The sequence below is a fragment of the Carlito syrichta genome, unplaced genomic scaffold, assembly GCF_000164805.1.
Source record: "Carlito syrichta isolate Samal-C Ts95f unplaced genomic scaffold, Tarsius_syrichta-2.0.1 Scaffold303987, whole genome shotgun sequence".
NCBI classification, from domain to species: Eukaryota; Metazoa; Chordata; class Mammalia; order Primates; family Tarsiidae; genus Carlito; species Carlito syrichta.
In genome coordinates this window covers 680,029-752,117 of record NW_007248083.1, presented here as the reverse complement: position 1 = coordinate 752,117, position 72,089 = coordinate 680,029, and the positions used below count along the sequence as shown (strand labels likewise).

General features: G+C 37.7%; 1 protein-coding gene and 1 pseudogene across 2 annotated transcripts in view; one reads left to right on the top strand and one right to left on the bottom strand.

The window, feature by feature from the left end:
- Nucleotides 1–9,858, top strand: part of RBMS3 (RNA binding motif single stranded interacting protein 3) — a 454,630-nt gene extending 444,772 nt beyond the window's left edge. Inside the window, exon 12 of the mRNA XM_021713015.1 lies at nucleotides 9,693–9,858. Within this exon, the coding sequence (XP_021568690.1) occupies nucleotides 9,693–9,699 (7 nt within the window). The 3' untranslated portion in view covers nucleotides 9,700–9,858. The remainder of the gene's footprint in view (nucleotides 1–9,692) is intronic.
- A 20,530-nt stretch (nucleotides 9,859–30,388) lies between these two features.
- LOC110595747 lies at nucleotides 30,389–70,120 on the bottom strand (annotated as a pseudogene). The gene is made up of 2 exons (XR_002482043.1): nucleotides 69,977–70,120; nucleotides 30,389–30,848 (listed from the first exon to the last, which is right to left on the bottom strand). The product of XR_002482043.1 is annotated as an NADH dehydrogenase [ubiquinone] 1 beta subcomplex subunit 3 pseudogene (transcript).
- Nucleotides 70,121–72,089: the final 1,969 nt, after the last annotated feature.

Sequence of the window (72,089 nt, the reverse complement as noted above, 5' to 3'; positions counted from 1 at the left end):
TGGAGGTAAGGATGATAATGTATGAGATTATACAGAATATGAGGGTCCCTTAGGGAGTCTCTTAGTATTACCATTCCCTGTGATTAAGGTCAGTGAAAACGACAACAGCCCAATTTAAGCAAGACTACCCAATGGTCCAGATCCTTCAGGAATAAAGGTTTGGATCACCCCATCAGTAAAGAGTCATGACTGGATGAGGAACTTGCTGCAGGCAAAGGGAACATAGACTAGGCGGTAAAAGAACATATGAATACCAACTATGACCACATGGCCAGTTATAGAAATGAAGACTGTAATTGTCATTAGCACTTCCTCTCTTTTTTATTAATACTGTTGTACGTGCCTATGTTTATATGTTAATATTGCATATAGATAGAGCTAATATCTTTATTTTCTTTCTTCCCTCATTCATTGATCATATAACATAAGATGTATTTATATCATAGTATTTAAATATTTTAATTTGATATCATAGTATTTAAGTTATAAAATATCAAAAAGAAAAATAAACATTACTCAAAGACTTGACCTCCTCTTCTGGGGAAGAAGTTAATACATTTTCAATTATATATAGGATAGTTGTGCCAAGTTGTGAGGAATTTTGTCCCTGTTATTGTCTTAACATTGAGATGAAGTATGGTTTATGAAGATGCATATGGATGTCAAGTTGACAAGAGATGGACTTGTGATGGGAAATTTTATATATAAATTGGACTGGGCCATGGGCTATCCACATATTAGGTCAGACGTTATTTCTGGGTGTGTCTCTGAGGGTATTTTGGGATGAGATTAACATTTGAATCAGTAGACTGAGTAAAGCAGATTACCCTTTCCCATGTGGATGGCCCCAGCCAATCACTTGAAAGTCTGAAAAGAACAAAAAGATTAAAAATCATGTGAGCATGAGAGAACTCCTGCCTGAATGCTTAAACTGGAACATGGGTCTTTTATTGCCTTTGGACTTGAACTGAAACATCAGCTCTTCTTGGATCTTGAGCCTGCCAGCTCTGGGACTGAAATTTATACCATCAGCTCTCCTGGTTCTCAGGATTTCAGACTCAAACTCAAACTACACTATCAGCTCTCTTGGTCTCCCATTTGCCAACTGAAGATCTTAGGAGACAATTTCTTATAATAAATAACTCCTATTTTTTTCCAGAAAATCCTGATATATTGTTTGCCAGGAACACATTTTAAGGCTTCGTGAGTAGGTGAAACTGACTTTGGATGTGCCAAAATGTAAGGAAATGAGTGATCCCTATAGTCTTCCTGCTAATAGTTTAATGATATCTGGATAAATGGAAAGATTGCTTTTATTCATCCAGTCAATATTTATTAAGCACCTACTATATGACAGGCAATATAAGTATTTTAGGTGCTAGGAAAAGGCCAATGAAAGAGGCAGATGTTTCTTCTACTCTCTCATAGTTTACTTTCTACTTGTAGACATGAAATCAGTGGATCAATCAGAAAACAATAAAAAAAGAAGCAAAATTGCAAAGCAGATTACTCAAAAAGCTTGCCTTGATAGATAATGACTGAGTACCTAAACCTTGGTATCAGAGAAAGCCTCTTATTCGGACCCGGAGGACCTGGAAGACAATTAGAAGCTAATCTTGGAGAGATTTGGAGAAAAGGTATTTTAAGCAGAGGAAACAAGAAGTTCAGAGTTCTTGAGGAGGTCCTGAGGTAGGAGGAAGAGTTGAAGAAGATGAAATCAAACAATCTAGCTCTTATAGAGCCTTTGGCTCTTAAACACTTGGCTTTGAGTAATTATACTTCGTTTTATTCTAATTGATTTAGGGCATGTTAGGAGAACTTTTAAAAAAGAAATGACATGATTTGGTTTACACATCAATGACTCAATTACCAATGGAGGCTGGGTATAAAGGAACACATTTCAAGGATGGCTTTCAGGATGCAAATGTCCTCCTTTCTTACGACCATCCAGAACTCCCTTCTCTCCCTGCCTAATTAAATAGGCTTTAGTTGTCCCCACTGGTCAGCCCACAGTGAAGTGGTCTCTTCTTTCTCAGGGTTGTTCCTCCCCAGAGTTGAGGCACTTTCTCTGGTCATTATGCTACTTGGTAGAGAAGGGGATGCTCTATCTGATCCAAAGAGATCATCTCTGCCTCTCATGGATACTGGCAATAGTCTCCCCATCCACCTCTACACCCAAGACTAGCTTCACCTGTGGTACTAGCATCAGGCCAGACACTGTACTAGGCTAGAGGATCCCTGCCCTCTCGGGCTTACAATCTAGAATAAAATTTAGATCTACACATAAACAGTATATATGCATCTAGGCATGGTAGCTCATGCCTGTAATCCCAGCACTCTGGGAGGCCGAGGCAGAAGGATCACTTGAGCCCAGCTGGGCAACATAACGAGATCTCATCTCTACAAAAAATCAAAAAGTTAGCCAGGCATGGTGGTGGGCACCTGTAGTCCCTGCTACTTGGGAGGCTGAGGTGAAAGGATTACCTGAGCCTAGAGGTCAAGAGGTAGAGTCTGTGATAAACTGTGATTGTGCCACTGCACTCCAGCCTGGTTGACAAAGTGAGACTCCAACTCAATTTATATTGAAGATTATATATTTATATATATCTTCCTCTGGGTGTGTGTGTGTGTGTGTGTATGTGTGTGTGTGTGTGTGTGTGTGTGTGTGTGTGTGAAGAAAATGAAAAGGACTCTTTCAAGGTGTATCATTTTAACAGGAGAAGACAATATAATTCTTCCTAGCTGGGTAAGCGTTGGTGGAGTTTATGGTAACTTAAGCTGAATCTTAAGGCCAAAAGCAGTGTTCCAGGTGATGTGACAGCTAGACCAAAGTCCGGGAGTGGGCAAGCTCAGAGCATTTCACTGAAAAGTGGAGCGAAGTAGTAGAATAGTGTGAAAAAGCAATTTGACTCAGATTCTAATATCATGTGCCACACTGAGGTGCTGGGACAGCATTTTGTGTGTTCTACCACGGCCTTTCCCCAGAAGTAGACAATGAATTTGGAAGCAATGGAAACCAACAGTCCTATTCTTCCCTATTCAGGCAGAAGGGGCAAAGGCCTGAAGTATGGTGTAAGCAGGTATAATTATGGGGTAGGGAGGTAAGGTAGATCAAAGAAAGAGAAAAAACAGACAAGATGGTAACATTCCAGGCAAAGCAATGGAGTTATTAATACCATTAACAGAAGCTAGTGAGCTCACAGCCCAGAAGGGCCAGATGTGTGGAGAAAAGTTTGAATTTCATTATCCTTATGATGAGTCAATTCAAAGAAGCTTCATTCTCTGAAATATACAAGAAAGTCTAAGTCTGACCACATATAACTTTAGGTGTTAAAATATGGTTACACTATGGTCATATGCCAGGGATTCTTATAGTTGATAATCCTAAGTGTTCCAACAATAATGAATACCAAGGAATGAAATCGCCTTTCCCATGTTCTCACCTTGAGTGGTTAAATAATGATGAGAGTTTCCTTGTTTGGAGGAATTTGCTTTTGCACTCATGCAGAAACTTATGTTCTAGAACGTTCCACAGAGCATGCAGCTTGCTGCAACATGCCATAGAAGAAAGCACCCTGGAACATGGAACATTTCAAAAAGTGTCACACATGAAAACTACTTACATTGCCTTGTGGACATTTCTTTAAAACAAAGGGAAATTTTAATAGATCCTGCTTATATTCTCCTCCTTGATATGAGACAAAGTGCCAGAAGCTTTTGACTTGAAATAACAACAACAACAGCAACACAACAGTGAATGAAACAAAAACAATATCCTAAGTCAAATTTGTGGATGGCAATCACTTGAAAATTTGTGAAAGGAAGTAATTAATGTGACCGACCCTAAATTTTCATCAGTTTTAGCCAAGGGAAGCTGACCTGTATCATGGTGAGATATGAGATTCTCCAAAAATCATTCAAGGAAGACACTGGGAATTCAGCTGAGCATTTGGGTCATGCAAACTGGGCTCTTTTTCATAAGTCACCATCACTGGGAAAAGTTTGAGGGATACAAGAGCCCCCACAGAGGCATTTATTAAACAAAGAAAACAGGCACAAAACAATTTATACAGTTTGCTTTGTAAGCTTAATAAAGTCCCAGCTCGATTTTAAAAAGTAATCTGACCATAGGTTGGATTGACCACCTTCTAGAGATAAAGCAATGTTATCCATACAGAGGCCACCAGAAATCTATTCCATGAGAGTCCAATTTGAGATCAAGCTAAGCAATATCCTAAATTTAGTTACAGGCTACAAATTTCACCACACTGTTCTTATTTTTTAAAGCCTTTATTTCTTTCTTTATTTTTAAAAAATTGGGGGGGGGCGTGGTGGCTCACGCCTATAATCCCAGCACTTTGGGAGGCTGAGGTGAGAGGATTGCTCGAGTTCAAGACCAGCCTGGGCAACGTGGCGAGACCTCATCTCTACAATAAATCTAAAAATTAGCCAGTCGTGGTGGCATGTGCCTGTAGTTCTGCTACTCGGAAGGCTGAGGTGGAAGGATCTCCTAAATCCAGCAGGTCGAGGCTGTGGTGGCCATGAGCGAGCCACTGCCCTTCACCCCAGGTGACAGAGTGAGATTCTGACTCAAAAAAAAAATTTTTAAAGATGGAATCTCACGTCACCTGGGCTGGAGGGCAGTGGCATGATCAAAGCTCACCACAACCTCAAACTGGGCTCAAGCAATCCTCTCACCTCAGCCTCCCTCGGGGCTGGAACTACAGGCATGCACATCACCATATTCTCTTTTCTTTTCTTTTTTTTTTTTTTTGAGTTGGAGTCTCACTCTGTCGCCCAGACTGAAGTGCAGTGGCCTCTCCCGGCCTCCGCAGCCTCTACCTGCTGGGCTCTGGCGATCCTACCACCTCAGCCTTCCAAGTAGGCGGAATTACAGGCACGCTATACCACGCCCGGCTGATTTTTTAATTTATTGTAGAGATGAGGTCTCGCCAAGTTGCCCAGGCGGGTCTCGAACCTGCGGGTTCAGGCAATCCACTCACCTCAGCCACCCAAAGTGTGGGATTACAGGCTGAGCCACCGAGCCCAGCTATCATATTTTCACTGTATAATTCCTGTTCTTGTATAGTGGAGAACGTGTCTAAAATAATTTAGCCAATCCACACTGTCTTAAGTTCACCAAATTTCACAAATGGCAGCTCATTTCCAGCATCATTATGCTAATTAACATGCCACTACCTTCATCAGGCAGTTCATTTCTAACAATCATTATGTTAATTGAGATAGGATAGCTTTAAGTACTTATACAAACCTCTGGCCTTTCTCTCATTAACTGCTAGCTGACCTCCCATGGGGTGCGAAATTCTGATTACGGCAACTGAATGCCCCCTGAAAAGTAGCTTAACCCTCCTACATACATTTAACACCACGATGTTTATACTAAAGACATTGTAAATTACAGACATCACAACAGAAAGTTTGCAGGAGAAAAGTTTAACAAAGATCAACGATGGATGTGCCTATGAATTAAGGGACTATATTTGGGATATATGTCAGCGAATATTTACTATTCCAAATTCTACATCCCAAGCTAAATCAAAAAACTTCACATCTTATATATATATGCTTTTCTCCTCATTGCTGAAAGAAGCCACTCATACAAAAGAATTCTGGGCTCTTGCCACAGGAGGAAATAACTGTGGTCTATTTTGGAAACTCAATGGAAATTCCAATTTTCACCCAAGTTATCTCTTTTTCTTTGTGCTATGCGGAAAACCCTAAACATAACTAGAATCTGCAGCGTATATGTCTTTAAACAAAGTTAAGTCCTCATATGCAGTATCAGAAGTCCTTGGTTCGAATTCGACCTTTGCCACCTATCAGTTAATCACTCAACTCTTTGGAGTTTCATTTTCCAGAAGAGAGATCATTCCTTCAGTATTCTCCAAAGAGTATAAATTAGGTCTCTAGTGCCCTGAAGTTGGGGTAGGGTGGGAGGGAAGGACTTCCTCGTCAAATTATGTTGGGATACACTGTTTTAAACTCGGTGAAACGCTTTTCTTAATTGCAGTTTCTCCAAAGCATTAAAATACTAATGAGCATGACCTCCTAAAGAACCAGATAAATACTTCAAATATTTCATTTCCTGAAAGATTGGAGTGTGTGTTGTCTTTCTCCTATGGAATTCCAAGAGATTTTTTTTTTTTTTTTTTTTTTTTTTTTTGAGTCTGTATCTCACTCTGTCACCCAGTGAAATGCAGTGGCATGATCATGGCTCACCACAGCCTCTGACTCCTGGGCATAAAGCAATCCTCTGGCATCAGGCATTAGTCTACCAAGTAGCTGAGACTACAAGAGCATGCCACTATGCCCAGCTAACTTTTTTATTTGATTTTCTTCTTCTTCTTCTTCTTCTTCTTTTTTTTTTTTTTTTTGTAGAGACAAGGTCTTACTACATTGCCAGGCTGGTCTCAAACTCCTGTGCTCAAGCAGTCTTCCCAATTCAGCCTCTCAAAGTGCTAGGATTACAGGCATGATCACCTGTGCCCAACCCTAAGAGATTTTTTTTTAAGTTAAATTATTAAAGAAGTCTAACAAAATGTTGATTGTCTACATGTTGACTATTTTGATACTAATGTAAAAGATTACATTTTTTTTTTTTTTTTTGAGTTGGAATCTAACCCCCAGGCTGGAGTACAGTGGCACACTCATGGCCACCCCAGTGTCAACCTGCTGGGCTCCCTCTGCCTCAGCCTTCCAAGTAACCAGAACTACAGACATGTACTACCACGCCCGGCTAATTTTTTTTATTTGTTGTAGAGATGAGGTCTCACCAAATTTCCCGGGCTGGTCTCGAACCTGTGGGTCCAGGCAATCCATTCGCCTCGACCTCCCAAAGTGCTGGGATGACAGGCTGAGCCAGCGAGCCTGGTCAAGATTACATTTTTCTAAATATTCAGACCCTTCTTTGTTGGTACTCTGACCACCTATTGAGTTTACCTGTGGATAATCCAGTAGTGAGAATCTAGCGTGCAGTGCTCCCCACACTATGGACCACAGAATCCTTCTTTTTGCATGGCATCACGTGAAGCTAGTCTGTCAGGAATTACTCTGGGAAATATTGCATCATTCGGCAGTCTCTGAGACTTCTTCCAGCTCTTAAAAATTAGATTTCTAAGATTATAGTTTGCTACTTTCCAATCTATCCATTCTGCTTTTTTTTTTTTCTTCTTTTTTTCGGGGAGAAGGAGTGATGAGAGGACTTAAAATGACTTTATGTTCTTAAATTCAATAAATCTCCTAGTCTACCAACGGTTACTCTGATCTTAGAAGGCCCTTATCTCAACCTCAGTATTGCAAGTTTTTATTCTTCAAATATTCTCTGGCTAAATTAACTGCTATGAACACCAAGTTTCTATACATTGTTACTATATTAGTGATCTGCAAATTATGTCCTTAATGTCCTTCAAGCTTGTGAGTAATATAGCATTCTATGTATCATAATATATTCTACATATGGTGAGTAATAATACATTCTCTGTGACTGTGCTTTACAGTTTGCAAATGGTTTACATGCTTATTCATAATCTCACATAAATTTCTCTTTTTAAGTAGCAACCAATTTTATTTCTAAAGCAGTCTCACTGTCCAACTTAAAATGTTCTTTTTGTTAATGATCCCAGCCTCAAAAATTTGGAACCTTTCTATTTTGTGATTTTTTTTTGAAGGTCACTGTAATCCACAGCACTGTATAAATGTGCACACTCACTCTTCTAGAACAGAGAAGTTGGGCAGGAGTGAATCCAGTTCTATTAAGTAGCAGCATCTTTTTTCTTCAAACTTCAGCTAGCAACCACGAACATGTAAAGTACAGCCATTTATATTTCTCATTGTTTGTTTTAATGTAGCAATTGAGGCCACTTTAAGGACCATATGATGAGACAGCTATTGCAAACATTTGTGTAAGGTTATAAAACCTAAAGAAGTTCCAGCCTCACTCATAAATACTGATGCTCTGAGACCAGTGAATGCCAAGTACCTGAGCAGTGAAGGTCTTCTATGCACAGTTGTCCACTGAGTAAAACAGCATGCACTGAGCAACTGTAAAAATGATTCGTATTTTAGACATTTTCTGCCCAATAATACCAGAGCGGAAGATGGGAGTAGCAACAAAGAACAGGCTCCCACCCTTCCAAACAAAAACCACAAAACCAAGGAAAAAAGTTTCGTTCCCATGACAATATAGATTTTTAGAAATAGATGGGAGTAAGTCTATAGTTTGCAAAGGTAGAGTTAAACTATAAACCATGGTTCCCATGACTACTACTAATAAATTTTTTCGTATTGTTGCCGCTCTATGAAAATTGTAATTGCATTCTTTTTTTGAAGAAATCTCAGTTTCTCATATGACACAAAAGAAAAGATGTATTTCTACAGATTTAAGCTCTTGTTAAAAATTTGAATATTCAATCTGTCACCCAGTTGCTTTCCTCACATGATCTTAGGAAGAAGTTAATCAGGTTCCTAATAACCACAGCTGTCTCATATGATGGCTTTTTGCAAATTAGGAAAAGGAGAAATTTCTTGGCCACCTCAGGCTAAATATCACACAGTTGAGGGTTTTTTGTACATTAAGGATTCAGCTCTGCTCCAGGGTACATAGCCTGGGAAGCAGACAGTGGGGCTGGAACCCAGCTCTCACTCTTCCAGCCATGCGTCTCATACAGTGAATGGCCTGTAAAACTATACCTGGCACGCCGGAGCCTTATTTGCTAAATTAAGCAATTGTGTATCAGAACAACCTGCATACCTTTTGGCTGTCATCCTATGCCCTGAGTGAAAAGCCCTTGATCTAAATGTGACTTATAAAGGTCTTTCTTTCTACAGCACAACTCTGCAGTTATTTAACAAAATTCTAATTTGTGAGCAGAAGAGCTAAGAGCGAATGTCAATCCACTAGAAGCTGAACCTTGCAATGGAAGTGGGGCAGTGACAGAAGTCATTATTTGAACTGGGCTAAGCAAAGAGGCATGTAACGAAATGACATTTGTCGAGTTAAACACTTGTTTATATGTACATACCACTCTGCTGGACACCTGGAGAGTAGAACATAGAAGGAAAATATGGTCCCTACTCTTACAGATTTATAATCTTAATGGGGGGAGGGGTTTGGTAAGGAATGAACAAGAAAGAAGGGGAAGAGGAAAAGAGAAAAAAAACCTTAAAACTAGTAAGTCTTAGGTGAATGTACTTGGTGAATATCTCAAGCTAACATACAGCCCAGTTATTGGAGGTACATAGCAGAGAATCACGAATTTGTTGACTAAGTTAGTGATGAATCTAGGAATAATTACTCACAGGAACTGTGGGGGAGCTACAGCATAAGCCAGGCATGAAAAACGAGGTTTTATGCTCATTAGGGGTATTGTGTCTCTGGGTATGTTTTTGGGTAAAAAAAAAATTAAGGTTCATTGTTTTAGAATCAAAAGATATTCTTGATCTGTTAACCTTGATTTTTAATGTATACAAACTCTCTGGCCCAAATATATATTTCTGTGAAAGTGACAGAATTTGTCAATCTCATAGGTTCAATATGATTTTATAATTTATTTTGTGACTGTGTTTTGTTGAAACTTAGTATCCTTTAAAAAGACCACACTGGAAAAGAGCACATAAGGCGATTTCAAAGTGACTTTGATATAATGACCACTTTTATTCAATTGTTTTCACAGACCATAAACAGGACTGAAGACTGTCCGTCTGAAATTTTGCCTTGAATGAAGAAACTTCATTGAACAAGAAGTTGGCTTCCAGTTTGCACAGGCGTCAATGGAATGCTTTTTTTTTTTAATTTTATACTTTACCCAATGAAAACAAAGTTTTTATGTGCTGTGCAAATGGCTCCTTCATGTGGTTTGACAATTTATTTGTGCCATCTTTTTTTTTTAATTAAAGGAAAAAAATCCCAGAAGAGGGAAAAAAAAAAAAAAAAAAAAACCACCCTACAAAGCAAAACATTGAAGGTTGACATTTCATCGGAAGAACATTTGAATTAGGAATTTTTGTGAATGTGTAGATAGTTCTTTTTTTTTTTTTTAACAGAAACCTGATGTCAAGAGGTGGACAAACAGAAGTGGAAACAAATTGTCTTCCTCATTAATTAAGCTACTTTCTCTCTCTTTTTCCTTTCTTGTTTAAATCTAGTGGGTTGGTTTTTTATTTTATTTTTTCTTAGAAATATTTAGGTAAGGTTTATCTTGAATCTTAATTGCCTTAATTTTAAGGACGTCAAAGGCTCTCGAGGCAAGCTGTCAACGTCTTGTTAAAAACAAAAATCAAGAAGGAATTGAAATATTGTGCCGGCTTTAACTGGTACAGAAGTTTAAGACTGAGTTTTTAGGGTGAAAAAAAACTGTACAGTTTAAATGAAAATGTTTTTCTTCATTTGAAGAAAATTTGTTGATAAAAGAAACCATGGCAACTGCAAGAATTGGGAAAATGCTGGGACTTTTCATGAACTTTGTCTTAAGTGTTGACACAAATCATTCTAGAAGGCTAAAACATTTTACAGTAAAGTTATTAATGTTGGTTTAAAAACAACTGCATTAGAAATAATGCGTGTTTGGGGGCAGAATGCAGATTTTTTTTATTTACAAAGCGTGATCGCTAGCAAAAGCATTAGTGCTTTTTATCTGCAGTCTTTTTTATGAGCTTTACAAAGTTTTTAGTCAGCTTTGCTTGTCACATTGCAAAACCTAGCTTAAGAGCATTAAAAAAAAAACTTAAGTAGATAGGAGCTTATGGTCAAAAAGTGCAAAAAAACAAAAAAAGCAATAGATAGAGAAATTGTTGACAATTTCTGTAGTCTTTCCTAGTTGTGATCAAATTCAGCCTATGGATGGCCTATTTTATACCAAAGATGAAGTGACACCCTATTACAGTCCAGAAGATAGAGGTTGTTTTTCTTTTCTTTTTTAAAAAATTTTTATTTGACCTACATGGCCGGACCAGTTCTTAAGTTGTTGTTTGTTTAAACTATCTTCCACTGGTGTTTCACATACTGCAAAAAAGGGGGGTTTGTTTTTCTTTAAATGTATATTCATTGATAGTGGAAATTTGCACCTGCTGAGTTCAGCAGTTTCAGCATGAAGAGTTCTGGATATCAACTGATGGAGCCAAATGGTGTTAAATTCTGTGAGCTTTTCTGGTTCCTCACTAGCTCTCTTGAATAGTGAAACCTGTATTGGTAGCCATCAGTAAGCCAAGACACTTGTTTAACAGGTTGAAATTTCTTTATATGAATTGAACTAAAGACGCTTTCCGAATTTGGTCTGAAAAGTCATTTGTCAAAAAAAAAAAAAACCTTAGTGATATTCTGTGAAATGATGAGTGGTCTCCTGAAAAGGTCTCATTGTATTTGTAACAATAGTCTTCCTTCGAAATACAACACCTCTTAGTTTTGTCCTCTCACCTCAGTCTGTGTCATAATCTTCCATGAACAGCCATCTTGATTCTGCAAATTGGGGAGGAGCTATCTTCTCTTTGCTTCTTTTCCTTGTATTTTCATATCTTGGTGTTGCCAAAAGAAAGACAAAATGAACATTTTTATTTCAGTTTAATTCTCTGAGGCAAATAGGACCAATAAGATTGAGGATTCTATTAGTGGAAGTTAGGGAAACTCTTAAATGCTACTTGACAATCAAGAAACTGTGTTATTTATATCAATAAGAACCAAAAGAACTAGGTTTGTTCAATCATTAATGCCAAAGGAGGTGTATTTGCATTTCGAATGATGCAAAGCTTTGTCGAAAATGAATTAAATTGACTTACCTACAAAACATCTCTACATTTTTGAGTCATGAAATGTGTGTTCAACTTGTACAGCTTTACCTGAAATTAAAAACAATAGAATGGAATTTTGTTGATTGACCCATTCACTAGATTGCTTTCTGAATGAATCATTTGAACAAATAGGTAAAACTCTTCCCACAGTAAATAAGTCACAGGAACCTTAGTCCAGAAGAAAGAGGGAAATATATTAAGTGTATTATAAAAGAAAACAGGGTAGGTGTTTTAAAACTAAAAAAATTTAAAGACAAATTATATTCTTATTAGGTCAACATGAGTAGTAAGGTGGGCTCATGTGAAATTGTCAATATTCCACTATTTATATAGGCCTTGGTTCTCTTATTTGCAACCCCATGAACTGGAAATTCAAAATATGGAGTGACTCCCTATCTTTGTGGTCACATGAGAGACAAGAGTATATCCAAGAAAAGGTAGCATGTGTTACAGAGAAATTCCAGCTGGTCACTTCCATTGTTATGGTTTTTCACGCTTTAGAGAAAAGACAGATTTATACTTTCTTCTGTTCCATCCTTCGGCTTTCCTTGCATTCTAAGGTTGGCACTTAAGTTTTATTTTTAAAAAGTGGGCCCCCAAGCTTCTGGGGGTATACTCCAAAGCGAGGATGGGAACCATATTTTCTGTTTCTCTTTTCCACTCTCTGAAGTCTTTGTATAAATAAGGATTATCCTGGGCATAATTCATTTGAATATGAAACCAACATGCTTTCTTTTGTTTCTGTAAAAAAAAAGAAAAAAAAGAAAAAAGAAAAAAGTCGAAAACATGTATTAATGTGATACAAAGAAAGTCTCATTTACACAATCAACAATGAGGCTAAGTGGTAGCTACCATGTGGCTGATGACTGTGCCTAGGTAACTTCCTGTTTCTATTCAAAACTGCTGCTTTATTTATACATTCAGAAACATTTTTTTCAACTATGAAATTTCAATAATCTCAATTTTTTTAAGCCACTTCCTGCGAAAGGAAATGATCTGTCATTTTATGTGTCCATGTGTGTTTTGTGTTTGGAGAGCTTATATCATGCTGTTCTAAAAAATATATTTTTTCAAACCAAAAAGAAAGAAAAAAATGGCACGTATTCAAATTTGCCCCTTTATCTGTCATTTTACCTAAGAATTGTTTTGAAGAGCCAAGTCTGGGGGAGAAAAAAAGCATCAACAGGTAAGCAGCATTATGTTGTACAAAAATAAACCCAAATATGTGTTCAATATGCACAGACACCGGGATGTGAATTTAATCAACAACATATATTACAGTGACTTTAATCCTGTTTAGGACTATGATCTTTTTTAAGTTAAAGTTAATTTTAAATGTATTCTGGTTCACCAGATTGTCAAGCATCTAATCAGATGTTTCCATTTTTTCTTTGGACTTTAATTAGCCTAAACAACAGGAAACAAACCAAAGCCACAATCCAAAGGAGATACACACTATATCATTCAAACTGTAGTTACACGGTCAGTGCAAGAAGTTTTTTTCTTTTAATAAAGATAAGGTGTTGTCGGGGGAGGCAAAATGTGTGTGGTAACTGGGAGCACCCCAATGCATGGCCGTGTCTTCTAAAGACAAAATAATGGACCCTCGTGAACTAAGGTAATACTAGCAGGAACTGATGACAGTTTGTCCTTGAATGCTGACGCGTCTTGAATATTGCAAATTACATACTATTCTAAAAAAGAAAAAGAAAAAAGAAATTATCTCCCTGACTTCGGTTTTGCCAGGATTAGTTTGTTTCCTTGGTAGACTTCAACAGTTTAGAATGTTGCCACCATATTTCACTTGAATTAATTCCTCCTGGGACCTTAGCAGATCTGCCACATTTGAAAGCATGTGACTCACTTCCACCTGCTTCTAATGAAAAACTGCATGGTGTTAAAAGCACTCCCATTAGAATTAGGAGGCCTAGAACTGAAGAAGGCTGGATGGAACAGAAAGTTCACATTATTTCACTATGCCTAAAAAGTGTATCGTTTACCCCCTCGCAAAAGCGCTTTAAAACCACTTTCAATTCCTGTATGACCAAAAAAGTACTTAGGTTGTTTTCCACCCCCCTAAAAAAATTTTATTTGAACAATTGGGATGTTTATTATACACCTATGTATTTTTACAGTGGCCTAAAATCCTCATTAATGAAAAGTGAAATTTGACTTAAATAAGATTCTTGCAATCTTCTTCGTGATTGAGGAAAAGTTTCAATAGGCTGTCTAGACAGATTATGATTTTAATAGGAAACTATAAATACATTTGACAATTCAGTCTCATTCTTAATTTGAGTCCATGAGCCACTGCGGATGAGCTGAGAAGCAGAGAGAAATGTTTAAGTGGGTTTCAGTGATAAATGCTTTTGTTATTATTTCAAATAAAGTGTAGGGACAATATTTGAGGAATCACACATCATAATGAAGTTTAAGCACGTCATAGAACCTTGATCTATATTCTTTTGTCTCCAGTAGGGAGCGAAGGAAGAGATTTTGTTTTTCGTATTATTGTAGCTGGCATGCTTCAAAATTTGAACTCACTGGGACTGACAGCCTCTGACTTCAATCTGAGGGATTGACAGAATTTAAACAGGCTCATTGATTCTGTACACTATACCCTTCCTGTGGCAAAGTGATAATGGGATTTCATTAATGAATCAATCTGTTTTACAAATGACATCCACTGTGGCATTGGAAGACAGTTGGGTCTGACTCAAGTTTAAGATTTCCTACCAAACACTCTTAAATGTGAAATTGGTCCCTTAAACCAAATGCTCTTGGTCATGGCTGCCCTTTGTGGATTACACAGAGTTCAGGAAAGCACTAAATATTAAATCCCCCAGGTGGCCTCAAAGACCTTTTATGATGTGGGGGGATGGGATTTATGATTTCTTTTATCTTTGAATTTTTTATCTCAACATATGGGGTGAATGGCTTTCAGTATTCATTTCTGTTTATTTTGGGGAAGGAAAATGATGTAGCAAGAAAAATTTCTTCCACTCACAAAGCTTTCAAGGTGAAGCCGAGGTACAATCAAGCTTGGAGTCTGCAGGAAGAACCATGAGCCACCAAGGCACACTTGAGCTTGACTTCCTACTGCCCTGGTTTCTGAGTTGTGGTTAAATACAAACACTTTCAATTTTTGAAGGATTAACTATCTGCTCTGTGAGTGTGGTATGTCTTTTCTTTTCTACTCATAGACCTTGGGCTCTTTTTCCTTTTTATTAGCATTTTCCCTGGAGGATGGAAAAAGAAATAATTGGGAATAAAATTTGAATCAGATTATTTTGTTTCTTGTGAAGTATGGATTTATTAAGGGAGTTTGAAATCATTGATTAAATTAATAGTGCATTATATGCCATGAATTTTGATTCTCCATGTTTTTTTAAAATCATCTACCAAAAGTAATTGAGAGTTGCCTATATGGTTGCAGAATATAAAGAAAAAAACTATAGCAAGGTCTTTGGTTTCCCTCAAAAGAAAGCTGTTTTGGTTTCATTCACAACACTAAATTTAAGTGAGTAGGGCAGGTCAACACAATTTTTGTCATGATAATATAACAGTAGCTTTTGGTGAGTTGTGTATTCTTGTCCCTTTCTTAAATCTTTGACCCAAAAGCATGATTTTTTGTTATTTTTTGACTTGGCATTACTGTATTAAGACTGAATGACTTTGACACTCCAGTGGATATTTTCATGATCAAATCAGATTTAAAGACTGTCCAAAGTGTAACTTTAGTGTTATACTTTGTATTTTAAACCTTCTCATCTTAAATTATTAAGAAAGATGCTCTGTCCTCCTCCCCAAATTATGTTATTTTCTCATACATAAAAAAGGAGTTATTCCATACTTTTTAGGAACTATAAAATTTATTTCAAAGAGACATTTGAAAAAAGTTATCTCCATTCTGGAAATAAATGCTTCCATTAAATTGAAGAAGAAGAAGAAGAAAATAATTGGAATCTTAATTTTTAAAAATATACGTAAAAATGCTTGCTATGAAATTTTCAGTTTCTAAAAAATAATGGAACATAGCTTCTTTTAAAACCTGTTTCAGGCCATATTCAACTTCTGAAACATTCAAATTTAAACTTTTAAGAGCATTTTGGTACTGCTGTCTCTGACTGTCATGGAAAGTTCTGTAATTCTAAGGTGTTTCTGGTTTTATTTTTAACTGTTTTCATCTGTACCACAGTCAAATTAGATACCATTTTTCCCATTCCTTGGGCTTTCTGTAGATCAGTGGATGTTAGGTTTAAACTTCTGTTTTCTTTGAGGAAGCTTTCAATAAAAAATGAAAATAAAATCAACCAACTAGGTTTGTCGTGTTTTTCTGCACTCTTCTGGAGACTGGTTGGGGGAGGAGAGCTGATCAGAGGGAGCAGTATCCATATTTAATCTGAGACAATGCTGGAATTTTTCAAAGAAAGGATAATCCCTAATAACAAAAAGTGAGGGAGAAGGGAGCGTTCTATTCCCTGCAATGGACCTGAGAAAGTCACTGGGTGCTTTAGAGAGAGAAATTCACTTAGAAGACCTAAGGCCTCCCACATTCATCCTAGTTCAGAATTCCTAACTCCCAACTCCTATCTCCAAACATTCCTTTTGTGTGTGTGTGTGTGTGTGTGTGTGTGTGTGTGTGTGTGTGTGTGTTCAGAATCTTTTTATATTCCTGTTCTGAAATTTATATACTTAAAAAGCTCAACCTTTATCATCTCATATCCAGGATAGTAATAACATCAAGCACTGAGGGTTTCAATTTGTGAAAAGGCATATTAGTTTTGTCCTTTGAACTCCTTTCAACTTTTGAATATTGTGGCTAGTATTGTCTCTGCCTGACATATATTTCCCTTATCTTTCTTGTAACACAATATTCCTCCTTAAACAAGACCCGTGAAGGACCAAAGTAACACCATAAGAAAATGACTGACAATGGTGGGAAACTATGGGGGGAGGGGAGAAGGGAGATGGAATTAATGGTAGTAAACATCTGTTGGGGAACGGGGAGACACATCTTATCAACAAGGGTGCCTGAACAAAGCATATTTGTATGCCTAACTCTTAACTGTACCCCACAATATCATCATAAAAATATTGATTATAAAAAAAAGACATGTTAGCAGGTACCATGTACTAATATTTCTTTCTTGTAGATGTCCAGATAGTACGATAATTGTTCAGATAATGTTCCAAACATTCATAGCACCCATCAACTACTTAGTGCATCTTGTGTGAAAGCCAGAAGGTACACAGTTACAGATAACAATAAAGAAATTTATTTTGATGCCTGTGGTTTGTATCCCAGCAAGGATTAAACTCCAGGTCAACCAAACTCAGAAGTGTTCATCCCTCAAGCAATGGATGCCTGTGGTAAGCTAGTAAGCAGAAACTGTCTTTCTCTGGTCCAGATCATCCAAGCTAGCCTGGAATACCTCGTTCCGTGATATCCATTTGCTGTATTGTTTAGAAATATTCGATGCTACTAGAGAAGACAGGAAAACAAATGGTATGGATGAAATGCATACCATTTGTTAAACAGCAAAGTGAATAACCTATAAGACAGATAATCTAAGTAGAGTATCTGAGTGTGAACAAAAACAGAAAAGGATAGAAAGACCCAGAAAACACTCTACATTTCTGATGCACTAAATGTACATAAGAAATATGAAGCTGTCAGTATTCATCATGTCTTAATTAGCTTACTCTTTGTTGACATGCATTTTGGCACCCACATCAGCTCATCCGGCTAATCAGTGAGTTTCAACTAGTTGCCCCTGCCTGTTTTGTGGGGAGTCAGCATGTTTCATCGGCTCCCTCCTTCTGTTGCCTGCCTTGCTCAAACATCAACTCTGGTGCTTGTAACACGTGATCAGTGGAGAAGGATGATGTGGTAGAGGGAACAAGAAGATGTATGAGCATTGCAAGGCTGGGCTTGGTGGCTCAGCCTGTAATCCCAGCACTTTGGAAGGCCGAGGCGAATGGATTGCCTGAGCCTGAGGGTTCGAGACCCGCCTGGGCAACTTGGCGAGACCTCATCTCTACAACAAATCAAAAACCAGCCGGGCGTGGTAGCGCGTGCCTGTAGTTCCGGCTTCTTGGAAGGCTGAGGCGGAAGGATCACTGGAGCCCAGCAGGTGGAGGCTGCGGTGGCTGGGAGCATGTCACTGCACTCCAGTCTAGGTGACAAAGTGAGACTCCAACTCAAAAAAAAAAAAAAGGACATTGCAGAACATTCAACTAGTGGTGCTTCCACCCTTCTTGCATTGTATTCTCAATGAGTCAACCTATCTCTTGCTTTTTGCTGTGGGTTTTAAATTGATTTATCGAGCTCTGTGCTTTGAGCATCTTTACTGGCCTGTGAGCCTTTCTGTTCCATGACTTCTAGTATAACTCGCACAGTAGTGTATTTGGAGACTACGACGATATCAAGGTAATTTCCCACATGGCATCTTCATGCTTTAGAATGCATGAACCCAAAAGAGGGTGTGGAGAAAGCTAACCAACCAGCCTGGGCTCTAAGAATATGTTGTATATTTCTTTTCTTCTACATAAACAGCAATTCACATTGTACTGGCAGAAGAGAAAAATTGAAGAATGGATTTATTGGAGAGTATAAGAAAATAAGGCTAAACCAGGTGCAGTGGCTTACGCCTGTAATCCCAGCATTTTGGAAAGTGGAAGCAAGAGGATTGCCTGAGTTCAAGGGTTTGAGACTAGCCTGGGCAACTTGGCGAGACTTCGTCTCTACAATAAATAAAAAAATTAGCCAGGCATGGTGGTATGCCTGTGTTCCAGCTTCTTGGAAGGCTGAGGTGGAAGGATAGCCTGAGCCCAGCAGGTCAAGACTGCAATGCCTGTGAGCGCGTGCCACTGAACTCCAGCCTGAGCGACAGAGTGAGACTCCTACTCCAAAAAAAAAAAAAAAGAGAGAGAGAGAGAAAGAAAAGAAGACTAGAACAAATTTCTTGAACTTAATTTTCTCCTCCATTTTAGTCCATTTGGGTTATATAACAAAATTCTTTGAATTGGGTAACTTATAAGCAACAAAAATGTATCGCTCACAATTCTGGTGGTCAAAAAGTCCATGATCAAGGCACCACCAGATTTAGCGTCTAGTGAGAAACTTTTTATATGTGGTCTCTGCACATGGTGGAAGGGACAAACAAGCTCCCTCAGACTCTTTTATATGGGCACTAAGCTTATATTTAAGAGGGTGAAGCCCTCATAACTTATTCACACCCCAAAAGCCCCACCTCTTAATTCCATCACCTTAGGGGTAAGAATTTTCACATGTGGATTTTGAAAAGGCATAAACATTCAGAACATTACACTCATGTTCCATCACAATTTGTTGAACACAGAAGTTCTTTGTTTGTTTAGAATAATACCATCACCTCCACTGCCTCTACCACTCAATACACACACAAATTTTGTTTCAGATTGCAAAGCATTTGGGAATTAAAAAAAAAACAAAAACGTATCCATAGGCTTCTGGTAAGGAAGTCTTGCTTTCAAGATATAAAGATAAGAGAAAGAAGACCAAGGAATGAAGAAACAAGCGTGTATTGTGGTGTCCCTCATGCATAAAATAATGATTCTCTGACCACACGTTTGTTTTTTAAAACTGTTTTATAATTTATTTTCTCCAAGGAGAACTGAGTGCTTTGTCAATTTTTAATAGATCTTGCAAATTTCACGTGCCATTGTGCCTTTTTTTTTTAAGGGATACTGATGAGGATAACACTTCGCAGCTTTCTTTCCAAAGGTAGTAAAGTGAAAAATAAGATGGCTCAAACTTAACATCTGAAGATGTGACAATTTCTGGATTTTCCTGAAAGAAGTGCCTTTTTCAATAACGATGAAAAATTATCTCTATAACAAAAGACTATATTTGTATTTAAATCCTCAGAAAGGGAGGGAACAGCCTTCTCGACTACGACCTTTCTTCTGCCCTTAAGAAATTGTTACTATTGTAGTAAAGTGGTCACCAGGTGGCGCTCCTGTATTAGTCGCCAGTGGACTCCACACCCAAACCCCAGATCATGTATCCCTAAGCGGCACCAGTGATGTCAGATAAGGCCGGAAGAAAAATCCCTATTAACGGAGCCCTCACTCTGTGCCAGGAACTGCACCAATTACCCTCATACTTGAGTTTACCCAGTCTCAGTGCTCTGAGGTAGGTACTATCATTGTCCCCATTTCCCAGATGAGGCTTGGAGAGTTGGGTAACCTACCCAGGAACCTATACTTGGAAAAGTGTGTTCTTAAAAACAGATTCAAGGCCATTGCCTTGCTAGACTCTGGTGTGGCCTTGTGTTCTTTGAGCTATGGTTGTCGCCATGCTTACTGGCTTTGGCCCCTTCCCTCACCTTGGGGAGGTGAATCTTTTCTCTCTTTCTCTCTCTCCCCCTCTCCCTCTCTAATTTACTTTGAAATAAACTATATTTTCTAATTTCAAATAAATTAAAAAATGAAAACAGATTCAAATTCTCCATGCGTGGCTTCAAAGCTTTCTTCTTCTGAAATGACTTTGGAAAATGCTAATATAGAAGGCAATTTTACTTTAATCATCAGTTATTTTTTTTTTTTTAACATTTTTCTTCACTTGGCCTGCAATTTGTGATTTCTATAGAAGAGGGGCATTGGACATTCATTCTAATCACCTTGGTGACAAAAACAACACAATTCATATTTTCCGTCCTGGAAAAAAACTTGTTTCAGTCTTCTCTTTATTTGAGCCTGTCTTTGATTTGTTCTGAAAGGAAAAAACCTGCTTACCAAATAGATAGGCTTAACTTTTCATTGACTCATTCATTTAACAGTTCTTAGTATGTATATGGACCATCCATGAATTTTTTTTTTTTTTTTTTTCCAGCTGGAGTCTCACCCTGTCACCCAGACTGGAGTGCAGTGGCCACTCCCGGCCACCACAGCTTCGACCTGCTGGGCTCCGGCAATCCTTCCGCCTCAGCCTTCCAAGTAGCTGAAACTACAGGCGTGCGCTACCATGCCCGGCTGATTTTTTATTTTTATTGTAGAGATGAGGTCTCGCCAAGTTGCCCAGGCGGGTCTCGAACCCGTGGACTCCGGCAATCCACTCACCTCAGCCTTCCAAAGGCGCGGGATTACAGGCTGAGCCACCGAGCCCATCTCTCCATAAATATTTTAATGATACAAAACCAGAGTAGACATGGTTCTTATTTGTAAGGCACCATATGCTAGTAAGTACTGGTTTATGACAACATTTAACATCAAAATAAGATGAAAGGATTTTGTGGGCAAAATGTTTAAACTTTCCAAAGTTTGATGCAAAGTAGATGGAAAATTGCGTGGTCTGAACGCAGTCACCTCCTCTCCTCAGTACATAGAGAGGTCTTCTAGTCCCCTCTTTGCTGTCTCTCCCCGTAGTTCAGCCCCCTAGCAGAATGGCTTTTACCCTTTTCCAAATGATCTGGGGCGTCTAACTCCTTTGACAGCAAGGAGAGTGGAATATGCCATTCTCGGTCAGTTATATCTTTAGTAGCAACTATTATTTATTGCCATTATTCTTTTCACAATCACACAAGGCAAAGTGCTGACTGCACTTTAAACATGAGGGAACAGAGCTTTGAAAAGTTACATGACTTGGCCATGTTCTCATGGTGCATTCAGGGATCCAAGATTAGGATTATCCAGGTACAAAAGCCAAAGATTTTCCTCCTATATGTGCTGGATCCGCTGATATGATTTGAATTGATGTACTGTTTGCCCAGAATAACTTTTCTATTACCTGATATTTCACCATTATAATTGTATTCTTAGAGGTGGATCACAAAATATTGGAAAAAGTACTGGGCAAGACATGAAAGATCTTGGATTCTGACTTTAGGTATACTGTCTGCAAAACATTTTTTTTCTTTCTCTCTGAACGTCAGCTTCTTTATCTGTCAAAATGCATAACTTTTATTTCTAAGAAAGTTTGTAAGGATAAAATAGGTAATGCTTATATTATGTGTAAATACTATAAAAATTGTAAAGACAATCAAAGGCTATGCATAACTTTAACCTTTTAGTTCTGAAGTTTTCCTTTAAAGCACAAGATAGTCTTGAGAGGATAACTCCAGAAATTTAAAGACAAAGTGAATACCTTAAGAAGACAAAAGGAGGCAAGAAAACAATGGTAGAACCAAGGCATCACTTAGCCACTTTGCAATGCCCCCTAAATTCTGGAAGATACAAACACTGAGCTTGAAACTACCAGTTCCCAGGCCAAAAGAACAGAAAAATACAGAGACTTAGCTGCTAGGTGAGCTAAATTTACCACAATTTTGAATAATAGACATGTATTTTCATCCAATCACCAAACACTGTCTTCTTGGGACCGCCAACATAGTGGCATATAATCTAAAGATAGCTACTGTTGAAAGGAGACAAATGTTAACAAATTTAAGACTATTGTACATTGTGAACTGCAAATAGGATTGAGGAACTGGAGACAGCCAGCCTAGGCAACATAGCAAGACCCTCATCTCTACAAAAGATCTGAAAATTAGCTGAGTGAAGTGGCACCTGCCTATAGTCCCAGCTACTCAGGAGGCTGATGCGGAAGGATCACCTGAACCCAGAAGGACAGAGCTGTGGTAAGCCATGATTGTGCCACTGCACTTCAACCTGGGACAGCGTGAGACCTTGAGTCAAAACAAAACAAAACAAAACAAAAAACTAGGACCAGAGTCTTCTGCAGACCTCACATTCATGAGGAATATTTATCCCAAGAAGTCGACAGGATCAAAATAGTCATGCCAATAAAAAGATTGCATCAAACAAATATTTCTTTTCTTTCTTTCTTTTTTTTTTTTTTTTTAGAAAACAGGATTTATTGAAAGGACAGAAAAGCTCCCACAATGGGAGGGGACCCGAGGGGGCTGCCCTCACACAAATATTTCTAAGGCAAACAATAGCTACCAGAAAAGCATAAATGAGGTCTGGTCCCTAACGCATGTGAAACAAGTCTAACATGCATGATAGTGAATGTAAAATATAGATCTAGCTTCGCCTGCTGCTATGGCTCTCTTTCCCCTCTCGTCTCATGGTTGACTAGTTTTCTGCTTAGTTTTGATCTTTGCTTTTTACTGATATGTAGGAATATCTTCAGGAAACATCACTGTGTCATACACGATCAACACAATGATGTTTACAAGTTGAATACACAAGTTTAACCAAGAAACAGAACATTATCAGCACCCCAAATCACCACTCTCTTATGCTCTCCTAGTCATTCTGCAAACCTTCTCACCCAGGGGTAACTCTGTCTTGAACTCTAAAAACCTAGAATGATTTTGTTTGAATTTTCCTTTACATAAAGGCAAGTCGGCTTGACTTTTATGAGACTATATAGGTGTTGTACACAAGAGAACTAACCATTTTGCTTGTGTGTGGAACTCTAAGATATCTAATATTCTTTTGAAAACTACACATATGGCTCTATTACTCAAATTTTAAAGATCATCAGTCTCAGAGATCACACAAACTCTTTTTACACCTCCTTTCAATGTTGCACATTCTTTACAGTTAAGAAACATGGCAAAAGTCCTAAACTAAATGTCCTTAATAGAGTGATAGCCATACTCTTAAAGCAATAGCTGTCCCAAGGAAAGGCTGTCATACTTTCTTTTAGGTTTGGCAGCATGCCACTCATTATCTACTTATTCAGACAATGATTGACACGGGGCAGCTGATGTCAAACTTCATCGGGAGGCCATCCAGAGCCAGAACCAGAGTCAGAGCCAGAAACCAATAAATTATTGTTTACATGAAAGCATAGTATATGAAATATATTAAACTCGTGCCGCCAACTGAAATAGCAACTTCTTTGGCTTCTGATTATAGTTTTAAATTGCTTGGGGCTTTCTTACTTAGAGATCTTACTCTTGCCTTCTTTTCTCCTTCTAGACACAGAATCTTTCAGGCCAGTGAAGATCAACCAGGTCTCTTTATGATACTTCCCAGATGTGTGTTTGGGGGTTTATATATCATTTTAGGAGGAGAAATTTCCACACATAGCTTTCTTCTACCATTGTGGTCTTAGAAGCAGGAATCAGAGTCTTTGGAAAATGAACATAAAACCTTGGTGAACCCTCTGCAGAGTTTTTATTAAAATATGCATTGTGCCTTGACAATTTTGTAAGGGAGTTCTTTGAGTTTCTGATTGAGCCTGGGACTGGGTCTCAGGGACATGGCTTTTGCAAGGTTTCTGCTCCTTCTTCCTCTGGCTGTAAAGGGATTCCAACAATGACCAAAGGCAATGGCTTTTGTTTCACTCTTCCTTACTACAGATAAAAAGCATGTTTTTCATTGTTGTTTTTGTTCTTTGGGTTGTTTACCCCCCACAGGGGAGATGAGTCTGGGTGGCATTTTGGACAGAGGCTTTTGTTTCTCTTCTCCAGTCAACACCACAATTTCTCTTTCTCATTTTCTCGAGATTGTCAAGATTCTTTCCAGTTCCCCTTGGTTAGGCTCCTAGAGGAAAAGCCTACAAGAGGGAGCAAATTCCACTACTTCTGCAGATCACCTGTGGGTCTACACTCTCACACTAACCCACATGTGACCTGTAGCAACTCATTAAGAATGCTTAGTTGAGGTGGTGCAGTCTATGATCCCAGCACTTTGGGAAGTTGAGGCAAGAGGATTGCTTGAGCTCAGGAGTTCAAGACCAGCTTAGGCAATATAGCAAGACTTCATCTCTACAAAAAATAAAAAAATTGGCCAGGCGCGGTGGCTCACACCTGTAGTCCCAGCACTTTGGGAGGACAAGGTGAGAGGGTTGTCTGAACCCACGGGTTCAAGACCAGCCTGGGCAACTTGGTGAGACCTCATCTCTACAATAAATCAAAAGTTAGCCAGACATGGTGGTGTGCGTCTATGGTTCCAGCTACTTGGAAGGCTGAGGCTGAAGGATCGCCTGAGCCCCACAGGTCAAGGCTCTGGTGGCCGTGAGTGTGCCACTGCACTCCAGCCTGGGAGACAGAGTGAGACTTCAACTCAAAAAAAAAAAAAGACTTAGTTGAGTCCCAGTACCAGGCTTATATAGTAAACTGGATTGAATTGTGTCCCTCTTCACACCTCCTCAAAAAAGAAATATTTGAGCTCTAACCCCTAGAATTTGTGAATCTGACCTTTTTTGTAAATAATGTCTTTGGAGATATAATCAAGTTAAGAGGCAGTCATACTGGATTAGAGTGGACCCTAAATCCATTATGATTGGTATCATTATAAGAGAATTTGGGGACAGACATGTGCATGTGTATACACACACAGAGAGAGAGAGAGAGAGAGAGAGAGAGAGAGAGAGATGTGAAGACCAGAGCAGCAACTGAAGAGATGATCTACAAATCAAGGACCGAGAATTTCTCAAATTTTACTTTAGTGGGCTGCCCTGGGACCTCAGTTTTCTGATGAATCCAAGAAAATTCATTAATTTGCAGCCTAACATTCTCAAAGTTGCAAGTGTGAAAATTGCTAGCTTACTACATAACTGAGTTGAAACTAGAATCCTTGATTATGTTAGCTTTTCTTTTCAAAACTCTAAGCAAAATTCCTTAAAAATGAGATTTTACTCTAAGGATAATTAGGAACAAACAAAAAGGGAAGACTTTATAGTCTTCTCTAAGAGCTGTTTCTCTGTTTCCCCACTGCCCTCTCTCTGATTTTTCTTGATTCCCAAAACAAAAGGAATGATGGGACAGAGAGAAGCAAAGAGCACCAAGAGGTCCTGCTCTCCACTAATATAGTCAGGGTGTCCTGAGAGTGGGATGTGTCTGAGAAGATAGATGCCAACAATTCTGATGAAATGGTCACCTAGAGTGGTTTTTTTGTTTGCTACTTTTAGCTGCATTGGAAGTCATAATGACAGGAAAAGAAAAGTGAAGAACAGAAGTCTATTGACTAACTGGGATTCTTCGAACTGCAATTGGGGCACACTCTCTCCACCTCTCTGTTTTTACCCTGCTATAACTAGTGACTTGAACCTACTACTACTGAGATTTTTTTTCCCCAAGACTTTTGATATTTTTAGTAGACTCCTTTTTCTGATATTCGATTAGGTTATTTACAAAGGTAAATTTATCTTACATAGTCCAACAAATTAAAATAAACTTGAATAATCTTTACACATAGGCATCCATACTCATGAACAATATGTCGACTTCACTTCTAGTCAGGAAAAGCACCTAAAAATATTAAGAGTAACAAACATGGGCATCTAGTGGGTAAAAATTCCCCCCAAGTCCCTCTCTATGACAGAAGCAGAGGTGGAGCTCAGCAGTAAAACACAGGCTTTTTTTTTTTTTTTTGAGTTGGAGTCTCATTCTGTTTCCAAGGCTGGCGTGCAGTGGCACACTCACAGTCACCCCAGCGTCGACCGGCTGGGCTCTGGCGATCCTTCCGCCTCAGCCTTCCAAACAGCTGGAACTACAGGTGTGCACTACCACACCTGGCTATTTTTTAAATTTATTGTAGAAATGAGGTCTTATCAAGTTGCCCAGGCTGGTCTCGAACCCATGGACTCAGGCAATCCACTCACCTTGGCCTCCCAATGTGCTGAGCCACCGAGCCCAGCCAACACAGGCCTTCAAATCAGGCACTTTGTTTAATTTTCAACCTTCCGTGATTAAGTTTATACATTTTATTTTTCTCATCTGTAAAGCGAGTAAAATAATAGCATCTGTCCCATATGAGCGCTGTGAAGATTAAATAAATTAATACACGTAAAACATTTAAAAGAGTAACCGGCACATAGTTAGTGCTCAGAAGTATTGGATGCTGTTATTTTATTAAGAAGTTTAGCCGAAGTCAAAGAATATAAGGAAATTACACCAATATGCAGGGCTTTAGGTTAGAAACCATTTTAAGGGGCAAGAGGGGTGTGATCCTTCTGAGATGCCAGATAGACCCAGGTTGAAAAGTGAGCAGGGAGTCGAGTTCGTAGATCTTATTGCCTGGCCACAGCAAGCAGGATTTTCCAAGATACTAACTCTTCTCTAAATCTTTTCATTCTTTAGGAGTTTGGTTAGACTAAGCCTTAGTTTTCTCATTCCAGTTAATTGTGGAGGAAGAGAACCAGAAGAAAGAGAATTGTTTCAGTACTTGGCAAAGAAGTGAAAGTCCACCTATGAAGAAACCTTGTTCTGATCTGAAATATCAGCAAGAGTATGGGAGGTGGCTAGGTGGTTAGGAATAAGGCCAGCTTTGAATCCTCTGGAACCAGTGTACCAAGCAACCAAGAAAAGAGGAACCTATGTTCCTTTGTTACTTACTGATCTATAAGGATAATAGCAAATAACAATCCTATTTTATAGCACTAAACAGTTCCCAGAATCGTGATAGATGCTATAACTTTCATGTTCTTTAGTATATACAGTTGGTAGGGCAGGATTTTGTTTCCCCCATATACAGAGGAGAACATTGAGGTTCTGAGAGGTTAAATGACTTGCCCAGGGGCTGATATTATTGTTATATCCTTTCAGGAATTAACCCATAGTGAAGAATGGAAAATAAGTCCCTACTTGTATTAAAAACCAATGAGTTAGAATGTCATTCTATGCATTACTTCTGCAGGAGTTTTATTTTATCTTGCAAATGTTTCCAATTTTATAGGGTGTCTGAAACATATCTTATATATTGGGCTATTACTACTTGTTTATTGTTTATTTTAAGCAAAATGTGATATTTTTAGTACACCTTGATGTTTTTGCCCTTCCATTCTTTTGTTTGCAAACTCTGGCCTCCAACTATCCTCCTTCAACTTGCTTCTTCCCTACTCCACCCGGTGGATACCCAGGACATAAGTGCTGAGGCTAGTGATGTGAGCTTGCTCCCCCAGACTCCACATTCTCCCTCTCGGGTTGCATGTGGATATTCTGCTCATGAAAATCCACGTGCAGTTATTATAAACCCTGGTCCCTGCGCACCTCAGACCCGGGCTTTTGCATCTGTCTGTGTTGGACGTACATTGCCCAAGTGATGCCTGATCACTGCTGTGCTGAGCTGAAGCAAGATGTCTTTTCTTTTGATACTTCTCAAGCTCTTATTCAGGAGTTGAATTTAGTCTCAGTTGCTAGAGGAGTCTGCTTTTTGAATGAGTTTCCTGTGAATTTTCTCTGTTTTCTGTCTGTATTTAGTTATTTCATACAGCCCTAATTTATCTTTTCTCTGCTTCATTGCCTTTTTCTCTGTCTTTGACACCCTCAGTTTAGATTTTTGGTGATTTACTTCTTTTTTTTCTAATAATTATGATTATTCAGAATTACTATAACTTGGAAAAATGCAAACTGACTTATAGAAGAAAATAAATATCGACCATAATTTTACAACAGAGACATTTATTTCTTTCACTCTTTTGTTTTCTATATTAAGTTTTAAAATACAAATTTAGAATTAAATTATGAAACTCTGTGTCGTTCTCACTGACATTGTGAGCATTCTTACTGTATTGTTTTCAATGGCACTATTTTAAACATTGAATTAAATTCCCTTGAATAGACATACTGTAATCCAACTCTGGAATTAATTAGTTAAAAAAAAAACAATTAACAATTAATTTAAAAAGAATAAACAGTATTATTGAGCAATTTACTTTTTAGAAGCTGAACTTTAAACTACCTAAGTTAAAAATCAGCTTCCATTAGCAATGCCCAGAGGAGCACCTCGTGTTATTTACTATAAGCTACTTACAACGATTGGCCAGTGCGCTCAGATTCATGTTGAAGATTTAAAGTTCAAAATAAAATAAAACTGTTCTTGAGACAGTGTATGGTGAGCTATGCTTAGTTTTTTGGGTTTTTTTTTAAATTTTGTTTTGTTTACAATCTTCTTTTTTTTTTAATATGGAATAAAAAAGTGAAGTGGAGCCGGGCTTGGTGGCTCAGCCTGTAATCCCGCGCCTTTGGGAGGCTGAGGTGAGTGGATTGCCTGAGCCCGCGGGTTCGAGACCCGCCTGGGCAGCGAGACCTCATCTCTACAATAAATCCAAAAATCAGCCGGGCGTGGTAGTGCATGCCTGTAATTCCGGCTACTCAGAAGGCTGAGGCGGAAGGATCGCCGGAGCCCAGCAGGTCGAGGCTGCGGTGGCCAGGAGCAGCCACTGCACTCCAGTCTGGGCGACAGAGTGAGACTCCAACTCAAAAAAAAAAAAAAATGAAGTGGAATGTCAAGGAGTTCTTATTTTAATCTCCAACAATAATTTTGAATTAATAAGAGATGTTTATTATTTAGTAAAAGAAAGTGAAGAACAATGTGAGGTATACCACCAACTGAGATGACAAAAGGAAAATGTATATGCCTCTCTGTGTGTGTGTGTGTGTGTGTGTGTGTGTGTGTGTGTGTGTGTGTGTTTTGATATATTTTACAATTTTCCTTTTGTGTTTACACACACCCATCTCCCCACAAACCATCTGCTTGCACAGGGATAGAATGTCCCTGTAAATAGAAACAAAAAGTCATCACACTGGTTTATTCTATAGGGGGAATAAGTTAGTTTTCCAAGGAGACTTTTAACTATATAATTTTTATATCTTCCGCATTTTTATTTTGCAAATGTGTTGCCTCTTCCAAACAAAGAAACAAAAACCATAATAAAAAACGAATTAAAAATTTTAAAAAGAAAGAGATGAATATTTTTGACTCAGATATTCATCTAGGTTTTGAACTCTCCAGTTCTTGCAATGAAATTGTCAAACTGCCAAGAGAGAAGCATCATTCAGGGTTCTTAATTTTCTGAGTGATAGTGATCTCTTTAGCATTTGTTAATGCCTTAAAAAATGTTTTCAGAGACAAAGTATATGGGAAGGAAATAAAGCAGTTATATTGAAAACAAGTATCAAAACATTTTTAATTTTTTGATACAGTAATGAATAAGCTTCTTTATTAGTGCCATCAGTAAGAGTTAATGGCTTTTGGAATGTTGAATTATCTACAAAAATTGTACTATGATATGAAATTATTTGCAATTTCTATTTGTGACAAAGCACTCCAAATAGTACTGTGATTTGTTTCTTATAATCATAATAAAAGAAATGCTTCATTTCTGTTGGGTGTTAGAAAAATAAAGAAAAATATATTTTTTCTATTCAAGTTCAGAGACTCCTGAAAGAGTTTTCTCAGATAATATATTGGCAAAGAAATAGCTTTGGGTAAGTCCAAATAAAATAAATAAAAATTAAGTGAATAAAATATAGTAAGAGCTGATCTGAGGGCATCCAAAGACATCATCCAAAGAGATGACGTCTGTGCTTGGTCTCACAGGACAAGAATTTGTGAGATAAGTAAGGAGAGAAAAGAATGCTTCCAGAAAAGTGATGTGAACTATAGCAGAAGAACGTAGAAACTTGTGGAACTACAGCACAAGGAGAGCTGTGTGTATTTTCATCATTTGTTCCTGAAGCACAAAGTCAAGAGAAAAGTTGGAGAAGATGGATATAGGGTGTGTGTTGGAGAACCCTGTATGCATTGCTAAGGAGCTTGGATTTTATTCAGTAAGCAACGGGGAACTCCTGAGGAACTGTAATGAAAGGAGTTACATGGTCCAAATTGTGTTTTCTTTCTTTCCTTTTTTTTTTTTTTTGGTGTATGTTTTTCTTTATTAACTCTTACTAATATTCTTGAAGGATCAAACACACAGACAAGTAGGTTACAGTGAAGAAATATTATTTTGGAGAGTTAAGAAGCCACTAAGATCTTTGCAGGTAATATCTTCAGTGATGCTTCTCATCTTTATTCTGGGACATCAGGTAATATTCAGCCCCTACAGCTACCACACATGCAGCAAATCCCCAATTGAATCCTTTTAATAATGCACCAACAAAGGAAACATTGTTCGCAAAGCCACCCATGTATCTCCAAGCTTCATTGCATCCCCATGGGTCCCTCAGTCCCTGTGCAGTCAGTTTTTTCTGGACAGTTTCTAATGGTATCCCTTCTATCTTCCATTGTTTATAGTCTGGAAGTTCCATTTTACTATGACCATGTTCATGTCCATGCCCATGGGCTATGTCTGACAGCAATCTGACCTCTCAGGACATTCAACTCTCCTGTTTTCTATTGAGTACTCTGGTTGCATTGTCAAGGGTGGGCTTGAGTGGGTGTGAGACCAGAGAGGAGGCCACTTCAGTGTTTGAGCAGAGCTGATTAGTCATACAACAGGGACATTCATTTTAGAGTGGGGGAAAAAGGATAAAGACATATTTAAGCTATTATGGTAGATTAGCTCATCAGTCTCTAATTTAATTTCTGCTCTCCCTGCTTTGGAGTCACACACCCTCAACATTTGCCAGGTGACGTTGTACCCTGATGCTACACTAGAGGCAGAGGACATTTTTCATGGACCTGGCTGTGTAATTTTCTTTGTTAAACACGGAGTTTGAAATGTGGTTGTGCAGGTCACCTTCTTAAGCTCCTCTCATCGCCATAAAACATATTCTAGGTAGCCTCGAGTTTCAGAAGGCTGGGAGCACACCTGCATCTAGCCCTCTGTTGAAGCCAAGCCCAGCTGCCTTGCAGCCTGAAGTAGAGGATCCCTGCTAAATCCAGCCTAGGTCAGCTGAGCACAGTTACTCTCTAGATGCATAAAAATCGTTGGAGGCCACTGAGATGTTTGGGTTGTTTGTTATGCAATTCAAAGTGATAAATAGAGACATGAAGTTAGAAGGATTCTATGGTTGATGGCTATAGTTTAGAAAATGGGGTTCGTGACCCACCTGGGCAGCAAGACCTCATCTCTACAATAAATCAGAAAATCAGCCAGGTATGGTAGCGCATGCCTGTAATTCCGGCTACTTGGAAGGCTGAGGTGGAAGGATCGCCGGAGCCCAGCACGTCGAGGCTGCAGTGGCCGGTAGCGGTCACTGCACTCCAGTCTGGGTGACAGAGTGAGACTCCAACTCAAAAAAAAAAAAAAAGAAAATGGGAACATACTGGAAAAGGTTATCTAGGTTTTGATTAGAATAACTGAGGGTATAATGATTACAAACCTAAGACTAAGGTCAATGGAAAAGAAACAGCATTTGTGGCAAAAGTTACTGAGTTCAGTATAAGACATTTCGAGTTGGTACTCTTGGTAAGATACCTAGATGGGACAATCTAGCCTTCAGTTGTATACATAGCTAAAGGTTTGAAAAGATATTAGGATTGAAGATGAAAAAGAATAAGTCATTAAGTTATAGTTGGTAGCTAATATCATGAGAGTTAGTAAGATGGCTCAGGGAGAAAGTGAGAAATAAACATAAAATCGGGCCAAAGAAAGAACCCACCCAAAGGCTAAATAGAGCAGAAGGAACCACTAAAAGATACTGAGAGAAAATTGTAGCTAGATGGAGAAACACAGTAATACAAAATAAGAGACAAGTGAGTTTCAAGAGACAGAATGATGTTATTGAATGTGACTGTGGTGGGTTGGTGTGGAAGTCAGATTACAAGTGAGGTGAGTAGTGACGCTGAGAGGAAAAATCTTACTTTCGTCAGAAACGTATCCCTGAAACCATCTGTGACATCCGTATATCTCAACCACAAGTGGGCCTTTATGCAATGGAATAGCAGATTCCAGAGTTCAGCTTCCTCTATTTAAGTCCATTTATAACTTTTGAAACAAAATCTTATGGATTACTTTAAAATCCTATATATGAAATCAATTCTTTCTTCAGACTCTAACATACTCAATATCTGATTCTTAAAGCAACCATGAAGGTAGAAGCAACCGAAACACTGGCATTCACACTCAAACTTGAAATTTGGCTTCAAATCCTATTATTCCTTTAGCTACACTACATCATATAGATAATGGCCACGAAGTAAAATACCAATTACGTGTGAGTGTGTTTCTATGTCTCAGTGTCTAATGAGCCCATTTGATCTCTGAGAATCACTTTGGTTATTACTGGAGGCAGACAAGAGCATCTTGGCAGTAACTATGTCTTATTGCATCTGTTAAGCAGAAATTTAGGTAATCTAGGATCAAGGCATGACAGAACATGTTTCTAGCTTGGTTTTAAAGCCTTATCATTCTTTACCTAAATGTTTAAAAACATTATGTTCCAGCAATGTTGGATTTAATTGAAAGCTGTCTTATAAAATGAATTCAGTCAGAAGCAATTTGTAAAAGTTGTTGAGAGACTGTGTGTCCCTATTTACAAGTGCTGAAATTCTGATAGAGTTTGGGTTAGAGGGCAAAGAGTAAGGTAGTCAATAGTAGGACAGCAAATATTTCCACTTTATTTTCTAATAACTTTCCAGATATGATATGCATTTTTTTGTCATGTCCCATCACTTAGTGTCAATTACTGCTAGAAGTTGGTACATGTTAGCATATGTTTCTATATTTTTTCTAAAATATCCATAAATTATATCATTTAAAAAATGAGATGATACTCTTAAAATTTTCTGAGTCCTTTTTAAAAGAACATCTTATATTCTATTTAGTTTTCTTATACAAGCACTTCTGATACTATCTGTGGTAAATAATATTTTTTAAAAATTTCTAGTCTGTTATAAACTAATACTTATGTAAAACACATAACAAAACAAAAACTTATTACTAAAAAAATTAAATATAAAAGACATGCGAAATTTAAGTTTCTAATTTTTAATTATTATTAGATTCAACTGACATTAAATTATTCTGTCAAACTGGTATAAAATTTTTAAAATGATGATTCTCAATGTGTGTACTTATCTTACCATAGATAAGTAATAAACAGCCACCACGCCACACTTTGAGTAGTCCAGGGCTACTTTTTTACCCGATCTGCCCTATCACATTGTCTATATACACAGAAAAGAGTTCCAACCATCCTTTCTGGCTTATTTCCATTTTATTGGGAGTAGACAGGAACAAGTTTGTAAAGACTAGTGTCAGCAGTTGAAGGAAGAGTTATCATCACAGGTGGACTCTTATATGTGAGAAGGGCAAGGTATAAAATTTAGTTAGTAGAAACAAAATAAGTAAAATGCATAGCTTTAGACAAAGTGTAAATGACAACAGATGCTTATGGAGAAACAGTCAAAACAAGAAGTTGGCAGAATAATAGAATGTTTTTCATTCTTCAATCTTAGACATGAAAAGAGCCAAGAACACAATTAGTCTATAACTAGAGGGAGTTCTCTGTCCTATAGAAGGTTTATATCAAATTATTATTTTCAAAATTGGGTACGTATAATACTAGTAATATGTGATACATTATTTGGTGATACATGGGTATGATCTTTATGTTTATACTTATGAGTATTTATCATGTTAGAAAAATAGAACTTAATATCACAATTCTGAAATCATGACTAGTATCCCTTAAAATAAGGCTAAATAGTAAAATGAGTCATGATAATCGGAATAGCATTATTGATTAATAATAGTATAGATTGTATGCAAATATGACTGTGGAAATTACTCGATTTAGGAGAAATCTCGATTAGATACAATTTAAGGTCTTATTCGTAGCCAAAATTCTATATATTTTCAGTTATTATTTTGAAACAATACATATTGTTGAACTTTGGGCCCTGGGCAAATGAGTGGAAGCACAGGAGAGGAAGGCTGTTTTGGTTAATATTGCAATGATACAGACCACCTTAAAATTAGTGGCCCCCAAACAGCCATTTTATTATGTTCACTGGTCATGTGGATCAGGAATACAGAGAGGTCAGTGCAAAAACAACTTTTCTCTGCTTTATGTTGGCTGGAGCCTCAGCTAGGAAGACAGGAAGGACTTGGGCTGAAAGGATTTGAAGACAGGCTGATGGCTACACCACCTACATGTTGGTTTCACTTTATGATGTAGATTTCTCATAGTGTGGCATAGTGTAGCAGTATCAAGGTAGCTGGACTTCTTACAAAGCTGCTCAGTGCTCTAAGAACAAGGTGGAAGGAGAATCACTTTTTCAGACCAAGTTCAAAACTCATGTAGCATCACTTCTAAAGTATTCTATTGGTCACAAGAGTCTCAAATCCTCCCAGATGCAAGGGAAAAGAACACAGACCTTATCATCAGATAAGAGGAGCATCAAAGAATTTGCAGCTGCCGGGGCTCAGAAAATGTTACCCCTAAGTTCTTTGAACCAAAGGAAGTCTAAGAGGGCTTCATAAGTAAGAAGGTGACTCTGACTTTCCTGCCTTTCTGTGTGAAGCATGGTAGTAAAGGAATGTTCTAACCAACTTTACCTGAAGGTAAGTCATAAGACACTCATTCCAGAGGAGTTCGGCCACATACCTGGAATAGTGGGGGAAGGAATGCCACACCAAGAAGTCAGGAAGAATCGGAACAATCAGGCCTAGCTGAGTCCTCCCCCACTCAATCAAATACCATTAGATCATACCCTTTTTGATCAATCATTCTTCTTTCTACACAACTGTCCATTCTTTATCCAACCTATTCAAGCTTTCCATTACTTCTGAAAGCTCTCATTTCTCATAAAACTGTTAAATAGATGTGTTTTGTATTTCTCTTACTGTCTTCTGTTATAGGAATATCTGCCATAACCCTCGTGATAGGCAATGAAAAGGTATTACTTTTTTACCCCTACACAGTCACTTACTTTCAACAGCCTTAAAGAATAATAGTATTGATTAAATGCTTCAACCATATTTACTGGGTTGTTTAATCCAGCTCCCCACCCTTGGCTTCCCTTGACCAGAAATAAATACCTGCAAATGGAAAGGGAAAAAAAAGATGATTAAGAGGTTTCTAATGGCAAATGCCTTCTATCTATTACATTCTAGCCAATCACTTGGTAAATGTTAATGCCTATACTCTTGGTATATTTCACTTTTGTGCTATTATTACTCAGGGTACTATGCAGAGAACGAGATTTTTTTGATTGTGCTGATAAATATTTGCAGAACTGCTAATTTTGTGTATGTGTGTTGGGGGGGAGTTGTTTAAATCTATTTCAAAGATCAGAGAAATAAATAGGAAGACCTGGCAAGATACATTGTTATTCACAAGCAAGCTATTTGCCATTTTAGCCAGTCTTGAGTCATGACCAAATCAGTTCACATGCTCAAAACACCAAAATTCAAAATAGACAAAATTAAAGTGGTGTACTGGCTACTTAGAGCAGCTCTTAAAGGAGAATGAATGATCACAGCTGATGTTTTCTTTAAAAAGAGAAAGAAATCATTACCAATCTAGTAAACACACAGAAACACCTAAGCTGGAAATCTAAATGTTTGGTAGTAAAAGTTCCTCTCTCTACATGACTTCTTCCTCATTCCTTGAGAAACTGAGATCGGTTCTAATAAGTACATCCATGAGTGGTAGTGTTCTCTTCCTCAACCCTGTAATTCTCCTTGAAATAATTTCCCGCCAGCAGAAATGTTATGCAACAGAAACAAAACCGAATGTTATGATATGGCCAATGTCCTTAAGCAGTGCTTCTTATGGGAACATAGCAAATCTGCTGGGAAACTTTATTCACTACTTTAATTCTTTCTGTGGTTGTGTTTATACACTTACTATCTAGCTACCTTTTTTAAAAAATAGCAAATTTGTTGAATTACCAATATATTTCCCACCAAAGTATTTGGGAGTGATCTATAATAATGAACGTGCTTCTTATGCTTTAATGTGCCCAGGATCACCAGGAGATCTTGTTAAAATGCAGATTATGAAAATTATGATTCTGTAGGTCTCAAGAATGGCAGGAGGGAGTGGCCTAGGATTTTGATGCCAACATTGCTGGACCTAATTCTATACTTTGAGTTGCAAGAATAGAAGAACACAGCACAGTTTGAGTTTACATTCATCAGAAAAATTTCAAAAATAACTCTAATTATAATCAGCTTTATGGTTCTCCATACAAAAACTGATTCAAATAATCACTATAGTTGTTTCAAATAAATTAAGTTTGTGATTAAGGACAAAACATTTTCAACTTTTTACCAGAAGCACAAAGATTGGCAATTTCAGAGTGAGATCATTAGGAGACATGAGATAAGTGAAATTAATGAGAAATGGCAAAATCACTATCGTGTTTACTGAACATTTGATTAGTTCATTTGAATGCATAAATTTGAGTTCTCAAGGCTAAGGTTCTTGAGACGTGTGTTTTCCTTACACACTGGTTGTTGTGTTCTCAATCTCCCAGTCAAAGACAAACTGAACATTCAGAGCAGCCAAACACACACACACACACACACACACACACACACAACATACAGGAGCTAAATTTACTCCATTCCAGTAGCATCCCCAAATGTGTGAGAAGAAACCATTTTAGACATTTCTATCAGGGTCCCAGCCCTTTACTAATTTTCAAGCTCTGAGCCAAAAAGAAAAGGCAACAGTATGTAATTAGAAAAATCTATGATTTACACATTAACAAGCAATGAAATGCAACCCACAGAGGGGAGAATGGAATTGTGGCCAGCTAATAAGTGTCTGTACTTATTAAGGCTAAAGAAACAACCTATGAGACAAATCTAAGCCTTTCCCAAACAGTGCAGTGTAATTATATTTGGCATGAGTTCCACAGGGGGACATGCAGCTTTAGAAGCCTAAAGAACTGAGAAATGGGAAGAAGAGAGCCAGCTGAAGATATGAGTAAAATATTTTTCAGATATATCACAGATGAGGGAAAGGATAATGGTAAGAAAAAAGAGACACTGAAGGCCATGGGGAAAAGGAGAAAAATGAAATATGCCTTTTTAACCTCAGCCTTCATTCTGGAAGATGATGGGAAAATTTAAATTTCAAAGTCATCCACAAGAACTTAGAGAATAACCTTGATGGAAAATTTCTAGCAGGAATACAGAGATCTTTAATGCCAAAAATCAAAAGGAACAGACAAACAGTCCCTTGAAGAATTTATTCCTCTCCTGATGATAACTTTGTTAAACACTGACTCTTATACTAGAAATGATGAAACAAGTGTTATTTCTGCTTTTGAGAAGTTTCAGTAGAGGGAAAAGTCTACAAACACACATACTGAAACTCACCAGAAGTCTACATACACAAGTTCAGTAAAAACTCTGCACCTTTTTCTCAATAGGAGCCTTGGGCTCAAAACCCAGAAACTCCAGTTACTAAGAAGTCAGTGTGACCTTGGGCAAAACACTTTACCACTTTGGATCTCTGGTTACCTGTCTATAAGGTGGAAATGATATCTATGTGACAAGTCCATTGGGAGAATTAAACATAAGAGGGTACAACTTGTAAATGCGTAATACTTTTTTTTTTCTGTCTTTTCTATCTGAATTAAAATTTGCTGCAACGGGCCAAGTTGAAGGATGATGTCTGGGACATTTACAATGGTCTATCAGCTTTCCCCACTAGCTCTGTTCTTCCCTCTTTTTCTTCCTCTCTTCCTTTTAATGTTATTGAGGAAATCACAATAATGAATACAATTCCCGTACTTGGTGAGCTCATAGTGGAGTAGAAGAAACAGCACTATAAATCATTTCAGTGCAATGCAATACGTTCTGTAGCAAGGTGAGTTCACTTCAATGGGGGAAAATAAGGAATGGCTCTCCTAATTATAAGCAGAAGGAATGCAAAGTCAAAGCCAATGGTATTAGAAGTGGTCAGGAGCTGGGCTCGGTGGCTCAGCCTGTAATCCCGCACCTTTGGGAGGCTGAGGTGAGTGGATTGCCTGAGCCCGTGGGTTCGAGACCCGCCTGGGCAGCGAGACCTCACCTCTACAATAAATAAATAAAAAAAATCAGCCGGGCGTGGTAGCTCATGCCTGTAATTCCGGCTACTTGAAAGGCTGAGGCGGAAGGATAGCCGGAGCCCAGCAGGTCGAGGCTGCAGTGGCCGGGAGCGACCACTGCACTCCAGTCTGGGCGACAGAGTGAGACTCCAACTCAATTAAAAAAAAAAGAAGTGGTCAGGAAGGGTTTACTAGAGGCAATCACATGCAAGATAAGTTAGGACTCCCAAATAGACCCAGTTCTAGACATCATCTTATCCCTAGTTTCTACTACAGTGTCTGATATATAGTTGGAGGTTAAAAAATTGTAAATTAATAGATAAGTGACAGTGGTGGGCTAACACTAGGGAGTAGATTGGGCTCTCTAGACCAGCGGTCCCCAGTCTTTTTGGCATCAAGGACTGATTTCACGGAAGACAATTTTTCCACGAATTAGGGTGAGGATGGGTTGGAGGGTGGATGATCAGGCATTAGATCTCACAAGGAGAACATAGCCTAGATCCTTTGCATGCACAGTTCAAAATAGGGTTCACGCTCTTATGAGAATCTAATGCCGCTGCTGATCTGACAGGAGACAGAGCTCCACTTGCCCACTGCTCACCCCCAGCCTTGCGGCCTGGTTTCTAACAGGCCACAGTCTGGTCCCCATCTGCATCCTGGGGTCTGGGGACCCCTGCTCTAGACTAATGGTTATCAATTGTGGCTGAACATCAGAACACTCTTAGGAGATTCTAAGACTATACTTTTAGGATGGAATCCAGGATGATAAATTTTTAGATAAAGCTCCACAAAAAATTTTGTTGTACATGCCAGTGTAAGGATCACTACACTACACTACACTACTCAAGAATTGCATGTGTCAAGGTTCAGAGATGCCAGGACACTTGCCACAGGCAGATAATTAAGAATACAGGTCAGACACAGTGGCTTCACACTTGAAATCCCAGCATTTTGGGAGGCTGAGGTGAAAGGATTGCTTGAGCTCAGGAATTCAAGACCAAGCGGAGCAACATACAAGTCCCCACTTCCACAAAACATTTAAAAAAAAAAAAAGAATACAGCAAAAAGAAGTAGCCTGAGGGTTTTGTGATAGAGCTACCACCAAAGCAAATCAAAGCAAAGAAATTTCTTCTTTCCCGCTTATGAGGAGGTTTGGAATTTAAATTTAAAAATTGACATATAATTGATGTGCATATTTTGAGGGTATATGTGATATGTTAATACATGTATACAATGTTTAATGATGTTATCAGGGTAATTGAGATATTCTTTACCTCAAACATTTATCTTTTCTTTGTGTTGGGCACATTACAATTCTCCTAGTTATGTTGCGCTTCACAACAAATTGTTAACTGTAATTTTCCGACTGTTCTATCAAATACTAGAAATTATTCCTTTGATCTAGATGTATTTTTTTGTCCATTGAACAATTTCTCTTTATCATCCCTCCTTCTCTCCCTTCCCAGTCTCTAGTAACCACTATTCTGCTACCTACCATCACAAGTTCTACTTTTTTAGCTTTCACATATTAGTGAGAACATATGACATCTGTCTTTCTGTGTCTGGCTTATTTTATTTAACATGATGACATCCAGTTCTATTCATGTTGCTGCAAATGATAGGATTTCATTCATTTTTATGGCTGATTAATATTCCATTGTATATATCTGATGCATTTTCTTTATATATTCATCTATTGATGGACATTTAGATTGATTATATACCTTGGCTATTGTGAGTATGGGAATTCAGATATATCTTTGATTTACTAATTTCCTTTCTTTTAGATATATACCCAGCAGTGAGATTGCTGGATCATATGGTAGTTCTATTTTTAGTTTTGTGAGGCGCATTCATACCATTCTCTATAATGGCTGTACTACTTCACATTTGGGGTAGGACTTTTGGTTAGATGACTGGCCTAGTCTGGGTCCCCTAAAACTCAATAACAAAGTCTTGTGTGTAGGTAGTTTATTTAGAGTTGATTTCTAGAAACAGAAGCTAGGGACCAGAGTATGTGTAAAAGGAAGGGGATAAAAGAGCATGCTATTGAGTTGGTAACCACTGTGGGCAACTCCATCCAACCAGATCATCTGAGAAACATCTGTGACAAATTAGAATTTTCCTTCGGAGGATCTCCAGGAAGAAACATTCATCAACTCCAGTATCCACTGAAGGTTGTCTAGGGTATGCTAACTCCTGTGCACTTGCAGGCATGCCAGGCAGAGAAACCCTAGGGCGGAAAGCAAAAGATGTGCTCTACACAATTGCAGTGAGATGCTAGCGAAACAAGATGAGTTCAATTTCATATGGAACTATCCTAAAGCTCCAACGGGAATCAGAGATGAAACTGAGAGGGGGAAGGTAAGAATGATATATGGGGATTCTAATATATTGATTTTCAAGCTTTCTTTTAATAAACAATTTAAACTTAGTTTACTTATTTGAAGCATGCATTAAGAGTTATCACACCCTGATCAGAGCACATCAACTTATTCTTCTCATTGGCATATGCTCCATTTAACCTATTATTTTAGAGTCTGCTGCAATCAGTAGCCGTGGCTTCTTCTGAGTATATAGAATTTAGCACAATTTATTATATTATGTAATAAGTAGCCCTCTATAATTATTTGTTTTTTAAAAATGAAAATTTTGTTACTCTCTTTTGGCTTCACATTACAAAGTTATTTCTTGTTCCTAGCCCTCTTGACAAACGATATAGTAAACTCTTTTTATAAATGAAGATGACATCATATCTTCAATCTACCATGATCAAAGAAGTTTAGAAATACTAATAGAAATATAGATGTCTACATGATAATTTATAGTATTGCCAAGGAAGGCTGACTGAGTGAAATAGTATTCACCTTAGTAAATTCTTCAATTTCAGCTGCGGAAACTCCCTTTTTTAGTGCCTCAAGTTAATGCTAATCAGATATAGATAAATGTGTGAGCTTCTCTCTTGAGAGCAGAATCTATATGTGTTTTGTTCTCTATAATACAGAGTATCCCCAGGGTCTCAACTAACATGCCTTCAGGGACCAGACAAGGAATGTAAATGAATGAGATCATAGGAGTGCAGAGCCAGTGGGAATCAGACAACATATACCCTATTTTAAGGCATTTAATTTTTACTATTTCAAAATACTATCTAGCCAAATAATGTAAGAATAACAATAATAAAAATTATTTATTGATGACATCTATGAGTAGGTTGAGATAAACACTTTATTATTATAATTATCATCACCATCATTACTGTATTTTCATTTTATGGGCTTTACTATGTGGTTTATAACATTTAAATAATATCCTTTGACGATCACATGTTAACCATTCAACAATCAATACATTTGTGTGTGTGTGTGTGTGTGTGTGTGTGTGTGTGTGTAAGTGTTTAAATTTTTATGTCAAAGATGTAGGTTAGTTATACAAATTGTCATTGTGCAGGTAAAGTCTGGGCCTCATTTTGGTCCCCACTTCACCTGGTTTGAGATCAGGTACCCTATTGGTGAAGAATACCCTCCATCCCTCCCCTCATGGTTTCCCTCTACTGCCAATCCCTTTCTTATAGTATTATGGTAATTGTTCAGGGTCTGCTTATGAGTGAGAAAAAGCGGAACTCAATTCTTTGTTTCTGTGATAGATCACTGAGTATTACAGACACTAAATCCATCCAAGTTGCTGCGAAGTTCAAAATTTTGTCCTTCTTTATGGTTGCATAATATTCCATAGTGTATATGTATTACATTTTTTCCTCCAGTCTACTTTCAATGGGCGGCATGATTGGTTCCATGTTTTTGCTATTGTAAACAGTGCTGCAATAAACATGCGTGCACAGATATCCTTTTCATAGAGTTATTTGAGTTCCTCCAGGTATATTCCCAGAAGGGGGATTGCTGGGTCATATGGGAGGTTAATTTTTAGATCTTTCAGGAATCGTCACACTGTTTTCCACAGAGGTTTTACTAGTTTACTCTCCCACCAACAGTATAGAAGTGTTCCCTTTTCCCTGCATCCTCTCCAGCATCTGTTGTTTTTTGAGTTATTGATGATGGTTAACCTGACTGGAGTTAGATGGTATCTCAGTATAGTTTTAATTTGCATTTCTTTCATGATCAGTGAGGCAGAGCATTTTTTCATGTATCTGTTGGCTGTTCATATGTCTTCTTTTGAGAAGTGTCTACTCAGATCTTTTGTCCACTTTTTTAAAAAAAATTATTTATTTATTTTTTATTATGAAGTTGTGGGATACAGTTAAGGGTTAGGTATACAATTGAGTTTCATTCAGGCACCCTGTTGATATGGGGTGTTTCCCCGTTCCCAGACAGATATTTGCTACTGTTAATCCCATCTCCCTCCCCCCACCATAGTTTCCCAGTACTGTCAGTCATTTTCGTATAGTATTGCATTGGATGTTTAAGGTCCATTATATGAGAGAGAACATGTGATACTCAGATCTTTGTTTCTGTGAGAGGTCACTCAGTATTATAGACTCTAGTTCCATCCAGGCTGCTGCGAAATTCATGATTTTGTTCTTTTTTATGGCTGCGTAGTATTCCATCGTGTATATGTACCACATTTTTAAAATCCAGTCCTCTTTTGATGGGCAGCATGGCTGTTTCCAAGTTCTTGCTATTGTGAATAACACTGCGATAAACATGCGTGTGCAGGTATCTTTTTTATAGAGTTATTTGTGTTCTTCAGGATATATTCCCAGTAGGGGGATTGCGGGGTCATATGGGAGGTTGGTATTTAGAGTTTTTAGGAATCGCCACACTACTTTCCACAGAGGTTGCAAACCTCCTTACATTGTCCACTTTTTAATAGGGCTTTTTTTCTTTTCTTTTCTTTTTGGCATGTTTGAGTTCTTTGTAGAACCTGGATGTTAGGCCTTTATCAAAGAAACAGTTGGTAAACGTTTTTTTCCTAATCTGTGGACTGTCTCCCTGCTCTCTTCATGGTTCCTTTGACTTTGCAGAAGCTTTTCAGTTTGATGAGGTCCCACTTGTCTATCTTATCTCTTATGGCATGGGCACTTGGGGTTTTGATCAGGAATTGGTTGCCAGTTCCAATTTCCATAAGTGTGTCTCCTGCATTTCCTAAGGTTCTTATAGTTTGAGGTTCTATGTATAGGTCTTTGATCCATTTAGAGTTGATTTTTATGTATGGTGTTAGGAAGGGGTCTTGTTTTAATCTTCTGTATGTGGTCAGCCAGTTTTCCCAGCATCATTTACTGAATAAGTTTTCCTCTCCCCAGTGGTTGTTAGTGGAAGCTTTGTCAAAGATGAGTTGGTTGAGAAATTGAGGTTTTGTTTCCAGAATCTCTATCCTGTTCCATTGGTCTATATGCCTGTTCTTGTACCAATACCAGGCTGTTTTGATTACTGTAGCCTTATAATAAAGTTTAAAGTCTGGGAGTGTGATATCTCCTGCTTTGTTTCTTTTGCTAAGGATTGTTAGGTTATTCATGGTCATTTATGATTCCATATGAATTTCAGTCTGGAAGACTGATGCTGGTAATTTAATGGGTATTTCATTAAATCTGCATATTGCCTTGTGTATGGTGGACATTTTAACAATGTTGATTCTTCCAATCCAGGATCATGGAATATTTTTCCATTTGTTTGTCTTCCTGGATTTTTTTGAGCAGTGTTTTGTAGTTTTCATTGTAAAGGTCTTTCACATCTCTGGTTAGAAAGATGCAGAGGTATTTCATTTTTTTGTGGCTATTGTGAATGGGATTGTGCTTTTTATTTGGTTCTTTGCCTGTTTGTTGTTGGTATATAAGAACACGACTATCTTTTGCACATTGATTTTGTATCCTGAGAGAGCCAACTCTCCAGGAAAGGCTCAAGAGTACAATATTTCTCAAGTTCTTGAATGTTTAAATCGGTGTTTCTACAGACTTGGAACTTGAAAGACAGTTGACTAGATTATTTTTAGTTGCTACTACACCACCTAGGTTACTTGTAACTTAGTCTTTATTTAGGAGATAATGTTGTCCTTTTCTTCCATTTATTTTCTAGGATTGGCCAACTCTCATTTCCTGTTCTGGCCCATTATTTTGCTCTGAATTTTTGTCTAATTTAAGATGCTATTTCATATTTGCAAATGCTTATTTAAAGATATTTAATTCATATAGGAGTGCTATTCTACAAGTTTTCTCTATTTGCCAAAGTCCTTTATCAGTGTAAGAAGGTTTTTGACAACAATCAACACATTTATTCAGTCTTTCCCTTTTTTCTTTTAAAAGTGTATTTCTATTTCATCAGGTCACGTAACATTTACAAATTACTCTTCCTTCCTTGTCTCCACCCTTCTTTTACTACTAAATCTAAAGAAAAATATAGTTGGTGTTTACCTTAATCCTTCTGTCCAGGTTTCTGCAGTCATTTTTCCATTGGATGCAGTTCTTCTTCTAGCCAGCTCTCCAGGTAAGACTCAAGAGTATGGTATTTCTCAAGTTCTTAAATGTTTAAATTTACTTTTCTGTGAAAGACTGTTGACTAGATGTGATATCATGGGTCATATATCCTTTCCTTGAATTTCTTGCATCACTATTATTTTATTTGGCATTTCACTGTCAAGATCCTACTGATTTTATGTCTTATAAGAAATGTGGTCTTTTTTCCCAAAGCAACGGATTTTTAAAAATTTCTATAGCATTAAAGTCTAATATTTTCCAAAGTTGATCATTCCGATAATGGTGACAAGTTTCAATACGTAAACTGAGATTTTTTTTATTTCTAGAACATTCCATTGATCATAGTTTTAAATATTGGCTTGTTGCACAATTTTGTTTTTCTTGGATCTTCTTCCTATCATTATGACTCTTTTTCTTGACTGCTTTTATTCTTCTTCTAAGGTCCTTTCTATTTGAAGTTGCTACTACACTACCTAGGTTATTTGTAACTTAGTCTTTATTTAGGAGATAATGTTGTCTTTTTCTTCCATTTATTTTCTAGGATTGGCCAACTCTCATCTTCCTGTTTTGGCCCATTTCACTTTTAATTTTTGTCTAATTTAAGATGTTATTTCATATTTGCAAATGCTGAAAGATATTTAATTCATATGTGAGTGCTGTTTTACAAGTTTTCTCTATTTTATGGTTTCCCTTGTAAGGAACATTTTCATTAGCCAAGAAGTTTTGATGCACATGCTCTGTTTTCTTCCCATAGAAGCTTTATGTGGCTATTGCTTGTCATTTTCTATTTTATTTTTAAGTGGCCTAATGCTCCTGGGTGAATAACACGAGTTTCTGTGGTGAAGAGTCTGGGACTTACGTAGTTTATTAGGTTTCTTAGCTCAAGAATGCACTCTTTGGTTGGCACAGTGAAATGCAATTTATTTAATGGAGTGTTTGTGAGATTTAAAAAAGGGCTGTGTGTTCTGATTCTGTAATTCTCCTTTGTTTCTGTAAGATCCTTTCCTTCACTACCAAGCCTCCAAGAGAAGACTTTTCCTATAAGATAACCCCATTTCTTCCAGAAGCTATATTTTCCCAAGACTAACACTTTTGATCTTAGGCACTTCAAATTCTTTCAATGTGATCCACCATACATTAGATATCTCTCGCTGTATAACAAATAACCCCACATTCAGTGACTTAAACCAGCAAACATGTATTATATTACAGCATTTATGGGTCAAGAACTTGAGAGCAGTATAACTGGGTGGTTCTGGCTCAGTTCCTCTCAGTTCTGGCAATCAGACATCAGCCAGGACTTCAGTCATCTGAAAACTTAATTGTGGCTGGGAGATCCTCTTCCAGGTTCATTCATGCAGTTATTGGCAGGAGAATTCCATTAATCAATATCATTGGATGTTAGCAGAGTTCTAAGTTTCTCTCCATGTAGGCTACTTCCTAGGGCTGCTTGAGTGTCCTCACCACATGGCAGCTGGCTTCCCCAGAGTGAAGAGAGAAAGAGAGACAGAGAGAGAGAGAGAAGAGAAGTGATGCTAATTTCCCATCATATCTTCTTCTTTTCTGCATATCTATTTGACTCTTCACTCCAACATGGGCTCCTGAGGTGCTTATATGTAAATTGAAGGCTGGATTATGTTTTCTTTCCTTGTGATGCTGTAGGCATGGGTTGCAATTTCTTCTTCTCTCTCTCTCTTCTGAATGATCTATGTGGATTTTGGAGGTAAAATGGAAAAAATTGTATTCCGGCAACATTATCTTAAGGGATCCTGGAAGTTTCCAAATAAATAATTTTGGGGCAGTCCTCTGTAGGCCAAAACCAATAAATAATTTTTGAATGGGTGAATGGGTGAATAAATTGGTACAAGATGAAAAGGCTAATTTACTGAATGAAACTACACCAATCATTATGGGGACGGAATTCTCATGACCATATAATCAGACTCTTTTGCTTCTAGAGAAAATAGGGAGTCATATTATAACCAAAATGCCCCTGGGTGAGAATAGAATGTGTAAAAGGGGACTCAGTTATACAATTTGAAAGTTTAGTGGCATAAGACCTATTCATATTAACAGAATGCTACCACTGGCATGATAGAAGCCTGGTAGGATGGTCTTACAAAGAAGGTAAAACCAATAACCTGTTCGGTGAGTAAGTCTGCACTGTGTCCTTGGCCTTCCAGCACCATGTTACACTATCTCAAAATACATTCATATTGCTTGGAAATATGGTTGTCTTTTCATGCACATACAATGAACAATTGGAATGCAGCAGAATGTCTGCAAGCATGCATATTCGCCTTTGCAGATAGGGCTCATGTACACCTGCCTACGCATATATGACTCAGTCCTTCATCTCATGGAGCAAAAACCTGAAAGAGTGGGAAGTGCTCAAATTTTAATACCAGACCCATGTTCCTCAGCCCACAGGGAGTTCTCCACTGAGATAACTTTGCCAGAATATCTCATCCCTCTGAGACTCAAACTTTTTGTCCAAAACCCTTAGGACAATTTTTAGTTTCTCTCTCAATCAGTGCATCTTTTTAGAAAAATATTTTGTTTTTCAGAGGCAACAGTCTTTTCTTTTCTTTTCTTTTTTTAATATTGTCTTCAGCCTGCATTTCTGAGGTAATTCAGGGTGTCGTATCCTCTCGAATCTCTTCTGATCAAGTTCAAAGATCAGATTCAAAGATACCTTTCTCTTAATTTGGGGAGTAAAAAGGAACACATTTTCTTCAACTCTGTTTTAGAGGTGACATTTTGTAAAGAAGAATGGCTAACTTTTGGTACAGAAACAAATACTGTATTATTTTAAGGCATGCCTTTGCTCCTGAAAAAAGAAAGAAACCAGCATAATTAATTGACAGAGCCCAAGTCTAACAATCATTGTGAAAATGAGCAAACATGCTGCAAATCAAGCTTGCAAACATTCACAATAGGTCTCATTTCTGTTGTTATTTGTTTGTTTGTACATCATCATTTCCAATGGTTTTATTTGAGTAGGCATTTTTTTATTGTTAGCAAATTTCAGATTATTTGGTTAAAGCACAAAGCAAGTCATAAGACTAAGCGACAAAAGGAAAAAAATTAGAAGTTGGCTACTTCTAAAACTATGAAATTTGAAGCTTTGAGAGTTATTTTTAATGGAATGTTTTAAAAAATACATCTCAGACATCTGTCTATAGAAGTTTCAAATTCTAAACAAATCAACAGAAAAAGAGTATTCAAAAGTAAGGAACATTTCGGTAATTGAAAAAACAATGCACACACACACACACACACAAAACAAAACAAAAACCGCTAGCTTTACACTTCCTGGAAGTCTTTCAAATCCTAGGACAATAGTGAAGAGAATCTAGATTTCTTTGAAAATTGGCACAATTTTAAGAATTAAGAGACATGATAGTGATTCCTTTCCACCAGAGGGCACCATAGACTACAATCCAGCAAGAACGCTTGAGGGTCTGGGGACATAAATGCAATAATCGAAAGCAGCTCCTTTTAGGTTTTATATTTTTGTAACAAGGAGAAACTTTTAAGAGAAATAGTGAGAATTATTGATTTTTCAATAAGGTAGGATTTGTTTTGAAGACATTAATTTGACTATACCCTTCTGACATTTTTACCCTCCAGATAGAAAACAAACAAAACCAAAATGGAAACAATGGCTTAACTTTCTATTTATATGTGTACTTCTACAAGGTTATTTATGTGGAAGTTGGGTGATGGAAAACTATTTTAGCTACAATAACCCCACACAAATTCTGCCTACAGTTTTGCCTGTTGGGATTCACCTGGAACAAGCATTCAGAGTTTGTGGGTTCGGTGGAATATGTTCTAACTTCCAAAGAAGCAAGGCTTGTCCCTCTCCATGGACACTGGAAGTTAAGTGTGTCCATCCATTTCCAGCTCAATCGTGCACTGAGAAACTCCTGTCCCCTTCAACACAGAAGATGTCCAGCTCATCATCTGTTGAAAATCCAGGCTTTTCCCTGAATCCCTGACAGTCAAATACTTGCAAGCCACCCTTTAGTTTGCTTCAAATGCTGGGCCTGTAAAGACAGATTTACTTATACTCCCTTTGTACTCCGAGGGGCAAATTTTATCAGCTGAAAGCTCGCTTGCAGTCTCCTGTGAGTGTTCAGTAAGCCAAAGTGCTTGTGAAGTATAACCCCCATGGCTGCTTTCCACAGGCTGATTAGGACTGAAATAGTGCATTTGAAAATGGTGCGCCATTTGAAATTCATGGGCTGGCAGAGGATCACAGCTGATCATAATTTCTCATGTGAAAATGTGATTTCCTTCCCCCTGTTTCCTCTTGGTAAGCTGCTGAGGAGTATTAAGTGAGTTTCCCAGCCTATGGCCAGGGACTTCTGCAACAGTTCAGTTGGAGAGACACAATTAGGAGTAACAAAGGCATCTGGTTTCTAGGCTCTGACTGTTTAGGCTTACCCAGGGATGGCTTTCAGGCTTAGGGACTAATGAATCCTATATGAAAGGGTGCAGGAAAAGAGAGACAAATGCTTCTAAGCAGTTTAAGCCTCTCCCCTAGTTTATATCATTTTCACAATCACTTTGGATAACAAGAGCTTGTGTCTATCTCTCATAGTGATATTGGCCTAATTTCCCCATAGAACTGATGTTTATGGGTTTTTTAAAAATAAACATAGAAATTGACCTTCCTAGTCTTAAAACTTACAACTTCCATTTGCCTTTTCTGAGTTCCTTCCTCGGGAGACCGACCCTCCAGCCAGGGACTGAACCTCGCCAGAACACACATCCAGACAATGAGACGCCAGACCCCTCATAATAGGATTGCTTCCTTACCCTTCCCTAATTGCTATTTTACATTCCTCCCCCCACTATGCAAACCCCCATTTCTATTGTCTGGGGAGACAGATTTGAGACTGACCTCTGGTTCTCTATGCCTGATACCACCCAATTAAAAGCTTTCTTCCCTGGTAATATTCCTTGCTTCAGGAATTGGCTTTCAATAAGCTACAGGACCTCAACCCCAAGCCCCACCACCTTGCATTTTAGTGACAACAGAAATAACATAGCTTTGAGGCTGAATGACCATCTAAGGCCTAAACTGACTCTACTACCTTCCCAGAGACTCTGGAGAGTGATTGTAATTGTTTCTATTTCCACACAGTAATTAATAAATTACTAAAATTTGTTAAGAGGGCAGATCTAAGGTTAAATGTTCTTACCACAAAAACAAAAACAATGAAAAGAGAAACATAAATAAATACTTTATCATTAAAAACGGAGAGTGCTAAACCAAATAAAAATGTATAACCGAGTGGGCATTCCACACAGTATAATTATTTTGTTAACAAACATAACTTTTCTTGGGACTCTCCTCCCCCATGATATTGTGTTTTTCTCATTCTAATCCTCCCCAATGCTAGACTATTTTACATTTCCTATGAAGCCTAAATCCTCCCTTTATGAAAATTCATGACTGCCGCATGTCTGAGCAATTTAATGGGGAACATAGGCTCCCAAACTGGGAGCCCTAAGTCAATGCAATGAATGGAAATGACAAGTTGTAGTAAGTCATTCAAAACTCTTGATATGGGCATTCAGTCTGAGGACAGCAGTATAGTCTTCTGCACTGAAATGATAGCAAAGCAGTGTGCTTGCATTGATCAGAATCTGTGGCAAGTATTTCTGACTTAAAAAATAGGAAATAAAATGGTTGCCGAATAAATATATGGAATTCTCCATTGCTTGCGCATCTTTGCCTGTCTGACCGCCTTCCATCTCTTTCCTTCCCTTCAAAGCATTTAAGGAATTAAGAGAGAAGTTTGTTATCTTTGTTACACTTCTCACTTCCCATTTCCTCTACTACCCCCAAGTCTTGTTTTCTACTTCCAAACTTTACTGAAACTGCTCACGTCAAAGCTACTTTCTGGTTGCCAAAGTCCATAAGAGCTTTACAGTCCAAATTTGATTTGCCTTTCTGTTAAGTCTGGCATAGTAGACTTCCTTCCTTTGCTGATTTTCTTGTGTGACTTAACTCCCCTTCTCTGGCTGTCTCCTTTCGGGCTCTTCCCTCTGCTAACTCTATCCTTGTTCTTTTTCAGTGTATTTGACCCCTAAGTCACTCATTGTGACCTCAACCACCACTTATATAATGATTAATTTTGAATCTTCTCTCTAGTGCAGACTTCTGTGATTCAGTCTCACATTTCTGTCTCCTAAATTTCACCACCTGGATGTCTGCAGTGGAGAAAATACTATGTGTCCACCCAGACTGATGCTTTTGTGTGTATGTTCTACTTGGCACAAATTTGCTAGCCTTCCTTGCAGTCGGGTAGGCTATGTGATAGACACACGGCTGGTGGGATGTGGGTAGAATTAACACATCACTTCCGTGTCTTACCCCATCACACCTTGCATGAGTCTCCAAGCTCTTTCTCTTCCCTGGCAGCCTTGGAGGAGGGTGATGTCACAAGGTCCATCAGCCAGGAGTATTCATACCAGATTTTACTGAAAAGAAGAGTAAAGTTGTGTTAGACCACTGAGAATTGGCGCTATTAGCGAGAGCAATTCAATTTCTCTGATTATTGCTATGTAATAAAGGACTCAACATCCTAAAATGGATCTCACTTTGCTCTACAACACAAATTTCCTATCTCAGTGCATGGGATCCTCAGCTTGTCCAAACCAGATAATTTAAAGACACTCAAAACGTATGCTCCAAGCTTGTCCCCATGTCTAGCTTTTAACCAAAACCTGTTAACTTGAACTCTTCAATTTCCCTGGACAACAGTTCAGGCTCTCATGGCTTCCTAAATGTTTTCTCTGTTTGGTCTCCTCTCCTGTCCTTGGGAGTCCATTTCCTTCACCCTTGGAAGGATAATCTTATTCTTCGTAATTATTTCTTTTCACCTTAAAAATCAATAGCATAAATATTCCACTAAGCAATGATTGTATACATTTTAGAAATTGAGGAAAACTCAGTATTAAAGTTTTGTATAGAAGATAAAAATCAATTACGTCTCAATGCCCATATAAACACAAATAAACATTTGGTTCATGAGCTTCTTATATTATTTTTATGTCTATGTTTTTTATCTAAAAACATATGATTTTATCTAAAATTTTAAATTTAATTTTTATCAAAGTAATACATATATAAATTTTAAAAGTAGATTATTAGTACTACATTTATAGTAAAAACAACAGTTCCCTAACTTATCCCTCACTATTTTTAATTCTACTCCCGGAAGCAAATGCTTTCTATTCATTTAGTATTTATTATTCATGTATTTTTCTCCATATTTCTTTTTTTTTTTTTGAGTTGGAATCTCCTCACTCTGTCGCCCAGACTGGAGTGCAGTGGCCGCTCCCGGCCACCGCAGCCTCAACCTGCTGGGCTCCGGCAATCCTTCCGCCTCAGCCTTCCAAGTAGCCAGAATTACAGGCATGCGCTACCACGCCCGGCTGATTTTTTTTTTTTATTTATTGTAGAAATGAGGTCTTGCTGCCCAGGCGGGTCTTGAACCCGCGAGCTCAGGCAATCCACTCACCTCAGCCTCCCAAAGGCACAGGATTTACAAGCTGAGCCACCAAGCCCGGCTTCTCCATATTTCTAACTGGCATGCAATTCATTGATTTTCTTAAAAATTTATGTTTTATCTGCTGATTTTCTGCTATAGAAAATTAAGATATAGTTCTGTTATATCCCACACCCCCACACAAATATACTTGACAATAAAATGATGCCACTCTTTTGATTAAATCAATAATAATACTTTCATTTGTATTACTCTGGAAATATTATTTAAAGCTGAGCCTCAAAAATATACTAACTATATTCTTGCTCGAGTTTTTGCTTCTTGGTGTTTAATAATTATTTCTCTTTATTGTCTTTTTTGTTTTCTATATATTTATTACAGAATTTTCTTTCTTCAAAAATAACCAAATGTTCTTTTCACTACACATTAGGTATTCAATTAAATACATTTTGGGGCAATTTCACTATTAAAGCCCTCCACATTCATGTTCCAGTCTGGACTATATATTTTTGGCATCCAAAATAGATACATAATATTTATAAAACAAAAATAAGGAGAAAAATAAAATGGACAAAAGATGTGAAAGGCTGTTTACAAAAGATGAAGTCCATGACCAATAAACATGTGAAAATTTACTCCATTTTACAAGTATTAACCAAATTAAAAAGCTTGGTGATACTAAACATAGCAAAATTTAAATAGGTACAACCTTTTGGGAGAGTGCATCATAATCTAAGAAAGTTGCAGATGTACCTAAACTGAATGTTATATACCTTAAAGTAACTCTTGCTCTTAGATATAAGATGTGTGTATAAGCTTTTTGCAGCATTGTTCTTACTAGCTCCCAATGGGAATAGTTCTAATGTCTACCAATAGGATATTGAATAAAGAAATTATGACATATTCATGCAGTGGCATGCAGTACTGCAGTGAATTAATGAAGTATATATCTGTATGAATGAATCTCAAATAGCATGCAGAGCAATGATAAATATCCCAATTTCAGTCTAGTGATTATCCCTGGGAGAAACATGTTGGGTAGATAAGCAGCATGGTGGCTATATTATATTATTCCTCATACCTCCCTGTTTTAAATATTTCATAATACAGAAAAAAGCACAATTGGAGTCAAAATATTGTAAGAGAGCATATTTGGTGTGTTGGTGTTATTTTGTTTGTTTGAGTATGCGGAAGTTGGCTGACAGCATTGGTTGTAAGATCCCCTTTGAATAATTCTCCAGAAAGAGCAGTATAAAAATAATGTTATTTGATAGAAGAGAAAGGGAAGGGCCAACCATTGTCTTTATCCCCTTCTCTCCAAACTTCTCTTAACAATGAGAGGTGCTATGTTTGGATAGTATTTTGGAAATAAGTCTCCTGGCTTGGTCTGTAGCTACTGAGCAATTTCATTTTGACTCTAGGGAACTTTACATCTGAAAGTGCGTGAAATAGCAATTAAGTAAATACCTGCCTAGAAAAATAAGCTTCCTATGTGGCGGACTGTCATTATAACTGGGAAATGGCTTCAGAAAAATTCAGCCTTCTGTGATTCTAAATCTTGCAGACTTGTGTGGAAATGTTGAAGGCTTTTTCAGATTTGCACACACCTTAATGTTGCGGAAGTTTGACTTGCTAATTAAGCTAAGGTGCTCTACCAGTGATGTTTATTAACAGAATTTTGAATTCAGTCTTGATGCTTCTGCATGTGTTTTATTTTGGACTGAACACATTTCTGCATTGGGCTGTCAATATTTTCCATTGTAAGGATAAAAGAATTGCAACAGGCCCACAAGATAAAAGGCATTGCATTGCATCAAATCACCTAACAATCCTAGCGGTTGCTTTGTGCTCCTTTGTCCACCATTAAAAAGAATTCTAGGGAGTTCTGCAGTGAAAGCAATGGATTGAAAATTAGAATTCACTCTCAGCTTTACTAACTTATCATCTAGTGGTGTGGAAAGTAACTCTGAATCTTCAGCATCATGTACTAAAATGTTAAAAGGTTTACAGCACTCACAGGGGTATAACAAGGTTTAATATATGTTTAGAAATTCCTATAATAAGCTGTCTTTTTTTCCAAAGCATTCAAGATACTAAAACTAATTAGGTGCTATCTACTTATTAAGTGCTAGATGATGAATGTTTTTACTGAGTTTTGAGATTCTAAGGAAGAAATCGTGAGCCATAATTGTTGTTGGCAGTGAATAGTACACATGATGAATTACATGAAAAAATTCATTTCATTACTGTAGCAGATTTTAGCTATTTCGCTGTAGGAATGGAAAAAAAAATACTGGCTAAATTGAAAGGTTCAACCAAACTAAAGAAACACTGACATATCTGAACTTTCAGGTGAGTTAAGGATGAACCCTCAGGATGTCATGTGAATTGAGATTAAGGAGAATGAGTTTCTTTATTGTCTAATTTGTATCTAGAAAAGTCAATTTCCAGAACCACAGTCTGCCTCGGAAATATTCCGGTGGTTCAGGAAGATGTATAAAGTTGTCTTCTAATAGAGAAAAGAATGTTTAAGGATTTGGAAGAGAATGAAATACTAGAGCCACAATTTCAAAGTGTCATATTCCCAAAGATTTATAAAAAGACCATCTAAAGTCTAAAGACAGGACAAGGGCACTGCAGCCAGTCCTGGGTGATTTCTCTATAGGTAACTTCACTGGGATGGTAACTCAGTTCAGTCTGGCCATGTCAGCACCCATCCTACCTTCCAGAAGCTATTAACTTTGAGAGACTTTTTTTGTTCTCTCTTTCTTATGTCCCAGTAGTATATACCACAGGCCACCTTATCAAATTAATCATCCCTACTTATAAGGACGCAACTTAATAACACTAGAATAAACTTGAATTTCAGTGATTGACTGCAGCTGCTAGGTAAACCAAAGTATAATTATCCTGACAATGCAACTATAAAATGCTTTGGAATATCTAAAATGTTTTCATACTCTGCTGATTACAAAGTCAGAAATGAAAGACTCCTTTTTTACAGCAGTTTTTCCAAGGATATGTATATCCTATTGTGTGGTTTTTCTCTTTTCTTATAAATTTGAAAGAGTTCCTTTTATATTCTAGGTATTAATTTCTTGGTAGTTCTAAACAATTGCAAATTATTTATCCCATTCTGTCACTTATTTATTAATTTTATCCATAATATTATTTGAACAGAAATTCTTAATTTTTTATAATTTATAATTTTTTTGGTTTTATGGTTTATATATTTGAAGTTATGTTTATGAATTACTTTCCTGTAATTTATGATGATATTGTTCTGTGTTTTCTTCTATGAAGCTCATAGATTAGTAGCTTTTTAAAAATGTCATACATTTAGGTCTTTAATCTACTTGGCATTGATTTTTTTTTTTTTTTGAGTTGGAGTCTCACTCTGTCGCCCAGGTTGGAGTGCAGTGGCACACTCACGGCCACCCCAGCGTCAACCTGCCGGACTACAGCAATCCTTCTGCCTCAGCCTGCCAATTAACTGGAATTACAGGTGCGCTACCATGCCCAGCTAATTTTCTTTTCTTGTTTATTTTTTTTACTGTAGAGATGAGGTCTCGCCAAGTTGCCTAGGCTGGTCTTGAACCTGCGGGCTTAGGAAAGCCACTCACCTCGGCCTCCCAAAGTGCTGGGATTATAGTCTGAGCCACCGAGCCCAGCTAGTATTGATTTTAATATGTAGTGATATGAAGGAAAAATTTCCATTCTCTTGATGATGACACAGTTTCCTTAGGATTCTATTTTTCTAATTAATCTGGTGATACCATTTGTTTTATATATTAAATTTCTGTATCTACATGTGTCTGCTTTTTACCTTTCTATTATTTTCACTGACCAATTTGTCTTTTTATATTTTCATCAGAACACATAAAGCACAACACTGTTTTAAAAACCATGCTTGTGGTGTATCTTAGTATTCACTAGAGAAAATCATTTATTCTTCTCTCTTCTTTAATCAGAATTAACTTAGTGATTGGTGGATATTTATTCAGTCATGTAAATTTTAGAATAAACATATTAAGTTCTCTAAAAGATCAAAACAAGAGTTTGACTGATAGTGCTCTGAATTTATGGATTAGTTGAAGTATAACGATCATTGTTACAATATTAAGCTGTTTTATCCGAGATTATCTACCCAGTTACTCCAGCTTTATCCTTTATGCTTTATTAGATATTTAAAACATTCCCCAAATAAGTATTGTGTACTTAGTTGCTTTTAAAAAATATTGTACATGTGAACTTTACTGAACTTTCTTATTAGATCTGATAATTTAATAATTCCTGTTTTTTATTTTTCAAGGCAGATAATACATCTGTAAATAGTGGCAATTGTATTTCTTCTATTTTAAATCTTACCACTCTTTTTCTTTTATCACACTGTTGGCCAGAATTTCCAGGAGCATGTTAAACATTAATAGTGACAGTGGGTGTACTGATCTCATTTCCAATTTTAAAGCAAAGGTATTTAAAGTCTCCTGCTAGGAGTGCTCTGTGCTATACATTTTTGGCATGTGATCTCTGTAAAGTGAAGAAAGTTTCCTTCCAATCCTTGTTTGTTAAATTTTTTTTAAGTTTCAGATGAGTACTGAAATTCATCAAGTGCTTTTTTCTGAATCAAATGGGATAATAACTTCATTTTTTTTTCCTTTTATTCCATTAGCATAGTAAACTAAGTTAAGGTATTTTCTAATTTTAATCATTTTCATGTTCTTGGGATGAGCCATACCTGGCCATTGTTTATTATACGTAACTACATTTTTGGATTCAGTTAGCTAAAAGTTAAATCCCATAAATGGCTTACAAGGTTCTCTAGTATTTGCCCACCTCCTCCCTTCTGTGCCTCATTCCATCATATCTCTGGCTTTCCTTCCTTCAACTTTCCTTATGCACCTGATTGTTCCAGTCCTTCTTCCCTCCTTGCTGTTGCTCCAAACCTCCAGGCGCATGCTCACATCAGTACCTTTGTACCTGCAGTTCCTTCTGCCTAGAAAGAACTTTCTTCAAATAAACAAATGGTTCATTTCATCATCTACATCAGGTCTTTACACCATTTTCCACCTTCTCAGAAAGGCCTACCCTGAAATTCCTATCTAAAATGGCAACCCACCCAACCTTCTCTATGCCCTTTCTTTGCTATATTTCACTGGCTTGGCTGCATTTTCTTATTCTCTGTCTTCTTAATGCTTTGGCATTTTTATTGTCACAGTCTGGGGAAAGACTGACTCCCCTCCCAGGGCTAGCCCCTTCTTAGGGATAGCCAAAGGTTGCCAGGAAGCACATCTTTCATATACAAACTAACCAACCCAGACCTCACATCCCTAGCCATCTCTTTTAATCCAGTTCTTACCCAAGACTAGTGTTTCCTCTGCCCTCAATCAACCCCAGGCTAAGTCTGAACCAGCTAGGGACAGACCCAATGCCCTAAAGCCTACCTGAGTTTTTTAAACTAGCAGTTCAAAGCTGTTTATCGGGTCCTACCTTGGGTTTCTCTTGGAAATTCCAATAGAGGCTGTGGCCTATACCTGCCCCTCAGCCCATCTGCCTCTGGAATCCTTTGATCCTTCCCCATGTAGCCCCATATGACATGCTGTGCTTCCTGTTTCCAGGGTCTATGAGGATGAACTTCTTTCTCCTTGAAAATCACTGTGTCTGTGTATCTTATTATACCCGATTCAAACAAATCTCGGCCGGGTATGGTGGATCACACCTGTAATCCCAGCACTTTGGGACACTGAAATGGGAAGATTGCTTGAGTTCAAGACCAGCCCCGGCAACATAGGCAGACCTTGACTTTATAGAAAATAAAAAAAGTTAGTAGGCACGGTAGCATGCACCTGTAATCCCAACTACTTGGGAGGCTGAGGTGGAAGGATCGTCTGAGTCCAGGAGTTTGAGTCTGCAGTGAGCCGTGATGATGACACTGCACTGCAGCCTAGGTGGCAGAGTGAGACCCCAACTCAAAGAAAGACACACAAATAAATCTCAAGTACAAATTTTAAACCATTTCCTTTTTATCATGAACTTAATTGCTTTTTAAAATGTATGTATCAATTTTACTACTTTCTAATTAGATTTAATCATTTAATAATTTCTGTGGCTTTTTATGTTTCCAGGAAGTTAATACTTCTGTAAATAGTAGCAATTTTATTTCTTCTGTTTTGAATCTTATTACTCTTCTTTCTCTATTTCTTTCATCACACTGTAGGCCAGGACAGGACCATGTGAAGCCTTAACAGTGAGAGTGGCTGTACTGATCTCATTCCCAATCTTAAAAGGAATGTATTTAAGGTCTTCTGCTAGGAGTGTTGGACTCCTATGTAGTACGTACCTATAGTATGTATATTGTACAAACTATATAGTTCACGTAGTTATATTATTTATTGCAAGTCTTTTCTAATTAAAATGCTATTTCTGTAAAGTAGAAATCTATTTATGTGAGTTTTGTTCACTTCTATATCTCCATTATCTAGAACACTCTCTACTAAATACGGGTCCCTCAATCAGTATTTATGAAATGAATGAATGATACATTAATGAGTATAATGAAGCAAATATTTTCCTTTTAAGTACTGGCTTCAAGCCGGGTTCAGTGGCTCAGCCTGTGATCCCGCGCTTTGGGAGGCTGAGGTGAGTGAATTACCTGAGCCCACGGGTTCGAGACCCGCCTGGGCAATTTGGCGAGACCTCATCTCCACAATAAATCAAAAATTAGCTGGGCATGGTAGTGCGCGCCTGTAGTTCCAGTTACTTGGAAGGCTGAGGCAGAAGGATCGCCAGAGGGCAGCAGATCGAGTCTGCGGTGGCCAGGAGCAGCCACTGCACTCCAGTCTGGGTGACAGAGTGAGACTCCAACTCAAAAAAATAAAAATAAAAGTAAGTACTGACTTCAAAACTAGATAAGGAAAATAAGAGATCATCAATGTTTATATTGTAATGTATTTTTCATTACTCAATGTATGCATTTTTATTCTTATTTACAGCTGACTCAATGTTTTCATCTGACACCAGTCATTTGAAGGTTCATGGAGAAGTTGTCTACACTGTATCAGACACTGCACTAGGTCTTGACTAGCAAGGATGACAAAAATAAACATCATTCAATCTTGTTTGCAGGCAGCTTTCAGCTTTCAATTTTTTGATCTCCTGTTGATCATATTATGGGAAATTCTCCTTATTTTAAAAATAAGATTTCCATGAAAATTAAATAGCTGTGTAACAAAAGACTTAAAACCATCTTCCACCGATTACATTAAGAAAGCAGACTCGCAGTCTATAAGACACAAAGTTTAAATTAGTTGCCAGCAATGTAAAAGTTGGTTGATTTAACATTAAATAATCAAGATTCTTGGCAGTTCTAGAAAAATAGGAAATTCTAGAAAAAGGGACTGTATCCCCAAAAGGAAACTAATACATAGAACTGGGTGGCAGCAATGAATTTAGACCGGGTATTAGCTTGCCAGGAGAGTTTTATTTCATCTGCCTGTTTTACACATTTATATTGACTAACTGCACTCTACTCATTTTGAATTTGTGAACTCTGAATATTCCATTATATAGATGTATCATAATTTTCTTAGCTGTTTTCTCAAGGTTAAACTATTAGGTTATTGGCTAAATTTTCACTGTTATAAACAATGAATAAATTTCTATCTATATGTCAGATTCTTTCCTTAGGGTAGATTTTTTGAAATTACTAAGTCATAGGGTAGGAATATTTTAATTGCTTTGCATAAAGAGTATACAAGTTTTTGCTCTCAGCTGTGTATGAGGGTGCATATTTCAATGATAGGCTACTGAAGCTACATGTTAGAATGTATTAATCTTTACTAATTTAATAAGCAAAAGTTTTTTTTTTAATTTAGATAGCTTTGATCACCACAGATTAAACAGTCTCTGTATTTTACTAGCAGTTATGCAATGCCATTTGCAAATTAATTTTATTTTAATTTACCATATATCTGTCTGGAATGAGCTTTTTCTTTTCTATTTTTTTAAGTATAGATTTTTTTCTTTAAAAAAATTATCATAAAGATGTGGGGTACAATTCAGGGTTAGGTATACAAATGACTGATACAGTGTAGACAACTTCTCCATGAACCCTTGTTGATGAGGTGTGCCCCTCCCTTCCCTAGCAGTTTCACTCAACTGCTAATCCCACCCCTCCTTCCCTGACAGTTTCCCACTGCTGCCAATCCCTTTCTTATAGTATTATAATTGTTCAAGGACCACTTATGAGTGAGAACATATGCCATTCTGTTTGTTTCTGTGATAGATCGCTGTGTATGATCGACTCTAAATCTGTCCAACTTGCTGTGAAGTCCATATGTTTGTCTTTCTTTATGGCTGTAGAATATTCCATTGTGTATATGTACCACATTTTTTTTATCCAGTCCAGCTTTGATGGGCAGCATGGTTGGTTCCATATTTTTGCTATTATGAATGGAGCTGCAACAAACATACGTGTGCAGGTATCCTTTGTAGAATTATTTGAGTTCCTCCAGGTATATTCCCAGTAGGGGAATTGCTGGGTCATATGGAAGGTCAATTTGTTGTCCAGGCAGGAGTGCAGCGGCACATTCATGGCCACCACAGTCTCAACCTGCTGGGCTCAGGCGATCCTTCCGCCTCAGCCTTCCAAATAGCTGGATCTACAGGTGCATGCTACCACGCCCGGCTAATTTTTGATTTATTGTAGAGATGAGGTCTCGCCAAGTTACCCAGGTGGGTCTCAAACCAGTGGGCTCAGGCAATCCACTCACCTCAGCCTCCCAAAGCGCGGGATTACAGACTGAGCCACCGAGTCCTGCTGTCATTAGTTTTAAAAATAATAAATACCGGAGGGGTAGTGCCCAAAAAATGTATACACATTTTAAGAGATATTAGAGATATTCGCCATAATCAGAAGTGTCTGAATGCTGATAGTAACCACTTTGAGCACCTCTTGTAATTGCAGAAGTCAAATTTGACTTGTATTCATCTTGTATTCATCTTTTGTTATCAGTGTATATGATTACAATTTTAATACAGTTTTTTCCTTTCTTAAAATGTATACATTTTTTGGTGCCCTTTGTATACTTTTGCATTTTTATAGCTCAAAACAAATTACTCCTTGTAATATGTTGTTAAATTTTATTTACTAGCACTTTAAAATATTTATCTTCATAAATGAGATCACATTGTAGTTTTCTTGTTGCCTTATATTTACAAATTATAGGGTTAGATTGCATAGGAAGAAACTTGCATTCTCTATTTCTTTCTCTCTGTCAAGGTTGGTCTCATTGAGAAGGTAACATATGAACAAAGACTTGAAGGCAGTAAGGGTGTTAGCCATGCAACAGTTTGGGGAAAGTGATAATAAAGCCAGAGAGAACAGCTGGTGCAAAGTCCTAAGTTAATGAGTTTCTTCAATATGCCAGGCTTGGTGTTGCATCCAGGGGTTTTAAGCGGAATAAAATGTCAACCCTGCCCTTGAACGTAGCAATTAAAGTATATTGATTGTTTTGCTATAGAAAGAAAAATACTGTGAAAGAAATAATCATAGTGCTTTTAGAGGCCATAAGAAAGATTCTAACCCAATCTGGTGACAACATCTGTGAAGAACTCCTGCTGGAGACATCACTTCACATGGGTAGAGTGAGTAGGACTTATTCAGGTAAGGCAGCAAGACCTGTGTTAGAATGAAAATACACACAGGCAATATCAAAACACTGAGTATAATGTGAGTATGTGGTACGAGAGGCTGGAAATTGAGAGTTGAGATGAGAAAGTTTGAAGGGGCCATATCAAGTTGCATGATCCTAGGCAATGTGTTATCTCTAATTTGTCAACAAGAAGCTATTTAAGGACTTAAGGAAGAAGAAAGACTCGACATTTTGTTTCAGAAGAAGTAGCTTTTTCTACTTACTTTTTCTGGAAGTAACTAGCTACCACATGTAAATAATATTGAAATTGAACGCAGCAAAACTGCATTGGGGTCGGTTAGGGTTCTGTTGGTCATCTGAATAAAGATTGAAACAGAACAATGGCAGTCAGAGAAGGATGAAATGGGTGGATTTGAAAGCTGTTGAGTAGCTAAAATAAGCAGGCTTTGGTGACTAACAGTAGAGAAGGAAGGACAGCTCAGAATTTAGAGTAATTCCTAAATTTCTGGATTGTATGATTGGATAAAAGGTATGTTCTGGGACGGACTCTCTCCCAGATAATGAATGCTGGAAAAGGAGCAGATTTGGGGGAGATGACAAAAAAAATTAAGCACATCAAGCAAGGATTTAATGTCAAATAAAAGACATTGGATTCAAGCTTTCTGATGTGTTGTGTGTGCGTGTTTTAATTCCCTTTCTTCAAAAATAGTGGACACTTTCATAATATATTAGATGTGAGAACCTGCTTTATTCTGCTCTTAATACCTAATATACTGTATGTGTATTTCTAATGAAGTCTAATGAATATATCCAGAGGGCTTGTTTATTAATTAAATTTCCTGAGGCATAACTCATTCCCTTGAGGTGCTAATAATCTGATAATATCAGAACTTTAATGCTAGAAATATTGATGAGAACAGTTAAATGACTTCATAAAGACTCTATTATTCATATTTGTCTTTTAAGTCTGACTAAAATATGACTTTCTTTCATTATCCCCTCCCATACACACACAAACCTTTCTATTTCAGGAAGCCTTCAACAATGCCCTTTTGCTGTGTTATCATTCAAAAGACAAACTTATCATATTTAAAAGTGTTACCTCAGTCACGTTGCTTCTCATAGGAAGAAACTTGCACCTGATTTTCAAGAGAAAGTTAAATGAAGCCGGAAGGCTCTTGTGTCCTCTCATTGACCTCCCCTCCAGGCTGCTCTTTCAATCCTCCCACGGGGTGAGTCAGTGCTTCCCATTCTGTGAAACCTCAGATGTGAAAGCAGCAGCAGATTCTTTCAAGCAGGAGAGGGCTGGTGCAGCTGACTTTTAGCGCCATGGGGGACAAACTGCAATGGGATGGAGCAGTGAGTTGAGCCTGCTGGGTCTCATGGTACCCAAGGGAGAGCACAGCACCCCAGGGGAAGGGAGGGGCCTGGGGAAAACGGCAAAAAGATCAACGTATTCATTTATTCTTGCTGCTATACAAAATACCTGAGGACTAGGTAATTTGTAGAGAAAAGAAATTTGTTTATCGCAGTTCTGGAGACTGGGAAGTCCAAGATTAAGGAGCCAGCAGACTCAGTGTCTGGAGAGGATCCAGTCTCTGCTTGCAAGATGACACCTTGAATACTGCGTCCTCCAGAGGGGATGAACACTGTGTACCTCTGTGGCAGAAGGAAAGGAAAAGGGCAAAAAGGGATCACTTTCATTCCCTCTAGCCCTTGCATAAGGTTACTAATCCCATTCCTGAGGGTTCCACCCTCATAACTTATCCCTTCCTAAAGGTGCTGCCTCTTAATAGTATCACATTGACAATTAAGTGTCAACATGAATTTTGGAGGGATCACAAACATTCAAACCATTAGCAGTCAACACGACAGAAGAGTGACAGGCATAGTAAGAGAGCTGATGAGATGTAACCAGGGAAAAAGTATTCTGAGTGTAGTTCTGACAATAGAGCTTTGGGAAAAAAAAATCTAAATGAAGTGACTCTTGGATATTTGCAAATATCTGGGAAAATTCAAGCATGGTTTGGGTTTATTTGATTTGAAAATTGATTAAATGTTGTAAGGGATTTACTGATAGAAAACCTCTAGAATTTGTATTAATCACGTAATTATCACAGATCCATTCCAATGAATTTCTGCATTCTTGTTGTATAGCATTATTTCTCTCTGGGTACCTTTTGGTGCACTGGATATAAAAACCAACTCTGAAGTTATACCATGTTGGGTGATTTTAAACCTTTGTGGTAGAGCATAAAAAATCAGGGAGTTGGCTAGATGCAGTGACTCAAGCCTATAATCCCAGCACTTTGGGAGACTGAGGTGAGAGGATTGCCTGAGCCCACGGGTTCTAGACCAGCCTAGGCACTTGGTGAGACCTCATCTCTGCAATAAATCACAAAATTAGCTGGTCGTGGTGGCATGTGCCTATAGTTCCGCTACTTGGAAGGCTGAGGGGGAAGGATCACCTGAGACCAGCAAGTCAAGGCTGCGGTGGCCGTGAGCATGCCACTGCACTCCAACCTGGGCGACAGAGTGAGACTCCCACTCACAACAAAAAAACAAAACAAAACAAAAACCTGGGAGCATCAAAGTCAAGCCACACCTAATACTTCTTTCTAGGATGCTGACCAACTGTATGAAACTTTTTAGTTCCTAAAAGTGTAGCTTAACCAATTTGAGAGACTAATTTTTTGATCAGAAATGAATGTCAAGTGTAATATATGTTTTATTTGAAAGCCACAATGTTTAAAGCTTGTGAATAGATAGATTCACATAGTGTGGCAACTTAAAAAATGATATGCCAAATCTTTAGATATCCAGTGAAAGACCAAGTGAATATAAAAATGGGAGAGTGAAGGAATTATATCAGCCCAGGAAACTATAAAAATGGTCTCAGCTGAAGACCAGAGACTTCAAGGTATTCCTGCAATACGGAATGCAGATCAGAGGCAGATCAAAATCCATGGTAGCCATGGACAGCTTGGTAAGTTGGTACCTTTCAAAGCCATATTTAATATCTGATCCATATTTATTTATAAAGAACATGAATTCTTTATAAATGGAGAACCCTGAAAGAAACAGGAGTTTAGAGAGCTAATCAGGGAAAATATGATGTCTTAGTCTCCCTCAATTTCCAACTCACATCCAACTTAGCAGTTAATAGGATATCCCCTTTCACCAAGAGCTATTCAGAGGTGGTATAGTGTTCCCTGAGCAGGTTCCTTGTGGGCTTAATCTCCACTTCAGACAGCTTATCAAAGTCTTCTTGCTCACCATCTATGGTCCTCTCCTTAAGGGGAATATTGGTAAATATAGTTTCCCTTTTTTTCATGTTTCGATGCTATCTTTGTCCCACAATGACACACCTCTAGCTGTCTACAGAGCTTGCTGACCCCACAATCCACCTCTGATCCAAGTGACACTAATTTGGAAGAAAAAAACATCTATGCCCTACCTCCTGCTTGCAGATGGTGAGTAATTGGAAGCATATTCAGCTGAAGGCTATTGTTGTCTTTCCTGATTTGGAGCAGCATGTCTAGAAATGAGGTGGTGTGTGAGGAGAGGGTGAGTGAGACACATTTCTATCTCAACAGGGCTGGAGATGTGCCACAGGTGCCCAAGGCTAGGGGAAGCAGGAACCAGCATGGCACACATTTGGTGTTTGCATATGGCCCCAGTGAAAGTGCCAGAGCTGCCTCCAGGAAAGGGCAATACGCCAGGGAAGGCGGATTGAGCTGCCTGCCTACCTCAGGGCTGCCAGCACACCATGGAAGAAGTCTTCTGCAGAGAGAGATAGTTCCCTACTGCCAAGTCAAAACAAGGCGAACAAACAGAAATGAAAATACTGCTCTGATCTCTTCCTCTTCCTTCTGCTTGCCTGAACCAAAGCAAACACTAGTAAAAATAAACTTTTCTTTCCTTCTCCCTCCATATTGACTGAGAGATGTATAGCTCACATCTCTCATAAAACCCACTAAGCTGGGCATGATGACTCATGCCTGTAATCCCAGGACTTTGGGAGGTGGAGGCGAGAGGATTGCCTGAGCCCAAGGGTTCGAGTCCAGTCAATAGATCACTTGTGCTTGTCTAAAACAAAGATCTAGGCCATGGTGTTTGAAAGACACAGAGGACGGCAGAGAAGACAGAACAGCTGAAGGGACTTCAGTCATATTCACAGTCTTATAAATTGCCTCAGATTCTCTGAAACCACATTAAATCATATAAATCAAAAAAATTAGCTGGGTAAGGAGGCACACTGCTATAGCTCCAACTACTTGGAAGACTGAGGCAGAAGGATTGCCTGAGCCCAGCAAGTCAAGGCTGTGGTGGTCATGAGCATGCCATTATACTCCAGTCTGTGCAACAGAGTGGGGGAAAAAAAAAAAAAACCAACCCAAACTAGAAACCAAAACAAAAAACCTCACCTCTAATCCTAATGCTGAAAACAAACAAAATACAAATATTTCTCTGTAAAAATGAACAAGTAGCAAAAAAAAGTCAAGCGTTAAAAAAAGTTTCAAATAAATTATTTAATTATCAAAAATTAATAAAGTTCATGTATCAAAGCAAATTTATTAATGCTATAAAGATATACTATAATAGAAATGAGAAAAACTAGAGAAAAATTTGTCAGCCATATTCTCTCAAAATGAAAACAGAAATGAATATAGTCATCAGATACTATATCCATGAAACTTGAGCATGAAATAGGAAAAATCAGAGTTGAAAATGTCCATGATTATTAATTATGACATGACCATAACTCAAAATTAAAAACTGTCATGAAGGCAATCATAAACATATTAAAATTCTTTCATTTTTTTCTTTTTGAGTTGAAGTCTCATTCTGTCACTTAGGCTAGAATGCAGTGGCATGATCACAGCCACTGCAACCCCAACCTGCTGGGCTCAGTCGATCTTTCCACTTCAGCCTTCCAGGCAGCTGGAACCACAGGCATGTGTGACAACACCCAGCTAATTTTTTTTTTTTTTTTTGGCTTATTGTAGAGACGAGGTCTTGCCATGTTGTCCAGGCTGATCTCGAACCCATGAGTTTAAGCAGTCCTCTCGCCTCTGCCTCCCCAAAGTGCTGGCATTACAGGCGTGAGCTACCACGACTGGCTAAAATTCTATAATTTTTTTCTTCAGTCAGAGAGCAGAAAAATTTTTTTAATTAGTGAAAGGAGTAAGAAATACGAGACTTCTTAAAGGAGGCATATTGGAATGAAATACTGTAAAAACTTTAATCAGTGAAGGAAAAATGCATGATTTCTAAATCCTTAAGTCATAGGAAATGGAGAGAGTGAGTTTACAGCAGGCATTTGTGCTCTTCACTAAATATTTATAATTCTCTGTTAGGGTTCTTAGATAAAATCTAGGACATCCCCAGTTAAACTTGAATTTCAGACAAATAATAATTTTTTAAAGTACAACTATGTCTGAAATATTACACAGAGCACATTTATTCTAAAATTATTTATTTATATAAAAGTCAAATTTTACTGGGCATCCTGTATTTTTATTTGCTAATCTGGCAAGCATTCTACTCTCTGTCTTCTTTGTATAATAGAATTGCATTTTCCTACCTCTTGAAGACAGGTATAACCGTGTTACTTTCTTTGGCCAGGGAAATGACAGCGAAAAGTAAATGAGTTGCTTCAGACAGGAAAATGCTAAGAGTTGGCGAACAATTTGACAGTGAGAAAGCCACAACCAGCCCACCTTAGATAATTAGTGTGAGGGGGAAATAAACCTCTGTGGTTGTAAACCACTGAGATGTGGGGGTTATTGGTTACTGCATCATAATCTAAACTATCATAACTAGATAGTATCACAACTGGATATGTAAGTAAAGATTAAAGGCAGGAAAATGGACATGCCTATATTTAAGATTGCAAATATACTTCCACTTAGAGCTAATTGACTAGACAAAGTCACAGATCCCACTCAAGGGTAACAAGAGGTACAATCCTATGATGCCCATAGAAGTAGGAAAAAACAGAAATGTAGTGAACAATAGTGGAATAACTATAACAGCAAAACAGAAAAAGAACTAACATAACTAACTCTGTTGTTTAAGGGGCCTTTTCCCAATGTTGCACGTAGACTAAGATCATTTTAGAGCACTGAGATAAAATGCAAAACAACAATCACATAGTTTTTAAAAATAACTCTGGGATTAAAGGGGAAATAGGTAAACTAACTATGTTTTGTTAAAAATGTATGGGAATATTGTGACCAAACCGAGAACAAAAGTTTCCCAATCTCCTTGGACTCTCAGTGGTACTTAGATGTCTGCTGTCATCTGTCATCTCTTGATCCCAACGTCCTCTTTCTTTGGGATACTAGCCTACTCTCTTCTCGATTTTCTGACTTTCCAAAATAAAGTCACTTTCTTGCTCTAATTCCTAGTCTCTGTACTTATTTCTATTACACCATGAGTAGAATGAGTTTAGACTCAGTTATACAAATACACAGTAATAGAAGGATACAGTGGGAAAGAGAAAGAAATCTCGAAATGAAAAGATGTGTAAATTTGATAGCAATAATAAAAGTAAAAGTGAAAACCTAAATAAATATATTAGTAAAACAATACATAGCATTTAAAACAATAGACGAAGGCTATCTTCAATAGGAAAAAAACATTTTGACCTTGTAGTTGACTGGTAGCCAGTTCGGTATCCATTGTTCTCTCCTTTCTTATTATGAGAAACTCGGTTTTGTTGGTTTATCTATTTTGGGGGTTGCTGGGAGGCAATGTGTGCATCTAATTTTATTTTCCAGACTCTTTTTCAGAGTTACCATGTGGCATAGTTTTGATCAATAGAAAATGAGTGGAAGTTACTGGGTGGAGCTTCAAGAAAAATAGATCGAACTCAGCCAGCCTCTATTTCTGCCTTTTGTCTTCCTCCTTCTTCTTACCTGCCAAACATGTGTAATCCTGGAGGTGGCACAGCCATTTTGTGACAATAAGGAAATTAGCAAGAGTCTAAAAACCATGATGGATGAATGAAAAGACAGAAGGAGCCTGGGTGTGTACTTCTTTTTATAAACTAAAATCTCTCGTTATTCAAGCGACTGTCTGATGGATGGCCTTTTAAATGAAATCAAATATATTTCTTAACATGTACAACAATCAAAAAGAAATAAATTTAAAACACCAAGTTAAAATAGGCAAAATATACCAATAAGCCCATCTGCCTTCACAAGGGCCAAAGTTTATAATAAAATGAGAAATTACCTTAAGTTGACAGTAGGGTTGGAGTAGGGACTTGAGTCACGATAGCTATGCCTGCTGCTGGGATTATAATCTTACTCAATGTTGCTGGAGATTATTTTGGGGAGTACACAGGAAGCATTTTACAATGTATACACATTTATACCAAGCAATTCCATTTCTAGAAGTTTGTCCTAGGGAAACACTTAGAATAGGTACGCAGACCAATGTTCTGAAAGCCTTTACTATGATAATGAAAATCTTAAAACAAATTGGCCACATATAGAGGTTTGTTCAATCAATCAGAATTCTTTTAATTAAATTTATCTTAGAATACTATATGTAAATATGTAAATTAGAGGTTGCAGCTGCTGTGATTGCGTTAACATACAAAAGCCAGGCTGTAGATGATAGATATGATCAATAACACACACATATGTGCGCATATATGTGATTTTTAAACAACAGAATTAGACTACATGTAACTTGTTATTTTAGAATTAATGATACTCTGCCTCTTTTTTGGGGCGATTTTGTAACTTTATTTGATGGACTTGAAGATCATTGTTTTCTCATCCACATTGACTGTCGGTAGATTTTGAAAGTGGTTACAGGTATGTAGGTAACCAAAGTATAAAAAGCTCATCTTCATTACATTTTCTTGACAATCATACATGGATATGGTCTGGAACATTCTTTATTCCTTTGGCCCAGACAACTTTGTTGAGCCTGGTGTCAATGTCTGGAGTTTCCAAGTCCTTCATGGCAAATTTCTGTATTTCTTTGAGTGCCCGAGGGACATGCTTCTTGAAGCCCATTCCTTTAATGCGCTTGTGAATGTTGATGTGTGTTCTCAGGTCATCACTTGGGTGATGCAGAATACCACCCTTCTACGCAGGCACCATTCCACAGGGCCTAAATTGGAAAGGAAACACCCTGCCATTTTGGTACACTCACATTTACCACATTCTTCCTCAACATCTCCCTACTATTTCTTACAGCTTTCACACAGAATTTTACTGTCACTTGTAGTCTTGTCTAATCCATCTTTTTCTCTCTGCTTATTTCCATTGCTTTTAATTTTTTATCCTCCTCCCCATTCTGAGGTCTGATTCTTCTAAAAAGAATGCAACTTTTTAACCCCTGATTCTTTTACACTTCTAGACTGTAGAGTATTGGGAGATCACTTAAAATTAAGTACATTAAGTGATTTTTGTCTGTTTTAATTAACATGTTAACCAATTTTCCTTGAACAGTTCACTGAATGAAATATTTATATGCAAACCTTTGTATAGGCATATGTTAAACTGGCCACAGATCTAGAAATTAGAAATCTGAGTTGAATAATGTAACTTTCCATTATTTCTCCTAGGGGACTTTAGGCACTTATATATTACTGGTCAGAATCCACCATCCCGCATTTGTAAGAGAAAAGCATCCTTGCATTCTTTTTTTTTTTTTTTTTTAATGAGACGGCCAGTGAGAGCCATACATCTGTCACTGTTGCTTGTGATAGAACACTAAATAGCTGCATTTGACTAGAACTGTCAAAACAAGATAATGAACGGCTTATCTGGATAGATCAAATTGTGACAAGACTTCCTGTCTCCCCAGTAACCACTATTCTTAACTTCATTCCAAAGCCCAAGGGATGCATTAGAGAGGTAAATGAAAAATAATCAGAAAAGAGTGAACTAGTGAAGGTAGGCGGTAGGCTAAGAAAAAAAATAAAGATATATTCCCAAGGATGTCTTTGAACTTCAAAAATCTTAAGTGCCCCTTGGATCAGAGAGCTGCAGGACAAGGCTTGGAAGTAGAGCCCCAAACAAGCGAGGTACAGCCGGTATAAAGTCAACTGGACTACTCCAGGTATATTCAGAGCTGCCTGTATTTCATATTCTGAAAATGTTCTTCACTAAAATGTGGTGGTATTCTCCTTTTTATTTTTTCTGTACATTTCCAAACTCATGACTCTAACTTTTGACTCCTGTGTGGCCACAATTCTCTCTCTATCCAAAGAGGTCACCATCACAAGGGTGAGGTGACATGATGAGAAACCATTTAGAAGTCATCCTTTTAATTGAGAGCCCTGCCATAGTCCCAGTCAGCCCTGACATCATAAGGTGTAAGAGAGGAGCTGCTTTTGAAGTGACTGAAAGGTCATTGCTTCCCAGGCAAGGCTTTCTGAAATTATAGCCCGGGAGGAAAATAGCTTCGTGCCAATTTTAATACACGTTCAAACTCAAGGTGCAGCCTCAGAGGTCCAGAAGATAGAAAGAAAGAAAAAAATATACCTTTGATGACTGTTCTTCCTTTTCCCTTCTGCCTTGTTATTTTATTCTGCTTGGGAACTGAAAGGATTTCTTACAACTAGCCAGAGAGGGAATGGTGAATATATAGCATTGCCATTTGTTACTGAAGCTTATGGATTTTTCAGATTTCAAATCTAAATTATTAAATTATGGACAACCAAAGAAATAACTAAAAGGATTACAATTTTAGTGTGCAGGCAAGGCTTTCAAAAGTACTAACTTTTATTTCAGTTTATTTGTTTTTCTTTGTTTTGAGCACTACAACGTAGCCAGGTACTGTATTTGGAGAAACAAAGAAGAAATAAGACATGGTTCCTGCTTTCTCACATATTTCAGTCTGAGAGTGTATAGGAAGGAAATTAAATTGAGCATTTAATATCTTAGTTAAATATGAATCTCTTGCTGTTTTGGCATATCATCTAAGGGCCCCAAACGAAGAAGAATAATGGCAAAGCAACCCTACATTCTTAAGTAA